General features: G+C 38.4%; 2 long non-coding RNA genes across 2 annotated transcripts; both read left to right on the top strand.

The window, feature by feature from the left end:
• The first annotated feature begins 3,801 nt into the window (after window positions 1-3,801).
• LOC146891683 (uncharacterized) lies at window positions 3,802-5,957 on the top strand. Its single transcript, XR_014997224.2, has 2 exons — window positions 3,802-4,047; window positions 5,310-5,957. It is a non-coding gene; the product is annotated as an uncharacterized LOC146891683 (long non-coding RNA).
• Window positions 5,958-35,416: 29,459 nt separating this feature from the next.
• LOC148119629 (uncharacterized) lies at window positions 35,417-50,955 on the top strand. The gene is made up of 3 exons (XR_015735027.1): window positions 35,417-35,521; window positions 37,814-38,007; window positions 50,474-50,955. It is a non-coding gene; the product is annotated as an uncharacterized LOC148119629 (long non-coding RNA).
• Window positions 50,956-72,089: the final 21,134 nt, after the last annotated feature.

The raw sequence follows: 72,089 nt of genomic DNA, 5'->3' as shown, positions 1-72,089 counted from the left end.
CAAAAGAATCCTGAATAATAAAGGAACTTCTAGAGGCATTACCGTCCCTAACATTAAGCATTATTATGGAGTTTCCATACTGAAAACAGCTTGTTTTTGGCATAGAAACAGACAGGTAGGCAAACAGAATCAAATCAAAGACCCTAATGTTAGTTCACACACTTATGTACACCTGTTTTTTGACAAAGAAGCTAAAATTATGCAATGGAAAAAAAGGCATCTTCAACAAATGGTGCTGATAACTGGATAACAACATGTAGAAGAATGAAAATAGATTTGTATCTATTTTCATGCACAAAACTCAGGTCCAAATGAATCAAAAACCTCAATATAAATCCTTCCACACTGAACCTCAGACAAAAATGTAGGAAATAGCTTTGAATGAATGAACACAGGAGACAACTTCCTAAGTATAACACCAACAGCACAGACACTGAGTGTTATTCTTTGCTATCACTTTAAGATCTAACCACGCCCACCTCAGCCACTTCGACCCTCCCCTCGCCGCCATCTCTCTCTCTCTCTCTCTTTCTCTCGCGTCTGTGTATGTATGTTTTTGTTTTATGTTTGTCTATATCTCCCTTCCCCGCCGCATGGCGCTTCCACTTGCAGCTGCTCTGTAAGCTGCCTGGGACATTCCATCATGGTATTTATCTTTTTAAAAGAACAAAATTGGTGCCGTGGACTCCAGAAATTCACCCGCCAAAGGCCAGAGTTCCACGGGACCCTGACCACCAACTTCCGGGACTGAATCGGAACCGAGGTCTCAACACCGACCCACCTGTTACAACCAACACCGCCTTCACTTGGTGAGTCGCTCCTCGTTCTGCTACAGAAGGTTGCTTTCCTTTGCTGGAATCGTGTTTGGATGACCCCGGGGGTTGGTCCGCCTGTGTTAGCACTGCATTCCCGTGCTGTGCATTCGACATTCATCTGGGGACCGGGTCCTCAGTTTCTTTATCTTTTTTCATTTTCACTTCTTTTCTTTACTTTTTCTCTCCTCTCGCCGTACCGCCGCTCCTGGAGCGGCCCCAGCCTCTGGTTTATCCAGCTAGGCCCATAGCTCCCCACCCGTAAATCAAGGACGCTTGTTCACGTGGTCTTTGGCGCGTTCATTGCACGGGTTTTCACGATTCAGACTCTGGATAACAATCGTCCATGGCAGACAGTTGCGGGCTTTTCCATCCCAGCTGTGACCTGGTGCAGTTTTTTTTTATGGTTGGCTCAACAACAAACTGTAACTTTTCCCTTGCAACACATGGCCGCCGCCATGTTCATTGGGGTCAGGTGACTTTATCGCTAGATTCACTGAGAGCCAGATCACACGACCAGGCCCTCCCACTGTTATGTATGTCCCGCTTTCCCCTCCCCCTCCTCAGTGTTCACTGAAATCTCTCCTTAGCTGTGATTACAGGTGTTTTGCATAGTGACGTGCTTTCTGATAGGGCCCATCAGAAACATACACTTTGCCTAATTCCTGTTCTCTATGTATAATGATTGTTCATTTCATCTCGTTTCAGACTACAAAATCATAAACTGGTATGTACTTTTAATCTTAATGTTACACACAGTTTTTTTTTCTTTCTGTCTGTCTTTTTATAAATGTGGATCTTACCTATTACAGTCAAACTCAAACCCAATCTTCCAGATAGATTCTATACTACAGCTACACCTAATAATCAGCCCTCAACTGCTCAGAGATCTGGGTAATGCGATATTTATAATTTAAAAAACTTTTCATAACCAAAAGAGACAGGTTGGCTCCTAGCAAGCACTCTGTTTCCTCCAAGAAGACAAAAGACAGACGGTCACGTCACTGACCAGCATCCATCTGCAGTTTGCTTCGACTGCCAAGCACTGACCATTGGGCAAAAACTGCCTATCACCTAAACTGGAGACCTCCAAACGTGAACAGGATCACTGGAATCGACAGTCTAGCTGCGCAGGTAAGGTAGACCTGTCTTCCTAAAGATTTCTTGGTCCACAGAGTCTTCAAAAGCCTGGCAGCTCTACATTAAACAACAAAAATCAAATATAACCTTCAGCGACCAGGGAGGACCAAAGAGTAGCTCTAGATGCCAACCAAGTAAGTTCTCTGTCATTTTTTAATCAGTAACTCAAGTAAAATCTTATCCTTCTCAAAGATCTCTGACAGTCTGATAGTTGAGAGGTTTTGCCAGGTTGTCTCACCAAATAAAAATACTTTTCATTATAATTTCTGCTTTTACAAACCCAAGGAGTTCTTAATACAATGTAAAACTTCTGTTTTTCTTATGAGTTCCAGGGAGCCAAATTAAAAAACCCACCGTAAACAGGTCAGATACAAACCTCTCAATTCACTGGTCCTAAAATTTTTCTCAATTTAACTTTGTCCTCTGTTCTGTCAACACCCTAACCAGGTCCAAGGGACACCAAACATTTCCATGCCACAGACACCTGTCCTGTCGGGAACAGAGACCAGCTATGCCAAGACGTGACCAGCACCCAGCTTCTCTCGGATCTTTCTCACCCCCACACCCCTCCCAAAAACGACACCCACAAATCAGCTGGAAGCAGTCTTGAGAATTCGCCGCCCTAATTCCTTCAACCTGTAATGTCTAACCTTCTACTTTTTATTATAAAAAGGATCTGGGAATGTTATTCTTTGCTATCACTTTAAGAACTAACCACGCCCACTCAGCCACTTTGACCCTCCCCTCGCCGCCATCTCTCTCTCTCTCTCTCTCTCTCTCTCTCTCTCTCTCTTTCTCTCGCATGTGTGTGTGTGTGGGTGCATGCACGCGCGTGTGTGTATGTGTGTGTATGTATGTCTTTGTTTTATGTTTGTCTATATCTCCCTTTTTTAAGTAATAAATGTCTAGCTTTATATATAGCCTTATGTCCATTTACTCTGCCATTCACCGTATCCAGCCGCCTGACTCTGCCGCTCGCCCAGGGACCCTGTACTGCTCCAGCGGCAGCTTCTGCCTGGCTTGCAGGCCTCCTGGGCCATCTTATCATCATTATTTATCATAAAAGAACAAAACTGAGAGCAACAATAAATAAATGGAACCTCCTGAAAATGAGAAGCTTCTGTAAGGCAAAGGACACAATCAATAGGACAAAATGGTAGCCATATAGATTAGAAAAAGATCTTTACCAACCCCACATCAGACAGAGGACTGCTCTCCAAAATATATAAAAAACTCAAGAAACTAAGCATTACAATATCAAATTATCCAAACAAAAATGGAATACAGAACTAAACATAATTTTCAACAGAAGAATCTCAAATGACCAAAAGACACCTAAGGGACTTCTCAACATCCTTAACGATCAGGGAAATGTGAATCAAAACAATTCTTACACCAGTCAAAATGACTAAGATCAAAAACACCAATGATAGCTTATGCTGAAGAGGATGTGGAATAAGGGGAACATTCCTCCACTGGTGGTGGGAGTGCAAACTTGTACAACCACTTTGGAAATCAGTATGGCAATTTCTCAGAAAGTTGGAAATTAGCCTACCTCAAGACCCAGCAATACTACTCTTGGCTTATACCCAAAGGATGTGTAATCATACTACAAGGACATTTGCTCAACTATATTCATAGCAGCATTATTTATAAAAGCCAGAACCTGAAAAAAGCCTAGATAACCTTCAACCAAAGAATGGATAAAGAACATGTGCTACATTTACATAATGGAGTATATTACTCAGTGGTAAACAAACAAAACAATGACATCTTGAAATTTGCATGCAATTGAATGGAACTAGATAAAACCATCCTGAGTGAGGTAACACAGACCCAGAAAGACAAACATTGTTGTGATCCAGCTGCCCTCACTTCCCCTGACTGACAGCAGAACTTCCTTGTGGTCTGTAATTGACAAGAATGTTTGTGCTCTTTCTTGCCAGAGGTTTTCCACAGAAGCAGTAGAGGTATAAAAGACTCAGGGCAAAATTAAGGTTGCTGTTCTTCCACCTGAAAAGAAGCCTCCACGTCTCAATCCCAGCACCCCCCACCAGTCTCGGCATCCAGGCTGTGCTGGTTGTGGGAAAACAAGGTATGTATTCACTCATAAATTGATATTAGGCATAAAACAAAGGACTATAAACCTAGTCCAACAACCCCAGAGAAGCGAAGTAACAAGGAGAACCCTAAGAGAAACATATATAGATCCCTCTGGGAAGAGGAAATAGACAAGATCTCCTAAGAAAATTGAGAGCATGGGGGTGGGGGAGAAGGGAGGGCAGAAAGGGAAGAGGACAGGAGAAGGGGAGTTGGGTGGAGAACATTAGGAAATGGAATGGTTGAGTTGGGGGAAGGACAGAGAGGGAGAGCAAGGAAAGAAATACCATACCATAATTGACAGAGTCATTATGGGGCTACTACAAGAACCTGGTACTAGGAATTTCCCTGGAATCCACAAGGATTCACCCAAAACATAAGCAGTAATGGAGAGGGTGCCTGAAGTGATCTTCCCCTGTAATCAGATTGATGACAGCCATAGTTGTCATCATAGAACCTTCATACAGAAATTGATGGAAGCAGATGCAGAGATCCACAGTGAAGCACTGGGCTAAGCTCCCAAAGTCCAGTCAAAGAGAGGGAGGAACAATAATATGAGCAAAGGGGTCAAGACCATGATAGGGATGCCACTGAAATAGTTTGCCTGAGCTAACTGGAGCTCATTGACTCTGTACTGATAGCCGTGAACCAGCATAGGACCAAACTAGGCCCTCTGAATGTGGGTGACAGTTTTATGACTGGGACAGTCTGTAGGTCACTGGACCGGGATTTATCCCTACTGCTTTTTTGGAGCTCATTCTCTTTGGAGTGATACCTAGATAAATTGGGGAGGTCCTTGGCCCTGCCTCAAAGTGATGTGCTAGACTTTGTTGACTTCCAATGGGAAGCCTTACCATCTCTGAGGAATGGATAGTTGGGTGGTTTGAGGTGAAGGTGGAGGGAGCAGGAGGAGGAGAGGGAGTGGGAATGAAGATTGTTATATAAAATGAGAAAAGATTGTTTTTAAAAAATTAAAAAAAATATCATGTCCCTTAAAAAAAGGAAAGAATGCAATAATACAGAGTAGCCAGCCACGCATGTAGGCAATCAGATCCAATATAGGAAACACCTGTTTTTGCTTCATTTCTGGCTTGCTTACTAATATGGCATATTTGTCTTGGGACATTGTGTTTGCTTGTGTAATTGCGCGTAGCACATTTTCAGATTTTACCACAGATGGATTCAGAAAGCAGTTCCGAGTAATAGTGCCTGGGGAAGTGAAACGCAAACAGCCTTCCCTGTGTTCTGTTCAAACAGACATAAGCAGCAGGAGGCCATGCCCTCTCCTCTGCCCACACCGCTCAGTGCAAACAGGAAGCTGCTTCAGAGCTGCCCTTCACTTCAGGCTGAGCACCTTGGTTTCTTTTGTTTGGCTAACAATTCCAGACCAGGCGAAAGGAGTGGAAAATGCACAGGTCAATGGCCAGAAGATGAGAGGGCTGATGAGTACCTGATGCCAAAGACAAGAGACTCTGGTGTGGGAAATGACATGTCCAACGCTGGAGTTCAATGGTGTGCCTGTGAGGTACTGTTTAACATGTTTTCAGCGCATAACCAAGATGTGGGATCTAAAGGCAAGGCAGTCAATAAGAAATGAGAATGCTTGAAAATCTGGAGAAGATAGAGACAGAAGAATTATAAGAATATGATTAGGAAAGAAAAGAACCTCAAGTCCAAAACTTTGCCTCACAATTGAAAGTGGCACTGAAAGTTCTGTTTGTCTATGTGAATGCAATGAAGTGGAGAAGGCCGACAGGACAATAGAAAAACGTCATGGTTGAATAAAGCGCTTGCATATTTATAGTTAAAGTACATTTTTTAGGCCTGAATCACTTAACATTACTCTGAGTTTTTTTGTTTTGTTTTTGTTTGTATTTTTAGTGTGAATAAAAATATACAAAAATATTTACCATATTCATGATTTTTGTATAAGCTATATATCTCCAGACAAAAGAAATGAGATAATAGCTTTCTCTTTTAATAATTCTTGTTTGGCTATACTTATGCAAGTATCACCAACTTAATACACTAACTTCCCCCTATATCTATACCCATTGCATGTAACCCTTCCTTTCTTCCTCTCTCTGGTCTTGGGAATGGGAAACAGCTCTCTATTGCTGTGATTTTGTTCATTATGGCCATTGCACACAATTGAAATATTACAGTGTGTGGCCTTTTGTGTCAACCCTGCTTTATTTAGTGTAATGCATTTAGGATTCCTCTATATTGTAGCAGATACTGGTCCACTTGTTGAGATCTAGATAACCTGGAAGACAAATTTCTAGGCATATTTGTGAGAGATTATTTTGGGTGAATTTATTCTAGCATAATTCCCTGAACTGTATAAAAAAAGATAAAGTGAGCTGAACACAATTATTCACTTCATTCTGCATACACTTATGTATGCTGTAGTGACCAGCTTCCTCAAACTCATACCCCTGTGACTTAAGCACCATGAGAGACTGCAACTTCTGTACATCAAATAAATAAACGCTTCCTTCCTTAAATTGTTTTTGTTAGTATATTTATCACAGCAACAGAAAGAAACAAAGCAGGTAGCTACTTTATTTCTTATAATCATTTAGTAGTATTTCAATGTATTTCTCATCAGTTAAGGGATGTTCTCTTTGGGGCTATTTTTAATAAGTGGTGTGGGAGAATTGTCTGTATTCTGTCAATCATGTATTTTAATAAAACACTGATTGGCCAGACAGGAAGTATAGGCAAGTCAACCAGACAGGAAGTAGAGGCGAGGCAATGAGAATAGAAGAAGGCAAGGGAGGAGGAAGCTCCCTCAGCCACTCCTGCGCAGACCACCGAAGCAGCAACATGTGAACTGACAACTGAAAAAGGTACCAAGCCACATGGCTAACATAGACAAGAATTATGGGTTACCGTAAAATGTAAGAATTAGTTAATAAGAAGACTGAGCTAATGGGTCAATCAGTTTATAACCTAATGTAGACTCTAATTTCTTTGGGACTTGCCAGCTGTGGGGTACCGGGCAGGACAGGAACCCCAACAAGCTGGTCCTCATGTTACAATAAGAATGTTGTAACAAGAGAGAGCCTGCTTGTTTGTGTTTCTGTCCTGCCTGGCCCCCCAGCTGTTTAGTCACAAAGTAAAATCACACAAGAGATCTTTATAAATTATAATGCTGATTTGCCCATTAGGTCAGGCTTCTTACTGGCTAACTCTCACATCTTGATTAACCCATTTTTCTGATCTATGTTAGCCATGTGGCTCAGTACCTTTTTCAGTGGGGCAGTTCACATCCTGCTGCTTCGGTGATCTGGGCAGGAGAGGGAGGAATCAATTTCCTCCTTCCCAGAATTCTCCTGCTATCCTTGCATCATTTCCACTTCCTGTCTGGTTTCCCACCTATACCTCCTGCCTGGCCAATCAGCGTTTATTTAAAATATGATTGACAGAATACAGACAATTCTCCCACACCAGAATGTCATGGACATTTACATACAAGTTTTATATGACATACATTTTCAACTATCTTGCATATATAGCAGTGGAATTGCAGGAATGTTTGGCAATTTTATGTTTAACTTGGGAATTCCCCAGAACTGATTCCAAAATGTCTGGGACATTTTTCATTTCACCGAGAAAGTCTCAAGATTTCAGTGCCTATACTTCCCATTAACACTGGTTATTAATGCAGCCAACCTAGGGGTGTTGTAAGGAGTTTGCTAGTTAGTTCCCTGCCACTTAGCCCTGAAATCGTCACACAGAAACTTTATTATTTAAATCACTGCTTGATCCATTAGCTCTAGCTTCTTATTTGCTAACTCTTACATGTTAATTTATTTCTATTAATCTGTGTATTGACAAAGGCTGTGGCTAACTAGAAAAAGTTTCTGTGCCTATCTCTGGTGGGGCTAAATGGCTTCTCCCTGACTCTGACCTTCTTTCTCCCAGCATTCACTTTAGTTTTCCCCGCCTAACTAAGTTTTGCCCTGCTATAGGTTGAAAGCAGTTTATTCATTAATTGTAATCACAGCATACATAGGGTAATCCCACATCATAGGGAACTGTTTGTCATCCAGCATGTTTAAGGCATTCATCGTAAGCAATTGGTTAAAGTGATTCTCAGCAGATTCTCCAGATTGTCCTAGCAACTAAAAAAGTACCATTCAATCCATGGTCTTTTTTACTTTCAAACTAAATAAACTAAACTAAGAATAAAAATTGTATCCTAATCATTGGTTAGTTTTACCCTCTCAACAATCGTTCAATAGATAGCATTCATATGCCAGTTTTAATGCTTACACATGCTCTCATTTGCAAAGTCAAGTTGTATTGTGTGTAAGTCATTATCACAATTTGGCACTTGGGATATGGGTCAGTTGATAGAAGGGTTCCTTGAATGTGCAAAGCCCTGGGTTAGATTCTCAGACTCATATAAACCCAGAATAGTTCCTCATGCTTATAGCCTCAGGTTTTACAATAAAGAAGCAGGAAGATCAGAAGCTTAAGGTCATTCATGGCTGCATAGTATGCTAAAGTTTGAGGTCAGTCTAGTATATGTGAGACTTTGTTCATGGCAAACTGTGTATATGTAAAGAGGTGATTATATCCTACTTTGAAGCAGATATACTCTTTATTCTTTGGAACATACCAGTGCTAATTATAACTGCTTTCTAAAATAACAGCATAGGAACACAGCCTTACTAATGACAAGTTAGACCTTTTCCTAGTAGAGTTACATGGATCAATATCTCATGTGGTTCTGTAGGGTTTTGGCCTGGGAACCAGGGGGTCTTGACTCCAATTTAAGTAAATTGTACCTCTCTCTCTATATATGTAAGGCTCCTTAGCTATAAAATTATATATTTCTACCTCATTTAGCTATTATGAGGGCTTCATTCAGTATCAGTTAAGACACTTATTTTAGTAACATACTATAAGCAGTTGATAAATACTTACCTTTTACTTAAATTTTGACTTTCATTTTTGGTATCTTTCTAATACAAATTAAAGTCTCCCTTATAATGTCTTCCATTCTGAAATTCTGATACTCTACTTCTTAGCATTATATCTGCAGTAGTCATGAATATTCCATTCCTGGAGAAATGATACGAAGTTGTAGACAGACATGAGTATGGAGTAGCTTACTGAATGGAATGCAGTTTCATTCATGGAAACAAAGCCATATTAAGTAACCAAGGGTTTTCTGTAGATTATTGTGACTTGGAGCTTAGGCTCATTTCTCATAAATGGGTGATACACAGCAATTTAGCAGGAGAGGTATAGAAAAGTTTTAGATTTCAAGTGTCCTTTTCAGGGAGCTCAAATCCTGTGCATCACTTGCTTTCTATCTTTAAAAAGGTCATTTTTGCAGCATTTCAAATTCCCAAAGTAACTTGTTACTTGGAAGATCATGTTATAGGAAGACCATATCTTTTCTGTTTCCTTTTCTTTTTTCTTTTATTTCTTTTTTTGACTCTGATTGACAAGTCGAAGTTTAGTTCTTCTGATTTTATTCTAAACAAAAAATGTTAATTTCTAGAAGTTATCACTGATTCTGAAAGAATGACTGTTCCTCAGATTCAACCTCTTTGGATGATATTAATCAGTTTGTGTAAAAGGACTCTCTAGATTGTGACACCACTCTTATTTGGATGAGCACAGCCAGATAACAGAATATTACTGATTTCTCTCCCTTCCATGCATTTTTGTGCTCTTCCTCCCCTATTCAACTTGGAAAGAAAAAGATTTATTTGACTTATGAGTATAGTCCATCACTATTCCAAACCAAAGCTGGAACCTGAAGGTAGACACTAAAGCAGAGACTCTGGGGGATCACAGCTTTGGCTTGTTTTGTTCTCCAAGTCACCTTCATGCTGCTTCCTTATACAGCAGGGACCACCAGCTCAGGAGTGCATTACCTATGATTGCCTGAGCCCTCCCACCTCAGATATTAATCAAAAAAGTGCCAGAGCAGATGTGCCCAGAAGCCAATCTGAAGAAATCAATTCTTCAATTTTCATCCCCTCTTAGATTTCTTCTAGTTTTTATCACTTCTGTATGCAGTTGAGCCCAGCACTCATTCTAGAAATGAATACTTTCTTATCAAAAAAGATCAAGGAAAAGTTTCTGGACTAAGGGCTATGGTGGTTGTGTGTGCTAATTTATCTATTTTTGCTTTTTTGAGAAAAGATATCTCTGTGTAGTATTGGCTGTCCAGGAACTCACTATTTAGACCAAGTAAACCTAAAATTCAGAGAGATACCTTGCCTTCCACCAGGTGCTAGGATTACAGGCAGCTACCACCACATCTGGCTCCAACTACTTTTTTCCTTTTTGTTTTTTGTTGTTGTTTTGTTTTGGTTTGGTTTTTGACAGTGTTTTTCTATGTAACTGTCCTAGCTGTCTTGGAATTCACTTTCTATCTAGGCTATCCTTAAACTAACAAGATCCACCTGTGTCTTCCTCTCAGGTAACAGACGTTGATTGCACCATCATGGATATCCTTTTGTGCTTGTCATCATTTTGTTTCATAGGAGTTGCAGTTGTGTAGGGTTATTAGTTGCTTCTCTCCTTCGGCAACTTGCAGAACACTTTCTGGTATTGGGGCGGGGGGGATAAACTGTGGGAAAGAAGCTTGTAGATCAGATCATCTTTAACATCTAGGCTTTTGATGAACATGTCTCCTATTAAAAATAAAATTACATACAAACTATTTTGGGGGGCTTATTTCCCTCCCAATATGACTTAGGAACTCTTTTGTTCAGCCAGAAGTAAACGTAGAGATTCAGAAAGGACTGGTTATGCAGCTGCATTGTAGGCCAGCCCAATGTGCATCTAAAGGATACTTTAGTCAGAGTAGTTTTTCATAATTGATTCTTGAACATGAAGACCAGTATACTTGAGATTTCTCAACTAATCCTAGTCTGGTCAAGAAGTATTTCACCTAACTGCCATGAGCAACGTTGGCTTAGAGAAATGTGTAGTCGCGAATGAATTTTGACTTAGATAGACACAAAGAAAAAAATCTTTTAAAACTTTCGTTCTTACATACCATTTTTATTATAAAACATATAATAATAAAATGACTTACTTCAAAAAAGTGAATAGGCTCTAACGTACAGCATAATATATATTGTGAACACCTCATTCCAGAGGCCAATAAATAGCACACATTTTCAGCTACAGATCATGGTAATATTGACATCCAATAAGTGCTCCCTACATGTTCTCCAGGACTTCTGTATCTCCTCCCCTTGCTGTTCCATTTATATCTCAGAAACAGATGTTCACATTCTAGTAGAAATCCCACTGGGGTTCTGGTAAGGTTTAAGCTGTATATATGGATCAATGTCACGGAGAACCAACAGCAAAGCTGACTCTTCCAATCGAAGACTGTAATATCTCCATGACGTATTTGTTTTTGGGTTTTTTTTGTTTTTCATTTTTTTCTCAGAATATTTTGTATTTCTCTCTGTAGATGTCTGACAAATCTATACCTGACAGATTCAATGTTTTTCTAATTTATAAAAGTCTTTATTTAAGTTGTACTTTCTATGCTCTGATGTTTATAAATAAAATTGGTTGCAATATATTGAATATTTCTATCCTGGAAATTTGCACAGCTATATTTATGATTTGTTTGTTAAATTTAATTTATTTTATTTTGTATCATGGTTGTTTTGCCTGTATGCATGTCCATGTCTCCCTTGCATGCCTGGTGAGTGCAGAGACCAGAAGAATGTGTCCTGTTTTCTGAGACTGGAATTGCTGATTGGTATGACCTGCCTTGTGGGTTTCTGGAATTTTAACTGGGGTCCTCCAGTAAAAAGTGCTGGTAATGGCTGAGCCTCTTTCCTCTTTGCAATTCTTATAAGTGAAGATTTCTTCAGGCATGTAAGATGTTAGATCATACATATAAAAGTAATGTTAATTTTGACTTTTTCTTTTTAATTATCAGTCCTTCATTCCCCCTCTTTTATATTGGCCTGTTTTCTAGTATCAGCTAGGAGTTCAGTTAAATGTAAAGCTGAAATGCTGATGCCAAACAACATGCCTGGGGGCGGGGTATACCTTCATTTTATTTATCATAGAGTATTATCAGTGTGGTGGATAGTTAGTGAGCCTTTATCCTATGTAGAACATTTTTTTTAAACCTCATCTTGACACTTTTAAAGTCACAAAGCATATTGAATCTTGCAACATTTACCAATTGGATTGTCTTTGTTTTCTACACTTTAGAAACCAGAGTCAGGAAAAACATGAATGGGTACATTTGCACATCCACAGATCTACACCTGTGTTTATATCCATCCAAATGTGTGTGTATGTGTGTGTGTGCGTGTGCACGCACGCACATGTGTATGCATGCACATGTGTACACCCATTTATCTACAATCTGTCTATGAGTTTTAACTCAAAACTCCAATTCCAATCCAGAATTCATTACAGAATTCATTCTAGCTGCCAGCCTTTCCTAATCCATAATTCTTTCTTCCAACAAGAGCATCTGGATCTCATTAGCCACAATGTATTTGCTTATTTTCTCAGTCACAGAGTACACACGATGCAGTTTTAAATATATGACATGCATTACTGGAAAACCCAAATTCACTAACCAGAGTAATATGTTTGTTCACAGATCCTATCTTCCTCTGCCTTGGAGTTGCTGTGAAATGTTATAAAGCTACTTAGGTCAGTTCTTTCCCCATCTCTGCATGATTTATGTTAAATATAGATACTTCTTTAACAGCCGTACATTTGTATTTCATTCGTATTGCAATCAATTGATTACTTTATTTAAAATTAAATGTATTAAAATGTTAAGATAAAATGAGTGTAAACATGCCTGTCTAAAGCTTTCTGTTGCTTTTTAGAACACATCAGGTAATCTGTTTATAAAAAGACATTGTTTATTTAGTCTCACAGTTTTAGAAGTTTCAACCCATTATTGGCTGTTCTCATTGCTTCTGGGTCAGAAGAAAGGCCAGTGAGAACGGGAGGGTGCATGCATATCCTCTCCCGCTCTTTCTTTCCCTTCTGTGTCTCTCCATCTGAAAGGGTTACAGTGTACTCATTGAAAGATAATCCAATTGGGAAAAGACAGAATAACTGGACATTTGTTTTTATTTGAAATGCACCAATGATAAATGATGCAGTGACTCACAGGAGGAACTCCCTTGATCTCAGTCCAGATAGCTCTAAAATCTGGAGAGATTCAGTAAGGATCTGGAAAGAGATGCTCTACAGCACATTGGTTTTTCGGAATAGTAAAGTCTTCCATATCTGTGAACCTTAAAATTCTCTTATGTACAGCAGGTTATTTTATAGCAAGGTTTCTTGATTCCTGTTGTACTACCTCCTCTAATCATCACTGTGAGACTATTTTGGCTAGTTCATGTGACATTTTTCACATATTTTGTTTGTGCAAACATGAAATGGAGCATAACCTTGTCCAGAAATCATCACCTGAGAATGTCATGATAGCATTTATGAAACTCTGATGTAAGTTAACATCTAGTTCAGTGTGAATTTCCTGGTAAGTATATCTATTTGTCTGTCTGTCTGTCTGTCTATCTGTAGATGGAGCCACGGGCTGCATTCCCGCCTGGCTCCCGGCTAGCTTACCCCCGAAATAATTACACGGAAACTGTATTCATTTAAGCACTGCCTGGCCCATTATCTGTAGCCGCTTATTGGCTAACTCTTACATATTGATCTAACCCATTTCTAATAATCTGTGTAGCACCATGAGGTGGTGGCTTACCGGGATGATTTTAACCCACATCTACCTTGGGCAGGAGAAGCATGGCGACTGCCTCATTGCCTTCTTCCTTCCAGCATTCTGTTCTGTCTACTCTACCTATCTAAGATGCTGTCCTATCAAAAGCCAAGACAGTTTCTTTATTAACCAATGAAAATAACATATAAACAGTTAATCCTCCTCCATCATGTATCTATCATCTATCATCTAGATATGTATATAAGTGTGTATGTTGTGTGTATGTATATATAGATATGTGTCTTATATGTGAACATATATACGTGCAAGTTTGTGTCTGCCTGTGCATACAACTGCAAAGCATTCCTCTTCTCACTCTGCACATTACTTACTTAGACAGGGCCATTACTGAATCTGGAACTCACCAATTTCTCTCTACCAGATGATCTGGCAAGCCCCTGTGATCTCTGTCTCCACCACCCCATCACTAAGATCATGTAAAAGGTGTGCACTTCTATGTTCAGATTTTTTACATGATCACTGGAGATCTGAACTCATATCCTCATGATTGCATAGAAAGAACTTTCTTTTACTGCTGAGCTTTCTAGTTCCCTCCTGATAAATATTGTGTTAAAAACTTAATTCTCTCTCATCTAAAACTGAAGAATATGACTCTGGGAACTTTTGATTTAATGTTTTAAAAATCACAATACTGAAAACTTATCTTTAATATGTCTAAGGACATCAGTCACTTTTAGTTTCTGGGTTCCTTAGGTTTGAACTCAATTACATGGATCTCCTGGTCAGTCTAACCTAGTCCAGCCCCATTGTAAGTGATGTATGCTACTGTGGTGACCTCAAAGTTCTGTAATATGTTATCATGAGGAGAGTCCTAATTGCTTAATTTTATCTGAGTACTGAAACTTCTTAATATGTCAAGAGTGATTTCAAGGAAAAAAGTTGCTACATATCTGTGCCAATTAGTTTTATGTCAACTTGACCCAAGCAGACCCATTTGGAGAAGGGGAACCTAAGCTGATAACATGTCTGTACATGATTGGTCTGTGGGCAAGTCTGTGCTACATTTTCTTGATTGGTCATTGGTAGGGCAGGCCCAGCTTACTGTAGGTGGTGTTACCCCTGGGCTGGTGGTCCTGAGTGCTTTAAGAAAGCAAGCTGAGCAAGCATGGAGAGCGAACCTGTGAAGAGCACTCCTCTGTAGCCTCTACATCAGCTCCTGAATCCAGGTTCTGTGGGAAACACCCAAGTCTGCATCACCACCCTCCCGGTATGGACCGTGCCTCCATACCTTTCACGAGCTGGGCAAGGGCCTAGGGGTTAAACACAAGACACACACACATAGAGAGTCCAGGTCATTCGCCAAGAGATAAATGCCAAGTTTATTTAGTTTCCACCAGGTTAAATACTCTTTTCCCAGAAGAGAAGGACTCCCTCCCAGCCAGGAGTGAGATCACAGTGTTTAGAGCCTGGCGCTGAGTGGCAGGTACTTCCAGGCAGGGGATACCGATCTGGGAGCTGTGACAGACAGTTAAGAGAAGATTTAGGCACCATAGGAACCCTCCTTTGCAGGTGAAATTACCATACCAAAGATGAAACAAGGCTCTATGCTAATCCCCCAGGCTGGCAGAGTCCAGCAGAGGAAGCCAGGCTGGTATAGCTATAGCGTAAACAGTTCTTGCATCCTGTGCTTTGGCCTCTAGGAGCAGGGGAAAACCCTGGGATCCAACAAGGTTCCTGCCCTAAGTTCCTGGGTACTGAACTACAAACTGTAAGATGAAATAAAGCCCTTTCTTCACTAGTTGCTTTTGGTCATAGTGTTTTTATCACAGCAATAGAAACCCTAAGACAGTCTTTATACATTAGACTTATAAAACTTAGAAAAGTAGAAAAAATTCCTTTAGCTATATAGATCAATGACTCTTAAGATAGCGTCGAAAGATCACCATTAGCCTACTAATATATCCAACAACCTTCACAATTGGCCTGGCCCTTTTTGGTTCTTAACTGTGAAGGATGTGCAAATTCATCTTTTTTACTCCCATGTAACACCTTGGGCAACTTATTACTAAGTTAATGGATGAGCTATAACTATTAAGTAGTTGATATTTGTAAATTGGCACATTAACTAATGCTGCTGAGGATTTAAAAATCAGTATTCTATTTACAACCCCAGCTGATACATACCACTATACAAGAGATACGGTTAAAATGTTTCATGTATACACATGATATGAATGCCAGTAGTCTCGTGCTTTTTCCATTCTTGCCTTTTCAATCTTATTATTATTTTACATACATCATTATTTGATTGTTTATTTCATAGTTTTGTTGATGCTATAGTATAGTGCATGGTGTTATATATTGTGGACCAATATTTTATCCATAATTTTTAATTTCTAAACTAATGTGTCTGTGCAATGTGGATCTTTCATTTCACCATTTCTAAAATAACATGCCTTTGTTGTGTGTTCATTTAAACATATATGGTTTCTTGTTTTTACTTAATTTTACCTCTAGAAATATGCAATATTTAGGGTATATGGGTATAATTTAAGATTCTACCAAGGAAAATCCCACTGATTTTTCTGAAATAAAATTAGTTAAAACAAGTGCAATAACATTTAGTGATTAAAGCTACAATGAATTTCGTATCTTAATTGATACCATATTTTTTGAGAATTTTGGAGTCTCTTAAGCTCATATTCCTTGGAAATTTTATACAAATGTAAAAATACATGTATGTTGTTGACAAAGTATGTCTTACTATGTGCAGTGTGCTTCTCTCCAGAAGACCTTGTCATCATCAAATTAGGAATAGTATCTATTAAAAATCTTGTTTAAGAGTATGCATGTATGTGTTATTTGCATGCTATCCTGACAATTATTTGATAACAGATTTTCATTGACCCATTGGTATTTTGGAGCTAAGCTAGCCTTCCTTTTTGTTTAAACAGAAAAGGGGAAATGGTATAGGAGGTCCTTCTGGCGATGCGTTACTTTTGTTGGTTAATGAATAAAGAAACTGCTCTGGACTATTGATAGGGCAGAACTTAGGTAGGCCGGGAAGATGGAACTGAATTCTGGGAGGAAGGAAGCAGAGACAGAGAGATGCCATGGGTCAGCCTGAGACAGACACTGGGAATTTTACGTGGTAAGCCACTGCCATATGGTGATATACAGATTAATAGAAATAGGTTAAATTAAGATGTAAGAAATAGCCAATAAGAAACTATAGCTAGGTTATTTCAGGGCTAAGCTAGCCATGTGGCAGGGATAAACAAGTGGGTCCTCCTTGCGACACATGGATATACCCCAAAGGAATCTTTTGTGTCAATTTTTAATCAAGTTCTTAAAGTCACCAACCTGAGAAATTATCCAGATGAAATAAAGTGAAAAAGTTTTCTAAATATGCAACATATTTTTGTGTAATTTGGAATAATTTCTAGAATAAAATATCACCTTTGCAGTTGAGTCATTATTTGAGAAAAGAGGGCACATCATAGTTTGCTTCTGAGTCAGGAACTTTATAGCTTTTCATGCACCTTCCCACTATACAAAACATAATCATGTTCTATGTATTTTGACAGTTGTTTTTAATATCTAGACTAGAATTAGAGCTGTACAGGCTATGTTATGATATGGAGAACAAACACTTATTCTTGTGGGGGTGTATTTAATCACGCTCATGTTCTTTGCCATCTGTTTAGAAATTTGAAATTGCTCAGTGGTTGAGCTGACACATAAATTGCTTTTAGACATAGTACTGGTGAATGAATCATAGGCATGGTGTCCCTATCACCTGTTACCTATTTATTACTGGAAGAGGAGACAAAGAGAAAGTATTCCTCTGTAATGAGTTCTAAACACTAAATCTGCTTGTAGTGATCACTCTATTTATTGAATCCAGCAGTTTTGGGAAGATTTGTTGACATAAAGTTGAAGTTCACACATAGGAGAAGTACATCATTTTTAGAATATGAAAATTTCTAAAAAATTGAGCTCAAAGATACCTATTTCTGAAGATACTTCTTCATCTTTAATTTTCTCCAATTAGAATGCCAATAATTATAAGCATACTTCCAGCTTTCTCCGCTATAATTCTAGATTTAAGAATGTGTCAGAACAAGTCACAGAACAACATGTCCAACAGTTGCAAAGCTAGCATAACTGTTTTTCCTGTACCGTTCTCTTAATTTTCTTCAAAATGTGACTCAAAAAGACCTATTCAAATAAACTAGAATTAATTCTAATTATATTATTCTTTTACTTTAGAAATTTTTAGTATTTAATCATAAATGAATTGCACAGTAACTTATAGAATAGATTTTTAGATATGGTAATCTAGATATGGTAATTTTCCAGATCTGTAGATGTAACATGAGATTAGAGAAAGTGACTTACTCTAAGGCAGTGGTTCTCAACATATGGTTCAGAACACTTTGGGTCTAATGACCCTACACAAGGATGGCTTGATGCCATCAGAAAACACAGATATTTACATTATGATCCACAACACTAGAAAAAGTATAGTTATAAAGCAGCAATGAAAATAATTTTATTTTAGGGGATAAGCACAATATAATGATCTGTGTTAAAGTATGGCTCCAAATAACATAAAGTATCTTGGTGGAACTTTAATCAAGCAAGTGAAAGAACTGTAAGATAATATCTTCAAGTCATTGAGGAAATAAATTGAAAAAGATATTAGAAGAAGGAAAGTTCTCCTCTCCCATGCTCATGAATAGATAGGGCTACTATATTGAAAATGGCCATCCTACCAAAAGCAATCTGTATAGTAAATGCAATCTCAATTAAAATTCCAACACAATTCTCCACATACCTTGAAAGGACAACTCTTAAGTTACATATGGAAAAGCAAACAAACAAAAAAGAAAACAAAAAGGAGAATTAAAACAATCCTGAACAACAGAAGATATACTGGTGGTGTCACTATTCCTTATTTCAAGTTGTACTACAGAGCTATAATAGCAAAAACTGACATGTTGATCAAAGTAATCTAATTGAAGACCCAGACATAAATTCATACCCTTAGAACATCTGGTTTTCAATAAAGAAGCCAGAAATACAGAGTAGAAAAAGAGACAGCATCTTTAACAAGTGGCATTGGTCAAACTGAATGTCTACATGGTGAAGAGAGCTAATAATTCCATATTTATCACCCTGAACAAAGCTCAACTCCAAATGGACCAAATACTTCAACATAAAACCATGCACATTGATCCTGATAGAAAAGAAAGTGGAGAAAAGCCTTGAAGTCGTTGGCTCTGGAAAAGACTCCCTAAACAGAAAACCAATAGCACAGGGACTAAGTTCAACAATTAATAAGTGGGACCTCATGAAACTGAAAAGGGCAAAGACACCATTATTTTGACAAAGCAGCAGTCTACAGAGTGGGAAAAGGTTTTTACTGACTCCACATCTGATAGAGAATTAATATCCAAAATAAATAAAGATCTCTAGAAACTAGATATTCATAAAACAAACAATCCAACAAAAAAAATGGAGTACAGATATAAACAGAGAATTCCCAATAAGGAATTACAAATGGCTGAGAAACACTTAAAGATATGTTCAAAATCCTTAACCATCATGGAAATGCAAATCAAAATTACTTTGAGATTCCATCTTACATGAATAATAATGGCTAATACCAATAACACATGTGTCACTTCATGCTGGTGAAGATGTAGAATAAAGGGAACACTCCTCCATTGCTTATTTATATACAAACTTATATAGTCACTATGAGAGTTGTCTTAGTTAAAGTTTCTATTGCTGTAAAGAGGCTAGGACCATGGCAACTCTTATAAAGGATAATATTTCGTTAGGGCTGGTTTACAGTTTCAAAGGTTTGATTCATTATAATCACAGTTAACTTGGTGGCATGCAGGCAGACATGGGGCTGGAGAAGGAGCTGAGAGTTATACAGTCTTGATTCGTAGGCAATGGATGTATACTGTATTACATTGGGCATAACTTGATCATATAAGTCATCAAATTCCACCTCTACAGTGACATACTTCCTCTAACAAAGCCACATCTCCAAGTAATGCCACTCCCTATGGCCCAAACATTCAAACACACATGTCTAGGAGGGGAAGCATAACTATTCAAACTGCCCCAGGAATCAATATGGCAGTCCCTCAGAAAATTGGGAGTCAATTTATTTCAAGACCAAATTATACCCCTCTTGAGCTTATATCTAAAGGACACTTCATCTTATCACAGGCATGCATGATTAAAAGTGGTCATTGATGCTCTATTTATAATAGTCAGAAACTGGAAAAAGTCTAGTTGTCTCTCAATCGAAGAATGGATAAAGAAAATGTGGTACATTTATACAACAGACTAAGTCAGCAGTTAAAAAATTGACGTTTTGAAATTTGCAAGCAAATAGATGGAATTTGAAAAATATCATCCATACTGAGGTAACTCAGGCTCAGAAAGATTAATATGGTATGAATTCACTTATATGTGGATATTAGTCATTAAATAAATCATAATCTATAATCCATAGACTCCAAGAAATTAGGCATAGAGGAAGGGGCTATGTATGGTAGACACATAGATTTCCCTGGGATAGGGGAATAAAAAAAAATTTTGTGAGTGGACTGGAGCCAGTAGTTTGGGAAGGATGAGAATAGGAAGATCATATTGGGAGTGGGAGGAAAGATAGGGTTTAGGGAGGGAAATTGGGGAGAGATGACTACAATTGAGGGGCATTTGAGGGGTGGTATGAAAGCCTTGTACAGTGGAAGCTTCCTAAAAAATATTGAGGTGATCTCAAAGGAGCCTTCTAGTAATTAGAGAGACAGAGTCCTATCTAGTCAACTCTTGTTATGACATGAGGCTTCCAGTACCAGGACTGAGTTGCATTCAAGTAAGTTGTTAGCCCAAGGGTTCTCATGGAAATCCCCAAACAATCTAGGCTGATGCCAAGGCAATGGGTTACTCTCTACAAACTGACAATTGAACCCTATGATGAGGACAACACCTATACAAGTCATTGTACATGGAGAAGTCTGTCTGGCGTTTTTATGAAGTCTTTATCCCTATGTTCTCTGGTTTATGGCTTTGGGATGGGAAGATGCTCTACGGGCTACAAGAGGAAAAATATAAATACAAACCAAGTCATAAAATTTGCCCAACAATATGTGGGCAAAGATGTGCTAGAGCCATGGTGGCACAGAAACTGTGGGAGTAGCCATCCAATGTCTGACGTGATTTAAGGCCTACTCCATGAGATAGCCCCCACATCTGACACTGCTTTGCTGACCAAGGACCAGAGACTTGAAAGCCCAAAGATTCAGGGTGAAACATAACACTATTGTTCAAAGAAAATAAAAGTATAAATAAAATGACTCTTGATTATCTTTTGCTATACTCATAGATCAGTTATTAAATCATAATCAGAGAAGCTGCCTTCTGCAGCAGATGGGAGAGATACAGAGACACAGCAAATCATTGTACATAGGGAGAGAGTCCTTGCAGCACACAGTTCTAAATGGGAAGTCTCCATCAAATCCCTTCCCTCAGATCATAGGGAACTCTGTGGAACAGAAAGCAAAAAGAGCGCAAGAGACAGAAAGAATAAAGGACACCATGAGAACAAGACCATCCGAATCAACTGATCAAAGCTCACAGAGACTGAAGTAGCAAGCAAAGAGCCAATATGGATCTGCACCAAGTCCACTACCCATGTATTGCAGCTTTTAGCTTAGTGTTTCTATGAAATTCTTGAATGTGTGAATGAATGAGTCTTGAAAGATGTCTGTTGTTGAATTGTCTAGTGCACGCTTGATCTGATGTTGTTTGCTTTACATTACTATATTCTATTTTGTCATGTTTGATCTCTTAGAAGTCTTTTCTTTTCTAATGAGAGACTGAGAGGGGTTGGGTCTAAGGAGGAGGGGAGGTGGAAAGGAACTTGGAGGAATAAAGGAAAGGGAAATTGTAAACAGGATATATTGTATGAGAAAGGAATCTATTTAGATTCCTTTTAATAGAATCTATTTAGGTTCAGCTACAACAAACAAAAATTTAAAAAGAAGAAAACTACTAGTATTTTAAAGAACCTACACAGTTACATGTTAAAATCTAAATTACCTACTAGTATTCATATAAAGTTACTAGCCCCATATTTTTGCTTTAGCAATCATTTATTTTCTTCCACAAATTTAAATGTAGCTTTGAAAATAACATCAGTACTAAAGCCAGATTTTCTCTTGTGTATTTCATTTTATATATTTTATTATGTTTCCTTTGAAATAGTATTATAGCACTTTTCCCTTAACCTTTCTTCCCTACAGTGCATCCCACATGTCCTCCTTCTCACCCCTCTCATTCCCCACACCTTGAGTCCATGACTTTTTCTCTGTTTATTATTCTTACATATGTGTGTGTGTGTGTGTGTATGCAGAAATATAAACAAATATAATCTTCTGAGTCTGGTTTTTTTTTATTGATTTTATTGAGCTATACATTTTTTTTCCTGCTCCCCTCCCCTTCAAATCCCTCCCGTAGTTCCCATGCTCCCAAATTACTCAGGAGATTTTCTCTTTTTCTACTTCCCATGTAGATTAAATCCATGTATGCCTCTCTTAGGGACCTCATTGTTGTCTAGGTTCTCTGGGATTGTGATTTGTAGGCTGGGTTTTTTGGTTTATGTTTAAAAGCCACTTATTAGTGAATATATATGATAATAGTCTTTCTGAGTCTCGATTACCTCACTTGATTTGATGTTTTCTAGCGCCATCCATTTGCCTGCAAATTCCAAGACGTTATTATTTTTCTGCTGTGTAGTATTCCATTGTGTAAATGTACCACATTTTTCTTTTCCATTCTTTGGTCAAGGGGCAGTTAGGTTGTTTCCAGGTTCTGGCTATGACAAACAATGCTGCTATGAACATAGTTGAACACATGCCCTTGTGGTACAATTGAGCATCCTTTGGATATATACTCAAAAGTGGTATTACTGGGTGTTGAGGAAGGATGGTTCCTAATTTTCTGAGAAATCCCCATACTGATATCCAAAGGGGTTGTACCAGCAATGCAGGAGTGTTCCCTTTACCCAACAACCTCTCAAGTGTAAGTTGTCATCAGTGGTTTTGATCTTGGCATTCTTACAGGTGTAAGATGGAATCTCAGAGTCGTTTTGATTTTTATTTCTCTAATGACTCAGGATGTTGAGCATTTCTGTAAGTGTCCTTCAGCCATTTTAGATTCTGTTGAGAGTTCTCTGTTTAGGTCTCTACTTCATTTTTTGATTGGTCTATTTGTTCTTTTGATGACCTATTTCTTTAGTTCTTTATATATTTTGGAGATCAGCCCTCTGTCTGATGTAGGGTTGGTGAAGATTTTTTTTCCATTCTGTAGATTGTTGTTTTGTATTGTTGACCTTGTCCTTTACTTTAGAGAAGCTTTCCAGTTTCGGTGGGGGGGGGGGTCCCATTTATTTGTTTCTCTAAGTGTCTGTGCTACTGGTGTTATATTTAGGAAGTGGTCTCCTGTGCCAATGCACAAATGTACTTTCTCACTTTCTCTTCTATGAGGTTCAGTGTGACTGGGCTTATGTTGAGGTCTTTGATCCATTTGGACTTGAGTTTTGTGCATGGTGATAGATATGGATCTATTTTCATTCTTCTACATGTTGATATCCAGATATGCCAGCAACATTTTTTATAGGTGCTTTCTTTTTTCCATTTGATATTTTTTGTTTCTTTGTCAAAAATCAGGTGCTCAAAGGTGTGTGGATTAATATTCGGATCTTTGATTCAGTCCCATTGGTCCTCCTGTCTGTTTTTATGCCAATACCAGACTGTTTTCAGTTCTGTAGCTCTATAGGACAATTTAGAAGTCAGGGATTGTGAAGCCTGAAGAAGTTCTTTTATTGTACAGGATTATTTTGGCTATTCTGGGATATTTGCTTGTCCATATGAAGTTGAGTACCATTCTTTCAAGGTGTGTGAAGAATTTTTCTGGGATTTTGATGGGCATTGTAGATTGTTTTTGGTAAGATTGCCATTTTTACTGTATTACTTCTACCTACCCAAGAGCAAGGGAGATCTTTCCACTTTCTAGTGTCTTCTTCAATTTCTTTCTTCAAAGATTTAAAACTCTTGTCATACAAGTCTTCCACTTGCTTGGTTAAAGTTACTCCAAGATATTTTATGTTATTTGTGGCTATTGTGAAGGGCGATGTTTCTCTGATTTCTTTCTCAGCCCATTAATCATCTGTGTAAAGGAGAGCTACTGATTTTTTGGAGTTACTCTTGTATCCTGCTACATTACTGAAAGTGTTTATAAGTTGTAGAAGCTTCTTGGTAGAATTTTTGGGGTTGCTTATGTAAACTATCATGTCATCAGCAGATAATGAGAGTTTGTCTTTTTCTTTTCTGATTTTTGTCCCCTTGATCTCCTTTTGTTGTCTTATTGCTCTAACTAGGATCTCAAGAACTGTATTGAATAGATATAAAAAGAGTGGACAACCTTGTCTTGTTCCTGATTTCAGTGGGATCTCTGTGACTTTGTCTCCATTGACTTTAGATATGTTCCTTGTATCCCTGCTTTCTCCAAGATCTTTATCATGAAGGGATGTTGTATTTTGGTGAAAGCTTTTTTAGCGTCTAATGAGATGACAATGTGGTATTATTTTTCAGTTTGTTTATATGATGCTTTACATGGACAGATTTTCAAATGTTAAACCATCCCTGCATCTCTGGGAAGAAGGTGACTTGATCATGATGGATGATGGTTTTGATGCGTTCTTGGATTCAATTTGATAGTATTTTATCAAGTATTTTTGTATCAATGTTCATGAGTGAGATTGGTCTGTAATCCTTTCTTAGCAATGTCTTTATGTGGTTTGGGTATCGGAGTAATTGTAGCCTCATAAAAAGAGTTTGGCAATATTTCTCTTGTATCTATTTTGTTCTGGCCTCTTTTTGGTTGGGAGACTTTTAATGACTCTTTCTATTCGTTTAGCTGTTATGGGTCTGTTTAATTTGCTTATATGGTCTTGATTTAATTTTGCTAAGTAATATTTATCTAGAAAGTTGTCCATTTCTTTTAAGTTTTCCAATGTTGTGAAGTATGGGTTTTCAAAATATAACCTGATGATTCTCTGGATTTCCTCCATATTTGTTGTTATATCCCCCTTTACATTTCTGATCCTGTTAATTTGAATATTTTCTCTCTGCCTTTTGGTTAGTTTGAATAAAAGTTTGTCTATTTTGCTGATTTTCTCGAAGAACCAACTCTTTGTCTCATTGATTCTTTATATTGTTTTCTTTGTTTCTATTTTGTTGATTTCAGCTCTCAATTTGATTATTTCCTGCAGTCTAGTTACCTTTGATGAGTTTGTTTCTTTTTATTCTAATGTTTTCAAATGTTCTGTTAATTCCTTAGTTAGGGATTTTTTTCAGCTTCTTTAAGTAGGGATTTAGTGCTATGAACTTTCTTCTTAACACTGCTTTCATTGTGTCCCATAAATTTGGGTATGTTGTGTGGTCATTTTCACTGAAATTTTGGTAGTCTTTAATTTGGCCCTTTACTTTTTTCCTTGACTCATTGATGTTTCAGGTGAGCATTGTTTAATTTCCATGTGTTTGTGGGATTTCTGCAATTAGTGTTGCTGTTGAATTCTAGTTTTAAGTCATGGTGATCTAATAAGACACATCGGATTATTTAAATTTTTTGTATCTGTTGAGGTTTGTTTTGTTACTGAGTATATGGTCAGTTTTTGAGGCGGTTCCATGAAGTTCTTTGAGAATATAGTATATTCTTTTATGTTTGGATGGAATATTCTATAGATATCTGTTAAATCCATTTGAGTCATAACATCTGTTATTTCCATTATTTCTCTGTTAATTCTTTGTCTGGCAGACCTGTCCAGTGGTGAGAGTAGAGTGTTGAAGTCTCCCACTATTAGTGTATGGGCTTTAATATATGATTTAAGCCTTAGAAGTGTTTCTTTTACATATGAGGGTGCCCTTGTATTTGGGACATAGATGTTCAGTATTGAGATTTCCTCTTGATGGATTTTTCCTGTGACTAATATGAAATGTCATTCTTTGTCTCTTTTGATTGATTTTAGTTTGAAGTCTATTTTGTCAGATATTAGAATAGCTACACCAGCTGGTTTCTTAGGTCCATTTGATTGGAAAAATTTTTCCCAACCCTTTATTCTGAGTCAATGCCTGTTTTTAAGTTTGAGATGTGTTTCTTGTATGCAGCAGAAGGATGGATTCTGTTTTTTAATCCAATCTGTTAGCCTGTGTCTTTTTATAGGTGAAGTGAGTCCATTTATATTAAGGGATATTAATGACCAGTGACTGTTAACTCCCTTTTAATTTAGTTTTTGTTGGTGGTGATGTTAATTTGTGTGTTTTCCCTTTCTTTGGGATTTACTGCTGTGAGATCAATAATTATCTGTGTTTTTGTTGATGTAGTCAACTTCTTTGGGTTGGAGCTTTCCTTCTAGTACTTTGTGTAACTCTGGGTTTGTGACTAGGTTTTGGTTAAATCTGTTTTTTTTTCATGGAATATCTTATTTTGTCCTTTTTTGGTGATTGAAAGTTTTGCTGGGTATAGTAGTCTGGGCTGGCGTCCATGGTCTCTTAATGTTTGTATAGCACTTTTCCATGACTCTGGCTTTCATCGTCTTCATTGTGAATTCAGGTGTAGTTCTGATAAGTCTGCCTTTATATGTTACTTGGCCTTTTTTCTTTGCAGCTCTTCATATTCTTTCTTTATTCTGTCTGTTTAGTGTTTTGATTATTATGTGGCAAGGGGACTTTTTTTGTTTTTGATCCAGTCTATTTGGTGTTCTGTAAGCTTCTTGTATCTTTATAGGAATATCTTCCTTTAGGTTGGGAACATTTTCTTCTATGATTTTGTTAAATATATTTTCTATACTTTTGAGTTGAACTTCTTCTTCTTCTATACCTATTATTCTTAGGTTTGGCCTTTTCAGTGTGTCCCATATTTCCTACATATTTTGTGTTAAGCTTTTGTTAGACTTAATGCTTTCTTTGACTGATGAGTCCATTTCCTCTATTGTATCGATAGTGCTTGAGATTCTTTTATCTCTTGTATTCTGCTGTTTATGCTTACATTTGTGGTTCCTGATTTTTTCTTATGATTTCTGTTTCTATAATTCCCCTGAATTATGTTTTCTTTATTGTCTCTATTTCAGTTTTCAAGTCTTGAATAGTTTCTTTCATATGTTTGATTGCTTTTTTTTCTTGGTTTTCATTAAGGGATTTGTTGATGTCTTCCAATTTTTTGTTTGTCTTTTTCTCTATTTCTTTGAGGGAATTTCTCATTTCCTCTTTAAGGGCATCAAACATTCTCCTGAAGTTATTTTTTAGGTCACTTTTTTTTTCTGCTTCATCTATATTTGCTTGTTCAAGTCTTGCTGTTGTAGAGCCACTAGATTTTACTGGTGTTCTGTTGCTCTTGTGGTGTTGCATGTGCTCTTACCTTGTCTACCCATCTTTTCCTCTAATCAGTATAGTTGGGACTGTCTGCTCTGGTGATCAATCTTCCAGGTGCCAATAGGCCCAAGACTCAGATGGTTGCTCCTCATAGTGCAGTCAGTGCCATGTTTCCAGTCACCCCATTGGTTACCCCATGTTTCTGGAGGTGGCTCAGTGTTCCCAGGGTTTGCTCTGCTACCATGAAGTTTGTTGTCTCAGGCTCTGGTATAAGTTGCCAGCTCAAACCTGTTTCTGTAAATTTCCCTGGTTTGGATCCACTCCTGCAGAGTTCCCTGGCTTGCTGTTAGTCTCACAAAAGTCTCTGGCTCTGATCTATTCCCTTGGAGGTCCCAGACTTGGGTGTACCCGGACCCGCAGAGGTCCTGGCCGAGGCCTAGTTCCTCTGAGGTCTGAGACTCACGAGCCTGGCCCCGCAGGGGTCCTGGCTCAGGTCTACTCGCCTGAAGGTCCCAGACTTATGCCCACATCCACAGAGGTCTCTTGTTCCTGTCTACACCCGCGTAGGTCCCAGACTCATGCCTGAACCTGCAGAGGTCTCAGGTTCTGGCCCACTCCCTCAGTAGTTGCTCCCTTGTACTTGTTCCTGTGGAGTTTACTGTATCAGTGCTGTTCTGGCCTAGGTCACAGGCTCAGTCCTGCTTCTGTGGAGTTTTCTGTCTCAGGCTTGCTCCCTCCTTAGGTTGCTGGTTTTAGAGATTGGACAACCAATATGGGGGTTCATCCCTGGGAGAGGCTAACTCTCCTTCACTCAGCAGTCATTTGTTCACTGCACTTTTCTGTTTGGGGGTGAAATGCTACAAAACTTTTCGCTTCAACATGACACATTATTATTTAAAAAGGTCCCAGATTCCGCCTAGTAAATACTCTTGATCAATCTTGTATTTAAACTACTTTAAAAACTAGTTCTGTCAGCATGTCCCATTTGTCAGTCTAGAGAAAAATAAAGCACCAAGACTAAAAGAGTTGTTAGGTATATAGCTTCCCTGCTCTCCACCCTGGGGTAGTGTCCTAATCTAGAATGAATTAATAAGAATTTATTAACATGGAAGTCTCCTCCCTCTGTACCTGATGAACTGAAACTTCTAAATCCTAGCTAAGATTAACTCCCAGCTCCAGTTTCAGGGAAACATAAATAATAAGATCTCTGGATATTCTCCTGTCCATTCTAAATCAATCATGAGATTGTAAACAGATTTTTCAGGCCCTCCAGTGTTTTCATAAAATCACAGTGTACTATTGTAAAGTAGATCAGATGGACCAAAGGACCCAGTAGAGAAACCTCTGAGCTGAAAGTTCACAGTAGGGTGTAGGATGCTCTATTGAGCACAGATTACTTTGGTGAATTCACTCTGCCTACATGTGGCAGGCAGGAGACTTGTAAATTCCCAAACCCAGTTGTTGATTGTCAAAACATTGCACGCAGAAAAAAATCTGCAAAAGAGATTGAAAAATGAGAGGCTTGATGTTGCAATCTTGTGTCCAGGGAAAGGTGACAGTTTCTTCTTTGGCTGGACTGAATCAGTTGTAGTCAAGGTACCCGGTTTCTCTCCATAGCAGAGAGAAATAAGGAGCTAGTGGCAGCCAGTGAATCAGGCCTGTAGCTGTCCTGCTCTGCACGCAGTTTTCCTGTTTCTACCAGAACCCTTCTGCTCCCTCTTGGGCAAAAAAGCAGTCACCCCTAAAATGCCCTGTTTTATAGGCTGTTCCATGTTAAGAGAACATTTAAACTAAAAGTATATAAAATGCTATTGACTGAGACTTTTTTCCTTTTTGGTGGTAACCTCATAAGTAAAATTAATTCAGGCATAGGAAATAAAGAGCTATTTGATGTGTTATAAGGTGAAAGTGAATATATTTATAACACCATTACTTATTTTTCCATATCCAGGGCTTCTAGTTATTTTTAGATGGTACTAAATTTGTTTTCCCCATGTTTATGCCTACTTGCTTGACCTTATTATTTCTTGACATCATTAACTTGGAAAAATTTCAGACTTACATAATGACACATTTACCACTGATTAGGCCTCCTAGCAACATTTCTATAGTGATGTTAAGAGTTAGCTAGGAAAATATTTGGTAGAACTACAATGAAAAAAATTTATAAATGTCCAGGACAGAAAAACATTTCTTCTTCCTCAAATCTTGACCTTTGCTATTGCATCTAAGATTATAAAATCATTTCTATACTAACAACTAATAAAATTACATATTTTAAACCCCCTCACTTCCTCAGCTGTCCCACTTTTATGTATAACTAGGAGGGGTAGTCATATGCATAACTGAGAGTAATAGCCATATGTGTATCCCTCAGGGAAGTCCTCACATTCTTGACAGTATTTTAATTTCAGTAAAGAGGAAGATAATTAGGAAATTTTAGAGCACCCTTTCCTCTTTCACACACACATGCATGCACACACACACACACACGTTCTGACACATCTTCTTTATGATTGTCTCAATATGAGCTATCAGCTCTTAGATTATTGTACAACAGAAAGCACTCTCAATACCAACCATAAGTGATTTTTTTTAAAAAAAGTCTATTCATAGATTCCATTTAATGAAGCCCTAAGTACTCAGCAACAGGGTTGTTGATGTAGTAACTAATGGTAGATCAATGTGCCAAAAAACACATAAACTTCTACAATCTTAGCAAGTAAAAAAGACTAGATTTTTTTTCTAATGTTTCATAAGTCAAAGACAAATAAGTCTGTTTATAATTTGCAGGATAATTCTTTTATCATTTTGTTAAGATTCCCTGAGGAAATACATATCTATAAAGAAAGCAATGCTGGTGACACAGACACAGACATGAACAAACAATGTGGGAGATTCTTCACTCTCTTGTGTAGTACTTGTCTTATACTTAACACTTGGTTTATCAATCTGCTAACCTGTACCTTTCTTAACAAAATAGTTGACTTTTATAATTCACAATGTGTTTTCACAAATTGCTTCACAATTGCTTTCAATTACCCTTCCAGTAGTCATCATTATATTTTGGCCCACAGGACTTTAACTTACAATGGTAATACCTGGTGTTCCCTGGTTTGTGGGACAGGCTATGAATGCCCTCCCCGTGACTCTTCAGTATTTCAGGAAATGTTAACAAAAAAAGCTGCACATCTTTTTTCCTAATTATCATATTCATCATTACTTTTGATGAAAGAATATGAGTTTTCTGTACTGATTTGACTCAAGTGTCAAGGTTACAAGTACTACACTAGAACATAGAATCAGTAGCTCTAAAATGAGGGTTGTGGCATCAGAAGAGATTAGAAAGTGAGAGATAGAAGAGTACTGATTTTTCTCATCAAGCAAACTTTTGTAAAAAGACTCTTTTAGTGGAGTAAGGTGGTGCACACAGGTACTCCCACTACTGGAGAGGCAGGGAGATGAGAGTTCAATGCCATCACAGCGATACTTACATAGTGAGTATGGTGTCTTGGTTGAGATGCCCCTCATAAAATCTCAGGCACTTGGTCCCCAGTGGGTGGCTGTTTAGAGAGGATTAGGAAGTGTGGCACTGGTGGAGGAAGTATGCCATTGGTTTTGGGCTTTGAGATCCCAAGAGCTTCTTTGCTGTAGTAAATCCTTCAGCCACTAGCCTTTAAGTTCCCAGCCCACTTGGGCGTGGCCTCTCATACTATAGATGCTGGAGTACAGCAGGCACTCCTGCTCTCTCTCTCTCTCTCTCTTCCGGCTGGGGGTTCCATTCCTGTTTCCCCGTGTGTGCAGAGGACTGTGATCTGTGAGTCTACCCCTATTATATTCAATTCTGAGCTAGTGTGGGATTTCTTTTTAATGTCCGTCTTCAGATCATATTATTTTAAGTAAGATTTTTACAATTACGGATAGTAGCCTTCTGAAAAGGTAAGCCTCAAATAAACTATTTCTCCTATAAGTTGCCTTATCTTATCACGGCAATAGAAAAGTGACTAATATATAACCAAGCTATATAAGACCTATTTTTTAAAAAAAATATTTTCAGATACAGTGGCCAAAAAAATAACACCTATGCCAGAAGACAGTGACATACAAAAACCTATTCAACCCACAAACACAGCTAAACCTTCAAATACCACTTGTCATGTCCTCCATCCACCCTGCTAATTTAAGCATTTCTTCTGATGTAGAAATATGTCTATTTTCCAGATAACATACTATTTCAGACAAAGTTGAATCATTAACACTTTCTAATAAGTTTGTGATTATTTTATGATTTCAGTGAAACCTGTCATTAGGTGATTTTGGTTTTACTTCTTAAGGAGTGAAAACACAATCTACTTTAAGTCCATCGTGAACAGAACTGATAGTATATGCAAGTAAACACAAAGATGTAACCAATTCTTGCTATTAACACCTTTGAGAACTACTACATTTTATGACTCATTTTACCTTACACAAAATTCATATATCTTAAGTAGTCTATCCATATCAACTGTGATGACAAACAGCTAATCCAAAAGTCACATTTCTTAAAACTGAAGTTTTAGAAATGTAATAGAAATTGTCTAAATATTTGCCTTCGTCCATTCTTAGTTTGTTGGGCTACCACATTTTTTAAGTTCAATGGTCTTTATTATTGGTTAGATAAAGTTTCATACTATTTTATTAGCTGCGCTTTTAGATACTTGTTGTCAATCATCTTACTATAGTTGTAAGTGGTGATTAATATACCCCCAAGGTCTTTGACAAACTACGTTAAGATGGATTAATATAACATAAAGGAATATTTTGCCTTCTCCATAATAATAATAACTTCATTACCACAGAAAGTACTTGCTGAATACTTACCTCCATGTCAGGTGATAGTGAAATATAGGAAGCCTCTGCGCTCTTTAGAAACCTTAAAATGAGTATTGTCATAAGAGTTCAAAGCCAAACTTGGTCACAGAATATATATGTGATTGCAAACTTTCCTCAGTTTCTTCCGTATTAAGCAGAGGAATAAACTTCACTGGCTTGATAGTGCAATCAATTCAGCACAAGAGGTGATGCACGAAGAGCGGCTGATAATAACAGTAAAGGGGTGGGGGTGAAGGGGTCTAACTGTGGGAACTGAGGGGACAGTATAGTTGTAGAAGTCAAAGCAGTAGTAGTGGAGTCACATAAAACAAGAAAATATGGACAGCTATTTTGACATGTCAACCTCCCTCAGGACTCAGCAATTCCACTCTTGGGAATATACCCAAGAGATGCCCTATCATACTACAAAAGCATTTGTTCAACTATGTTCATAGCAGCACTATTTGTCATAGCCAGAACATGGAAACAACTTAGATATTCCTCAATAGAAGAATGGTTAAAAAAGGTGTGGAGCATATACACATTAGAGTTTTACTCAGTGGTAAAAAACAAGGACATCTTGAACTTTGCATGCAAATGGATGGAAATAGAAAACGCTTTACTAAGTGAGGTATCCCAGACCCAAAAAGAGGAATATGGTATGTACTCACTCATAAGTGGATTCTAGCCATAATTTAAGGACTTCAAGCCTATAATTCGTGATTCTAGGAAGCTAAATAAGAAGGTGAACCTGAAGAAAATCATATAGTTATCTTCCTGGATATTGGAAGTAGACAAGATTGCCAGGCAAAACTTGGGTGCACGGGGGTGGGGGGTGGGGGGTGGATGTAAGGGGAGATGGGTAGAGAGAGGGAAGAAGGGGAGGACTGGGGAAAGCTTGGGGGAATGGGATGGCTGGGATGGAGGAAGGGTGGATATGGGATTAGGGAAGTAAATATCTTAATTAAAGGAGCCATTTTAGGGTTTGCTAGGGACTTGTCTCTAGAGGGGTTCCCAGGTCCAAGGAGAGGTCCCCAGGTTGTTCCTTGGGCAGCAGAGAAGAGGGTGCCTGAACTGGCCTTGTCCCATAGCCACACTGATGAATATCTTGCATATCACCATAGAATCTTCATCTGGCGATGGATGGAGATAGAGACAGAGACCCACATTGGAGCACTGGACTTAGCTCCCAAGGTCCAAAAGAGGAGCAGAAGGAGGGAGAACATGAAGGAAGCCAGGATTACGAGGGGAGTGTCCACCCACTGAGGCGGTGGGACTGATCTAATGGGAGCTCACCAAGGCCAGCTGGACTGGGAGTGTTGGAGCATGTGATCAAAATAGACACTCTGAATGTGGCTGGCAATGAAGGCTGACTGAGAAGCCAAGAACAATGGCACTGGATTTTTATTCTACTGCATGGACTGACTTTGTGGGAGCCTGTTTTGTTTGGATGCTCACCTTTATAGACCTGTATGGAGGGGGGAGGACCTTGGACTTCTCAAGGGGCAGGGAACCCTGACTGCTCTTAAGGCTAGAAAGGTAGGGGGAGGTGAGTAGGGGGAGGGAAAAGGAAGGCGGGGAGAAAGTGGAAATTTTTAATTAATAAATAAATAAATTTAAAAAAAGAAATATAAACCGTAAGATGAAATAAACTTTTACTCCCCCCGCCAAAAAAAAAAAAAAAAGAAAAAGAAAATATGGACAGAACCCAAGACAACTCTCCAGCTCATCATCCAGGGAAAGGCATTAGGAGTTAGTTCCTGGTCTCTGCTCAGGGCAGTGTCTTTGTAGGTTAGATTTAGGTTAATCTCTGTAGTTCATTGAACACATAAGGATATATATATATATATATATCTTAAAAATATTCTGATGAGATTTTACATGAGACAGAGGAGCAGCACATATGGACAAGGGTAACAAAGGACATTCTTTAGATGTATTTTACGGTTGAACACAACCTTTCCTTATATTGCACACAATGGAAACTTGTCAGCTATACAACAGTGTGGAGAAAGGAGGTTTTCAAACTGTCATGAATATGACATCGTATGGGAGACATCGTATGTCATGAATTAATGCATCGTATGGGAGAAGATTAATGATATCTGGAATAAGTTTTCATAAAGGATGAGTCTCTTACTCTTGTTCCTGATTCTTCACCTCGTCTTCATGATGATGTAGCAAAACAGTCCTTGCCAAATGTTAACTGACTTACAGCATTTCCCACCCTCCAGAGTCATAAAAGTCAAAAACATATTTTCTTTGTATATAAGCTATCTGCATGATTCTGTTATAGCAGGACAAAATTAACTAAAATAACTTACCATTCCCAGACAACTAGGTAAGTCGCTGTCTTCATGTGCCTTAAAGCTTGCAGAGGAAGGTGAGAATTAAAACAAATTATAAGAAGGAAAAACACAATTAAAACCTAAAGGCAGTGTGAGGAGCAATTCCTCAGGCAACGGAGAATATAAAAGCGGAGAAGCATCATGCTCAGGTGGAGAGCAAGTCAATTCATTGGAAGAAGTGTAGGAAGGAATTGTCTAAACCAATCAAGAGAAGGTGCTAAGATGTTTTTTGTTTGTTTGTTTTTTTAAGAAAGGAAAAAAAGAAAGAGGGAGGAAGGAAATTCCAAACAAAGAATATTTAATTAGGTTACATTTGGATTTTATCTTTAGAGTTTTGGGAAGACATCCATGGTTTAATGAGGTGGGCAACAGGGAGGAAATATTCATCACAAAAAGATCATTCTGCTTGTAGAGTGGAATGTGGGGTTGTAATTCAGAAAGGCAAGTAATGCTCCTGCAAATAGGGAGAAAGAAATTAAATACAGAGTTAAATAACAGAGGACTGTGTTGAAAATACTAAGACATTCTGAATCAGTCTAAATGAAGAATATAGGGAGAATGTGTTTGAACAGTTGTTCTTGGGACAGAGAAGATTAAGTCACTCTTGAACAAGTTAACATTTTAGTGCTTGTAACATGTTCTAAGTAAGCATGTCAATAATGTTATCAGTAAAAAAGGTGACCTGAATAGATCAATGTTTATTACTGACATCTGATAGATACTAAAATTGTTGGGAACTGGATGAAGCATCAGGTAAAGATGGAGGAGTGGTAAATGAGATGGACTGGAAGTCAGATACTGTGGTTCCATGCAGATTAAGATTAGGAGATATTTAAGAGAGTTCAGGGTGGTCTATACTGTTGGATTGAGAAAACAGTTTTTGGTGACAAAATAGAGGGGAGACAGATTTTAGACTGAAAACAGCTGTGCGAAGAACAAGATTGTCACTGAAGATAGTCATTTGTGATAATGAATTCCTTTCACAGACTTCTCAGGATGGAGGCTTACTACTAAATTTGCACATGGAGAGAGTATCTCTCAATCAGACAAAGGGGAGTAAAATGAAAGACATTGGGATCATTCTCAAAGGTAAGTAAATCTGTATTTTAATTCCCTCCTTCCCTCTGTTCTACCCCCTATTCTTTCTTTCCTTCTTCCTCTACTCCATCCTTTTTCTTCTCCTATAAATTTTAAGAACACACACACACACACACATACACAGGTATTTTTATAACACATATACATTTATATTATATTATATTTTCCAACTCTTACAAGTTTGTCCTCTGGAAAACAAATGATGAAGTAATATGATGATGTATGAATAAACTCATTCAAAGAATCATTAACAGCCACTAATCCAGCACTATTTTACATTCATGTAGTTTGATGTTATTCCTTATTGACACAATAATTGTCTTTGCTTAATCAGCAACACTTATTGGATTGGGGGTATGACTAAGTCATAGTGTGCTTCTTGACTAACGTGCACCGGGTCACGAGTTCTGTACTGGATTGTTTCGTGTGTCAGAATGACACAAGCTAGACTCATCAGAGGATGGAGCCTCAGCTGAGGAAATGCCTCCTTGAAATACAGCTGTAAAGTATTTTCTCATTTAGTGATTAATGGGTTAGGACACAACCCTTGGTGGGTGGTGCCATCTCTGGGCTTCTGGTCTTGGATTCTATAAGAAGGTATGCTGAACAAACCATGGGAAGCATGTTCCCATGTAAGCAGTTCCCACTCCATGGTTTCTGCACTAGCTCTGGGCTCTGGGATCCTTCCCTGTTTGAATTCCTGTCCTGATTTCCTTTAGGAATCAACAGCAGTGTTGAAATGTGAGCCAAATAAACCATTTCCTCCACAACTTGCTTTTTGTTTATGGTGTTTCATTGCAGCAATAGAAACCCTAAGTAAGACAGTTAGATACCCAACAAAGATGAATGGATAGATGATAGATATATAGACACACACACACACACACACACACACTCACACATAATTGATGATACTTAGAAAGATACATAGAACGATGATAAATAATAGGTACCACTTACTATAAATTTACAAAATGTAGCCATGTGATAAGTAGTTCTGAAATAAGAGCTTTCCTTTACCCATAAAAGCAATTTTGAGAGTATTTTCTAGCATTTTAAATAAGGATGTTAGTATCTAATTTGCAACCCATGAAAGCCAATTTAAAATGAAATAAAAAAATCATGATTGCCTGCTAAGTCCTCAAAGCAGATAAAGCTGAATCATTTGTGTAGCGATGTAGCATCAGCAGAGGTGTAGCATCAGTGAGAATGTATTCCTCTAAGAGCAACAGTATTTCACCTTCATCTCAGCCATAACACTGCACAATCTTTAATGGAATTTCTTCCATGGAATCTTTTCTGAAATTTGTGTAATGTTTGCTTTTGAAATGGATTCTAACAAGTTTGTCCTCAGGAGAATATGTGACGATGTAAATAAATGTAAAATGCTATGGAAAATTTCCAATAGAGACATATTTTCTGAAAGTCACAGGGCAGATTCATTGGAGGCATTTAATGACTAACCACAAAACCCTATGGGTTAGAAACCACGTCCTCATATCTGAAGGGAAAGTAATGAAATAGTATACCAATAAAATGAGCTAATTATGATCACAGTATATCTGTAAAACATTATTAAATATCCCTTGACATCTCTGAAGAAAGCTACGTAATTATAAAGTCTCATTTTCAATTAAAACCATACCCTAGCTCCCCAAATCACTCCTGCATGAGCACAGTAATGAAGGGGACTTGTGTGCCCTTTGCAGATTGCAGCAAAATGAGTTGGCTGGCCCCCTTCGTGATAGAATCATTTTTCACTGCGATTTAATTAAAACAGTGAAATATCTGACCTTTGTTGGAGATTTTCTTATCCATAGCACTAAAAATATCCTTAGGAAGCAATCTGTCAGTGGTCTTTCAAATAAAATCTGACTAGACCTGAAGGAGAAACAGGAAATGACATCAAACAGAATCCACAAAGGTTAGCACAGGTTAGCTCATGCTTAGTTGTCATGAAGCCAGAGTCGCAAGATGCCTTGCAGTGAAAGCAAGTCACCAATCAGAAGCAGCAGTTCATTGTCCTTCATACAGCAATGATCTGATCGATGAGTAGTCTCCCATTCCTCACCTCCGTCCAGCAACATCCAGCTTTCCGGTTTTGATGGTGCTTAGAGGCTTTCATGTCTGGATTTATAGGTATTCATGGGAGGATTTCCTGTTCCTCCATAAATTCATGAAATCTCTAGAAATGAATTTTAATGAAACAAGAGCCACCTACTCTGTTCTAATAATTGATGTGTTTCCATCTGACCACAGCATAAATGCCATTTTTCTTCACAGCTAGCACCGGAGAGGAAACGTCTGGGTTTTTACTGTGTAAATGTGGACCTCCATTTGGAACTGCAATCTGATGGGAAAGAAATATTAGTGCTGGAGAAGAGTACAGCTAGAGAAGTGGAACCATGATAAGGACAAGTCCTGCTAACCATGCTAGTCCTTCAATAGAAATGGTGGAAAGGTCCACTGTGGCACAGGTAGGCCTGGGGTCTGCCCCTTTACTTTTGCTGAGTCATCACTCCTTCAGACATGCACAGATTACTTCTACTTGATTTATAAATGGGAATAGAATTGATTTTACAAAGTTGTCAACTAGTAGATATAGGCTTAATATATCATCTGGTATACAAGTTGTTTATAAGTAGACTATATTAACAGTCAGTGAGATTGTCTTCAATAAAGTACCAGAGAAACAGTGAAGTCAGGAAGCCACAAATCTTCCCTATAAAATCTAAATTTAAGTTAGATTGGCCAAACCCATGCTGAGGATCAACTAAATCAAAGAGTAAGCACATTTTAATCAATAAAATATTGTTGTTATACTAGATAAATTTTGAATTTAATTCAACTCATTCACAGTCTCAGCCATTTATAATACACTTGTGTGATTTCTGTCTTTGCTTTACTTCACTTGGTATTTGAACTGTCTGTGCTTTAACTGGTAGACATGCCAACTGTTCAGCTAGAAAATTGAGATGACACAAAGATATGACAAAGATTACACTTTATGCTCAGCTTATTGCCAATGCCTGCAGCAACCATTCCAAAGCAGCATCAATGAATGAGCATGTGTGCTCACATGGAGAGGTCCATAAGTGCAAAAGCAAGGCCATAATTACCGCTTCTCCAGAGAACCTCACATTGCACCTTGACTTTTACTTCATCAGTTATTATTTCCCAGATTGAATTAACCCTGTAATTAGCTGTTTGTCTCATAAAGGCAACATTAATTGGAAAAAATTGAAGTAACAATATCAACTAGAAGAATCATAAAACAAACATTAGAACTTTTCCCGATAAATAATTTTTCAATTTTTGTATATAAGTTTACTGAAGTGGCCCTGTTCCTGTGCTGAGGAAATCCATCCAGGTGGGGGAGTGTGTGCCATCCCGGGGCGGACAGTCTGGGAATGGAGCACAGGGCCCCTCCAACTCCTGCTTTGTTCCATACAACCCTGTCTTCCCCAAGCCTGCCATATTGTCTGTGAAGTTTTTGACCCAGGAACATTTCCTGCTCCTGCACTTAGGCTATCCACCCAGAGGAGTGAGTGTGTGCCCATCCAACTAGAAGGTCCCCGGAAGGCAGTGCAGGGCACCTCCAGCTCCTGCTGCAGGGGCTTCTTTGTTCCACATGACGCTGCCCTCCCCCAAAGTTCATCCTTTTGTCTGCTGGGTTCTTGAACTTCCAGGAGTCCCTGTTCCTGTGCTGAGGAGATTCTTCCAGATGGGTGAGTGTGTGCCATCCCAGGGAAGATGGTCTGGGAATGGATCACAGGGCCCCTCCAGCTTCTGCAGGAGGGGATTCTTTGTCCCACATGAGCCTGCCTCCCCCAAACCTGCCCTATTGTCTGTGAGGTCCTTGGCCCAGAAACAGTTCCTGCTCCTGCACTGAGGAGATCCAACCAGAGAGTCAGTCACAGCAAAAATTGGACCAAGACGCCAAGACTCTCCTGATTGCATTGAAGGAAGAAATGGGCAGGTGCCAATACAAGAATTCCTCCAACAACCTGAAAGGCAACATGACAACACCAGAATCCAGGGATCGCACAACAAGAAGACTTGAACACCCTATTTCAGAAGAAGTAGAAGAAATCAACTTTAAATATAACATTATGAAAGTGATAGAGTCCCTTAAACAGAATGTGGAAAACTACTTTAAAGAAATGGAGAACACAAACAAAAAGGTAGAAGAAATGAATAAGTCTCTCAAAGATACCCAAGAAAACCAAGAAGAACAGGTAATGGAAACTGTTCAAGACTTGAAAAATGAAATGGAGGAGAGAAAACACACACAAAAAAAGGGAAGGCTAGATATGAAAAATCTGGGTAAATGAACATGAACTACAGAGACAAGTATAACCAACAGAATACAAGAGATAGAAGAAAGAATCTCAGATGCTGAAGAGGAAATAAACTCATTGATTAAAGAAAATAACAAATCCAACAATTTTTTTTTCTGGTTCCTCCATTATGTGCTTATTTTTTAAAAATTTACTTATTGATTTATTTATAAAAATTTCCACTTCCTCCCCTCCTCCCAATACCCTCCCAATCCCCCCACTCCCTCTCCTCCTCCCTCTCCAGTCCTAAGAGCAGTCAGGGTTTCCTGCCCTGTGGGAAGTTCAAGTTCCTTCCCCCTCCCTCCAGGTCTAGGAAGGTGAGCATCCAAACAGACTAGAATTCCAAAAAGCCAGTACATGCAGACAAAACAAGACCTAGTGCCATTGTTAATGGCTTCTCAATCAGCCCCCATGTCAGCCACATTCAGAGAATCTGGTTTGATCACGTGCTCGTTCAGTCCCAGTCCAGCTGGCCTTGGTGAGCTCTCATTCGGTCAGTCCCCTTGTATCAGTGGGTGAACGCACCCCTCGTGGTCCTGACTTCTTTTTTCATGTTCTCCCTCCTTCTGCTCCTCATTTGGACCTTGGGGGCTCAGTCCAGTGCTCCAATGTGGGTCTCTGTCTCTATCTCCAACAATTGTCGAATGAAGGTTCCCTCTGATCCTGCCTTCCTCGCTCACGTTCTCCATCCTTCTGCTTCTCATTTGGACCTAGGGAGTTAAGTCCAATGTTCCAATATGTGTCTCTGTCTCTATCTCCATCCTTCGCCAGATGAAGGTTCTATTGTGATTTGCAAAATATTCATCAGTATGGTTATGGGCCAAGGTCAGTTCAATCACCCTCTCCTCTGCTGCCCAGGGAACAATCTGGGAACCTCTCCTTGGGCCTGGGAACCCCTCCAGAATCAAGTATCTTGCAAAACCTAAAATGACTCCCTTAGTTGAGATATATACCTCCCTGCTCCCATATCCACCCTTCCTCCCTCCCCCCATCCCATTCCCCCAGCCATCCCCAATCTTCCCCCTCTCCCTTCTCTCTACCATCTCCCCTTACATCCACCCCCCCACCCACCGTGCACCCAAGTTTGCCTGGCAATCTTGTCTACTTCCAATATCCAGGAAGATAACGATATGATTTTCTTCAGGTTCACCTTCTTATTTAGCTTCTCTAGGATCACGTATTATAGGCTCAAAGACCTTTAATTATAGCTAGAATCCACTTATGAGTGAGTACATACCATATTCCCCTTTTTGGGTCTGGGTTACCTCACTCAGTAAAGCGTTTTCTATTTCCGTCCATTTGGATGCAAAATTCAAGATGTCCTTGTTTTTTACCACTGAGTAAAACTCTAATGTGTATATGTTCCACACCTTCTTTAACCATTCTTCTATTGAGGGGCACCTAGGTTGTTTCCAGGTTCTGGCTGTTACAAATAGTGCTGCTATGAACATAGTTGAACAAATGCTTTTGTAGTATGATAGGGCATCTCTTGGGTATATTCCCAAGACTGAAATTACTGGGTCCTGCGTGAGGTTGACTCCCTGTTTCCTGAAAAATCGCTACACTGATTTCCACAGTGGTTGCACAAGTTTGCATTCCCACCAACAATGGATGAGTGTTCCCCTCCCTCCACATCCTCTCCAGCATAGGCTATCATTGGTGTGTTTGAGTTTAGCTATTTTGACAGGTATAAGATGGTATTTCAAAGTGGTTTTGATTTGCATTTCCCTGATTGCTAAGGAGGTTGACCATGACCTTAAGTGTCTTTTGGCCATTGGAAGTTCATCTTTTGTGAATTCTCTGTTCAGTTCAGTACCCCATTTTTTAATTGGGTTAATTAGAGTTTTAGTGTCTAGTTTCTTGAGTTCTATGTATATTTTGGAGATCAGACCTTTGTCTGATAAGGGGTTGGTGAAGATCTTCTCCCAGTCAGAAGGTAGCCTTTTAGTCTTACTGACGGTGTCCTTTGCTTTACAGAAGCTTCTCAGTTTCAGGAGGTCCCATTTATTCATTGATTCTCTTATTGCCTGTGCTACTGGGGTTCTACTTAGGAAGTGGTCTCCTGTGCCTATATATTGTAGACTACTTCTCACTTTCTCTTCTATCAGGTTTAAAGTGGTCAGATTAATGTTGATGTCTTTAATCCATTTGGACTTGAATTTTGTGCATGGTGATAGATATGGATCTACTTTCATTCTTCTACAGGTTGACATCCAGTTATGCCAGCACCATTTGTTAAAGATGCTTTCCTTCTTCCATTGTATACCTTTAGCTCCTTTGTCAAAAATCAGGTGTTCATAGGTTTGTGGGTTAATATCCGTGTCTTCTATTCGATTCCATAGATTGACTTCTCTGTTCTTATGCCAGTGCCAACCTGTTTTTGATACTGCAGCTCTGTAATAGAATTTGAAGTCAGGGATGGTAATGCCTACAGAAGTTACTTTATTGTATAAGATTGTTTTGGTTATCCTGGGGTTTTTCTTTTTCCATATAAACTTGATTATTTTTCTATCAAGGTCTGTGAAGAAGTTTGATTGGATTTTGATGGGGATTGCATTGAATCTATAGATTGCTTTTGGTAGAATTGCCATTTTTACTATGTTGATTCTCCCAATCCAAGAGCAGGGAGGTCTTTCCATTTTCTGGTATCCTCTTCAATTTCTTTCTTCAAAGACTTAAAGATCTTGTCAAATAGGTCTTTCACTTCCTTGGTTAGAGTAACCCCAAGATATTTTATGCTATTTGTGGCTATCGTGAAAGGTGATGTTTCTCTGATTTCCCTCTCTGCCTTTTTATCCTTTGTGTATAGGAGGACAACCGATTTTATGGAGTTGATCTTGTATCCTGCCACATTACTAAAGGTGTTTATCAGCTGTAGGAGTTCTTTGGTAGAGTTTTTGGGGTCGCTTATGTACACTATCATATCATCTGCAAATAACGAAAGTTTAACTTCATCAATTCCAATTTGAATCCCCTTGATCCCCTTATGTTGTCTTATTGCTATTGCTAGAACTTCAAGCACTATATTGAAGAGGCATGGGGAGAGTGGACAGCCTTGTCGTGTTCTTGATTTTAGTGGAATGGTTTTGAGTATCTCTCCATTCAATTTGATGTTAGCTGTCGGCTTGCTGTAGACAGCTTTTATTATATTTAGGTATGATCCTTGTATCCCCAATCGCTCCAACATCTTTATCATAAAGCAGTGTTGAATTTTGTTAAATGCTTTTTCAGCATCCAATGAAATGATCATATGTTTTTTTTCTTTCAGTTTATTTATATGATGGATTACATTGATAGATTTGCATATGTTGAACCAGCCCTGCATCTCTGGGATGAAGCCTTCTTGATCATAATGGACAATTTTTCTAATGTGTTCTTGGATTCGGTTTGCCAGTATTTTATTGAGAATTTTTGCGTCGATGTTCATGAGTGAGATTGGCCTGTAATTATCTTTCTTGATTGTGTCTTTGTGTGGTTTTTGTATCAGAGTAACTGTAGCTTCATAAAAGGAGTTTGGCAATGACTCTTCTGTTTCTATATTGTGAAATACATTAAGGAGTACAGGTATTACTTCTTCCTGGAAGTTCTGGTAGAATTTTGCATTGAAACCACCTGGTTCTGGTCTTTTTTTTTTTGGTAGGGAGATTTTTGATAACAGCTTCTAATTCTTCGCGACTAACAGGTCTATTTAGATTGTTCACCTGTTCTTGGTTCAACTTTGGTATATGGTACTTATCTAAAAAAAATGTCCATTTCTTTTACATTTTCCAACTTTGTGGCATATAAACTTTCGTAGTAAGATCTAATGATTTTCTGAATTTCCTCTGTGTCTGTCGTTATGTCACCCTTTTCATTTCTGATCTTATTAATTTGCATGTTCTCTCTCTGCCATTTCATTAGTTTGGATAGGGGTTTGTCGATCTTGTTGATTTTCTCCAAGAACCAGCTTTTTGTTTCATTGATTCTTTGGATTGTTTTCTGTGTTTGTATTTTGTTGATTTCAGCCCTCAGTCTTCTTCTCCTCCTGGGTGAATCTGCTTCTTTTTCTTCTAGAGCTTACAGGTGTGCTGTTAAGTCTCCAATGTGTGTTTTCTCCATTTTTTTAATTGTGCACTTAGTGCTATTAGCTTTCCTTTTAGCACTGCTTTCATAGTGTCCCATAGGTTTGAGTATGTTGTGTCTTTATTTTCATTAAATTCAAGGAAGACTTTAATTTCTTTCTTTATTTCTTCCTTGACCCAGGGGTGATTCAGTAGTTGACTGTTCAGCTTGCATGAGTTTGTTGGCTTCCTGGGGGTAGCACTGTTGTTGAATTCTAACTTTAACCCATGGTGATCTGACAAGACACAGGTGGTTACTAATATTTTTTTGTATCTGTGGAAGTTTGCTTTGTTACCGAGTATGTGGTCAATTTTCGAGAAGGTTTCATGAGCTACAGAGAAGAAGGTATATTCTTTCCTATTTGGATGGAATATTCTATAGATGTCTGTTAAGTCCAATTGATTCAATACCTCCAATAATTCTCTTATTTTTCTGTTAGGTTTCTGTCTGATTGACCTGTCCATTGGTGAGAGAGGTGTGTTGAAGTCTCCTACTATTAGTGTGTGTGGTTTGATGACTGTCTTGAGTTCTGGAAGTGTTTCTTTTACATATGTGGGTAGCTTTTTATTAGGGGCATAGATATTCAGGATTGAGACTTCCTCCTGATGAATTGTTCCTGTTATGTGTATGAAATGCCCATCTCTATCTCTTCTGATTGATTTTAGTTTGAAGTCGATTTTGTTAGATATTAGAATGGCCACACCTGCTTGTTTCTTAGGTCTGTTTTCTTGGAAAACCTTTTTCCAACCCATTACTCTGAGTAGGTGTCTGTCTTTGTGGTTTATGTGTCTTTCTTGTAAACAGCAGAATGTTGGATCCTGTTTTCGTATCCAATCTCTTAGTCTGTGCCTTTTTATAGGTGAGTTTAGTCCGTTGATATTAAGTGATATTAACGACCAGTGGTTGTTAACTCCAGTTATTTTTTTTTGTGTGTGTAGTAGAGTTTGTGTGTTTCCGTTCTTTGAGTTGTGCTTGTGAAGGGTCTCTAGATGTCTGAGTTATTGTAGGCAGTGTTGGCAATGTTAGATTCCTTTGGTTGTGATTTTCCTTCTATTACTTTCTGTAAGGCTGAATTTGTGGCTATGTATTGTTTAAATTTGTTTTTATCCTGGAATATTTTGTTTTCTCCATTGATAGTGAATGATAGCTTGGCTGTGTATAGTAGACTGGGCTTGCATCCATGGTCTCTTATTTTCTGCAGTACCTCTATCCAGGACCTTCTGGCTTTCATGGTTTCCATAGAGAAGTCCGGTGTAAGTCTGATAGGTTTACCTTTAGAAGTTACTTGACCTTTTTCCTTTGCAGCTCTTAATATTCTTTTTTTAATCTGTATGTTTTGTGTTTTGATTATTATATGGCGAGGGGATGATTTTTTTTTAATCCGGTCTATTCGGTGTTCTGTATGCTTCTTGAACCTTCATAGGGATATCGTTCTTTAGGTTGGGGAAGTTTTCTTCTATAATTTTGTTGAGTATATTTTCTGGGCCTTTGATCTGCAATTCTTCTCCTTCTTCTACTCCTATTATTCTTAGGTTTGGTCTTTTTATTATGTCCCATATTTCTTGAATGTTTTGTGATGAGAATTTGTTGGATTTGCTGTTTTCTTTGATCAGAGTGTTTATTTTCTCTATGACATCTTCAGAATCTGAGATTCTTTCTTCTATCTCTTGTATTCTATTGGTTATGCTTGATTCTGTAGTCTCTGTTCATTTACCTAGATTTTCCATATCCAGCTGGCCCTCGGTTTGTGTTTTCTTCATGCCTCCATTTCAGTTTTCATTTCTTGAACTGTTTCCATTACGTGTTTGATTGTTTCTTCTTGGTTTCCCAGGGTATCATTTACGAACTTACTCATTTCTTCAAACTTTTTGTTATACTTCTCTTCCATTTCTTTACTCATTTCTTCAAACTTTTTGTTATACTTCTCATCCATTTCGTTAAGGGAGTTAGTCATATCTTGTTTAAGGGACTCTATTGCTTTCATAATGGCACTCTTTTCCACTTCTCCTTGATTAGGATGTTCAATTCCCTCTGTTTTAGGGTTGCTGGGATCCGGTGTTTTCATGTTGTTTTTCAGATTGTTGGAGGAATTCCTGCCTTGGTGTCTGCCCATCTCTTCCTTCAAATGTTCTCTAATGGATCTTCTGATACCAGGTCTGGTTCCCCCCTCTGATGAATCTTCTGCTAGAGGATCAGCACCCCTTGTTGGCCAAGAATCTTGCTGAGCTGACACAGGACCTACCTTTTCACTGGCAGGCTATTGAGACATAGGAACTCCCTCCTGCCTTGTTGCACTTCCAGCCCAGTCTCAGCCTGCAAGCCGGCTGAGCTGGGTGATTTTATGGCCCCGAGTTGGAAGGGAAGAATAAAGGAAGGGGTTCCTGGGTGAAAGGTGGGATGGGCTAGGAGGCGAGAGGGCTTAGCCCCTTCAGGGTGACCTGGGAGTCATGGGGGACAGGGAATGTCTGAGCTCCTCCTTACTGGGCTTCTGTTGCGGGTCAGAACAAACTCACCCCAATGATGAATCTTCTGCTAGAGGATCAGTGCCCCTTGCTGGCCATGATTCTTGCTGAGCTGACACAGGGCCTACCTTTTCACCAACAGGTTATTGAAACACAGGAACTCCCTCCTGCTGGGTTGCACTTCCAGCCCAGTCCCAGCCTGCAAGCTAGCTGAGCTGGGTGATTTTATGACCCCGAGGAGGAAGGGAAGAATAAAGGAAGGGGTTCCTGGGTGAAAGGTGGGATAGGCTAGGAGGCGAGAGGGCTTATCCCCTGCATAGTGACCCGGGAGTCAAGGGGGACGAGGAATGTCTGAGCTCCGCCTTGCCAGGCTTCTGCAGCGGGTCAGAGCAAACTCACCCCAATGCTGAATCTTCTGCTAGAGGATCAGTGCCCCTTGCTGGCCAGGATTCTTGCGGAGCTCCAACAAATTCTTAACACAAAACATCCAAGAAATCTGGGACACCATGGAAAGACCAAACCTAAGAATAATAGGGGTAGAAGAAGGAGAAGATTTACAAAGGCCCAGAAAATGTATTCAACAAAATTATAGAAGAAAACTTTCCCAACTTAAAGAAGGATATTCCTATGAAGGTACAAGAAGTATACAGAACACCAAATAGACTGGATCAAAAAAAATCCCCTCTCCATATAATAATCAAAATGCAAAACTTAAAGAAATGGAGAAACCTCACATTAGAGACTTAACAGCACACCTGAAATGTCTAGAAAAAAAGAAGCAGACTCACCCAGGAGGAATAGAAGACTGGAAATAATCAAACTGACGGCTGAAATCAACGAAACTGAAACACAAAAAACAGTCCAGTCCAAAGAATCAATGAAACAAAAAGCTGGTTCTTGGAGAAAATCAACAAAATTGACAAACCCCTATACAAACAAATCAAATGGCAGAGGACACACAAATTAACAAGATCAGAAATGAAAAGGGGAACATAACCACAGACACAGAGGAAATTCGGAGAATCATTAGATATTACTACAAAAGCCTGTATGCCACAAAATTGGAAAACGTGAAATAAATGGACATTTTTAAGATAAGTACCATATATACCAAAATTAAATCAAGATTAGGTGAACAATTTAAATAGACCTGTAAGTCGCGAGGAATTAGATGCTGTCATAAGGAGCCTCCCACCCGAAAAAAACCCGGGACCAGATGGTTTCAATGCAGAATTTTACCAGAACTTCCAACTCCTTAATGTGTTTCACAAAACAAAAACAGATGAGTCATTGCTAAACTCCTTTTATGAAGCTACAGTTACCCTGATTCCAAAACCACACAAAGACTCAACCAAGAAAGAGAATTTACAGACCAATCTCACTCATGAACATTGACACAAAAATTCTCAACAAAATACTGGCAAACGGAATCCAAGAACACATCAAAAAAATTATCCATTATGACCAAGTAGGCTTCATCCCAGAGACCCAGGGCTGGTTCAACATACGTAAATCTATCAATGTAATTCATCATTCAAATAAGCTGAAAGAAAACCACCATATAATCATTTCATTAGATGCTGAAAAAGCATTTAACAAAATTCAACACCCCTTTATGATAAAGGTCTTGGAGAGAATAGTGATACAAGGTTCATACCTAAATGTAATAAAAAAAAATATACAGCAAACTGATAGCTAACATCAAACTAAATGGAGAGAAACTTAAAGCCATTCCACTATAATCAGGAACAAGACAAAGCTGTTCACTCTCTCAATATCTCTTCAATATAGTGCTTGAAGTTCTAGCAATAGCAATAAGACAACATAAGGAGATCAACGGATACAAATTGGAAAGGAAGAAGTCAAATGTTTCTTATTTGCAGATGATATGATAGTGTACATAAGTGGCCCCAAAAACTCTACCAAAGAACTCCTACAGCTGATAAACACCTTTAGTAATGTGGCAGGATACAATATCAACTCCAAAAATCATTTGCCCACCTATAGACAAAGAACAAAGAAGCAGAGAGGGAAATCAGAGAAACATCACCTTTCACAAAAGCCACAAATAGCATAAAGTATCTTGGGGTAACTCTAACCAAGGAAGTGAAAGACCTTATTTGACAAGATCTTTAAGTCTTTGAAGAAAGAAATTGAAGAGGATACCAGAAAATGGAAATCCATGTTGTTGGATTGTTAGGATCAACTGAGCAAAAATGACAATTCTACCAAAAGCAATCTATAGATTCAATGCACCCATCAAAATCCCAACAAATTTTTCACAGACCTTGAGAGAATAATAATCAACTTTATATGAAAAAACAAAAAACCCAGGATAGCCAAAACAATGCTATACAACAGAGGAACTTCCAGAGGCCATCCCTGACTTCAAACTGTATTACAGAGCTACAGTAATGAAAACAGCTTGGTATTGGCACAAAAACAGAGAGGTTGAACAATGGAATCAAAATGAGGAACCGGATATTAATCCACAAACCTATGAACACCTGATTTTTGACAAAGGAGCTAAAATTATACAATGGAAGAAAGAAAGCATCTTTAACAAATGGTGCTGGCATAACTGGATGTCAACCTGTAGAAGAATGAAAGTAGATCCATATCTATCACCATGCACAAAATTCAAGTCCAAATGGATTAAAGACATCAACATTAATCTGACCACTTTAAACCTGATAGAAGAGAAAGTGGGAAGTAGTCTACAAGATATAGGCACAGGAGACCACTTCCTAAGTAGAACCCCAGTAGCACAGACAATAAGAGAATCAATGAATAAATGGGACCTCCTGAAACTGAGAAGCTTCTGTAAAGCAAAGGACACCGTCAGTAAGACTAAAAGGCTACCTTCTGACTGGGAGAAGATCTTCACCAACCCCTTATCAGACAAAGGTCTGATCTCCAAAATATACATAGAACTCAAGAAACTAGACACTAAAACTCTAATTAACCCAATTAAAAAATGGGGTACTGAACTGAACAGAGAATTCACAAAAGATGAACTTCCAATGGCCAAAAGACACTTAAGGTCATGGTCAACCTCCTTAGTGATCAGGGAAATGCAAATCAAAACCACTTTGAAATACCATCTTATACCTGTCAAAATAGCTAAACTCAAACACACCAATGATAGCCTATACTGGAGAGGATGTGGAGGGAGGGGAACACTCATCCATTGTTGGTGGGAATGCAAACTTGTGCAGCCACTGTGGAAATTAGTGTGACGGTTTTTCAGGAAACTGGGAGTCAACCTCCCTCAGGACCCAGCAATTCCACTCTTGGGTATATACCCAAGAGATGCCCTATCATACTACAAAAGGATTTGTTCAACTATGTTCATAGCAGCACTATTTGTAATAGCCATAACCTGGAAACAACCTAGGTGCCCCTCAATAGAAGAATGGTTAAAGAAAGGTGTGGAACATATACACATTAGAATTTTACTCAGCGGTAAAAAACAAGGACATCTTGAATTTTGCATGCAATTGGATGGAAATAGAAAACGCTTTACTGAGTGAGGTAACCCAGACCCAAAAAGGGGAATATGGTATGTATTCACTCATAAGTGATTATCATAAGTGATTATAGAATCACTCATAAGTGGATTCTAGCCATAGTTAAAGGTCTTTGAGTCTATAATTCGTGATCCTAGAGAAGCTAAATAAGAAGGTGAACCTAAAGAAAATCATATACTTCCTGGATATTGGAAGTAAACAAGATTGCCAGGAAGACTTGGGTGCAGGGGGTAAGGGGGTTAAGTAAGGGGAGATGGTTAGGGAGAGGGGGAGGATTGGGGATGGCTTGGGGGAATGGGAGGGGGGAGGGAGGAAGGATGGTTATGGGAGCAGGTAAGTTTATGTCTCGACTAGGGAAGCCATTTTGGGGTTTGCAAGAGACTTGATTCTGGAGGGGTTCCCAGGCCCAAGGAGAGGTCCCCAGATTGTTCCCTGGGCAGCAGAGGAGAGGGTGCCTGAACTGGCCTTCGCCCATAACCATACTGATGAATATTTTGCATGTCACCACAGAACCTTCATCTGGCAAAGGATGGAGATAGAGACAGAGACACATATTGGAACACTGGACTTAACTCCCTAGGTCCAAATGAGAAGCAGAGGGAGGGCGAACGTGAGCAAGGAATGCAGAACCTGAGGGAACCTTCATCCGACGATGGATGGAGACCTAAGTTGGAGCACTGGACTCAGCCCCCAATGTCCAAATGAAGAGCAGAAGGAGGGAGAACATGAAAAAGGAAGTCAGGACCGCGAAGTGTGCGTTCACCCACTGATACATGGGGACTGATCGAATGAGAGCTCACCAAGGACAGCTGGACTGGGATTGAACGAGCATGTAATCAAGCTGGATTCTGTGAATGTGGCTGACATTGGGGCTGACTGAGAAGCCATTGACAATGGCACTGGGTCTTATTTTGTCTGCATGTACTGGCTTTTTGGGATCCTGGTCTGTTTGGATGCTCAACTTCCTGTCCCTGGAGGGAGGGGGGAGGAACTTGGACTTCCCACAGGGCAGGGAACTGTGACTGCTCTTGCGACTGGAGAGGGAGTGGGGGGAGCAGGAGCATATTGGGAGGAGGGGAGGAAGTGGAAATTCTTATAAATAAATAAGGAAAAAGTAAAATAAAATACACCATTCGGGACTGATAGGAAACATCTCATTGTTAGTTGTTCATCTTACTAATTACTGAAAATATGATAAGAGCATGCTACAAAATAAATGTCAAGGTTTTTTTTTTTATCTCTTAGTTTTGTTGCAGATCTCCCTCTTGTTTTATTTACCCATAGCCACAGAAGTTACATGAATGGGAACACAGAAGCACACTTTAGATTTCCAAAGAAATCTAAGTAAGTCTGTCACTATACCATTAAATAACAAAGAGAGACCAAGACAGAGCTATGGAAAATCATCCTAAAAAATAGATGTCTTTAAAATTAGGAAACAGTTAAGGATACTGTGATATGTAGTCAGAAGTAGGCAGGGACCATAGAAGAGTGTAGGAGAAAGCATAGGTGGGCATCAACAGGAGTTTAGGATCCTACAGTTTCAGTGCATAACCCCACCCCTCTATCCCATAGCACAGTCTCAGGAAAGAAGTACCACTCTCCCATCAGGAGAAACCCACGCTTTGAAACAAAAGGAAGGCAGGTATGGAGCTCTTTGTAGCATTAGAATCTCCTTGGCAAAATTCTGACAATTAAAAATGTATACTATATCTCACAGGCTATGCAAGCAAGATACTTAGGGCTGCTTATTCTACATGAGCTCCATTCTGATTCCCAGTTAGATTCCTAGGAGATGTTTTTAGGTATCTTATATCTATGACATTGACCACTCAGAGATTCCTTTAAAAAAAAAGAAGTGTTTCACTAAATAATCCTAGAAAGATGCTAAGAAAAAAGTATTCTTGCTATGCAGAGGGAAGGGAGTTTTGGAAAGGATTTTTTTTAATTTCATGATCTATTTCATCTAAGGCCAATCAGTGAAGTCAATTAAGAGAGGAAAATCTTTCCTTCTAAAAGAAAAAAAAAAGGATTCTTTTGTGTATTGGAATGATTGGGTAGAATTGTATTCTATAGTAGGGGCTAGCTATGATAAGTGTCCCACAGCATATGGGGAAGTTTTGCATAATGAAATTTACATGTCCCTACAAATCACAAAAATATATTTTTTTATAAATACTGCATACCCATGATTTGTTCTGATATGTAATAAAATCATGGAGTATTTTCCTAAAGCTCTTTCTTGGGGTTTATTGAATATAGATAGCTTAATTTTAATTAAATGAACACTATTGTCACAGCATAATAACATTTGACATAGTGACTGTAATAACTATTTTTCATACTTTCAAAGTATCATTTTGATGCCCATGGTAATCTGCTGGTAAGTTTTCCTTTCTTCCCATTAGTTACAGTCTCATTGTAAATTTATAAATTACTATATCAGCCATCTGTTTGGGGGGTATTGGTCTAATTATCTTGAGTTAATGTGAGTCGGGTAATGAAGCATACATATTGTCCAACACTAGTTGGATCATAGAAAAAGATTCTTGAACCAGGATAAATGTAAGCATTCAAATTTAAGTTACTCCAGGAGTCTGTAGATAGACTGCTGTCTCTTTGTAGGACATGACTGCTTTAGCTTAAACCTTTTGTTAAAATCTTAACATGAGTATCCTTTTTGAAGAAAGTGCTGGGAAAGAGCAGATTTGACTTTTGATTGTGCAGCATGACTTTTGGAAGTGTATGAATGAAACTCAATTTATATTTTTTCATTTCTATAAATCAGGACAATATAAAAGTGGCATTATGAACATAGTGTTAAGCAGATGTTTGGAATGCATGACGTTATACATTAAAAACATATAAACACTTATGTAATAATGTTCTCTAGTATTCTACTAGCCAAGAATAGTCTTTTGCTTTTATGTAACTTTACTCTTAGAAATTTATTCAATACGACTAAGTCATAAAATTTTAATAGAATTGCACATATGGTTAAAAATACCACTTGTTACTGTAATTATCAAGCAATTTTCAGAACAGAATCACATAAGGGTAGGAAAAATAATTCCTTGGGGTAAAATTATTTGCTTACTAATTCAGTGTACTGTGGGGAGGATTTTCTGTAATGGTCTAATGCAGAGTTGAAATGAGTATAAAGGATCAAGAGGATTTAGGTACTCTTTTCTGAGAATTTTGCTTTCTGTGGTGAGTAGTACCCATGAATTTCCACTTCAAAACAGCATTTAACACTATCAAGATCATTTTTCACTTTTAGAGATAAGTTTATTATACATTCCTAGATAGGAACTTAAGAGGGAGAGAGAGAGTAAGCTATGCAGGTTAAGTTAGGCATAGAGGTCAGTCACACAATGGTCAAGCAACTTCATGACAAAGATGGAGAAGAGGGTTAATAACCCCATAGTACCAAACTTAGGCTCTGGCTAACACCAAAAAGAAAGAAACAGAAGAGGATAATGCAAAGGTTCTGGGTCCAACTTTCTCAGAAAATTGGGTAGTTCCAACAGAACCTTATAGAGACTCCATATTGGAGAGAAATTGGTTAAACTTAATGTCTAAATGAACAGTTCTACAGATAACTCACTTTTCTTACGTGGCAATGTGATTATAAATAATTTAAGTCTGCACTGGGTGCTCAGTTTAATGTTGTAGGTCAAGAAAGTGTGTGTAAAACTGGCAACGATGATGTCTGGATCTGGTTGTGTTGTGTCACAGCTGGCACCAGTGTCTTACTTCTTCTCAACAAATTTATTTTACTCTTAAGGCTTCTATTATAGTCTCAGAATACTGGTTTCAGACTTTGTTTTATACACACATATATGTACATATATATGCATATATCTAGTTTCTACCATGAGCTATATTTTTCTCGGAGGGGGGAAAACATTTCTAATAATCTTCCAGACTTAGTTTTTATTCACTGTTTGAAATAAAGTTATATAACTAAATTTAAACATAATACCCAACTAGAATAATAGAATTACAATTTCTGGTTTATAATAATTATGTTTCCTGAAGATGAGTTGCCTTCCTTATGCAATGTGTCTTCTAATCTTAAATAAAACTGTATCTTCATTAACATGGTAGAAGTCAAAAGAAATTGATGGGATAGTACCAAATTCCATGTGCCATAAGGACTTCCATGAAAGTCTGTGTTGGTAAGCATTATTATTACATTTATACATTGGAAGTAAAAAAATATTTTACAGAAACAAGAAAATCAATAAACATTCTAGTTGTACATAAACAATCTTTTTCTCAGTAGATGAACAATCCCAGGCAGTGTAGAATCAGATTGTGTGAGCAGAAACATTTGGTTCCAGGTATAAATAAAGAGAAACCAGACAATATGCCTCAGTAAGGTGTCAACCTGAAATCTTTGTAAGAGAGACCATGCCCAGAAAAAAGATAATGGGCCAATGGACAACAGAGACATCAGGAAAAGAGATGGTTAAGTGAAAGTAAAGGGACAAAAATAACACAAAATAATTTAATTAATGTAAACTTGACTAAATCAACAGCTCATTAAAGCTATATGGACTGAACGTTTTACTTAAAAGATAAACATTAGAAATAACAACCTTTATGCTATTTTATTTATAAGTAATAGAAACATATTTTAAAAATAAGCAGAAATAAGCTTGTACTATTTAGATATCAGTTTAAAGAACGTTGTTGAAAAAAATCATTAATATCTGACAAAATTTATTTTAAACACAATAAGCATTATCAGTAGCAAAGATAATAACTATGCAATGATACGCAGACAATATCATTGTTGTATTAACTTTTCCTGGGGAAATACAAGCAAGTATAAATTCATTGCAGATAAAGCACTCATGACAACTGGGAGGCACTCTGGGGCAGAGGTAGGTGGATCTCTGTGAGTTCGAGGCCAGCCTGGTCTATGGAATGAGTTCCAGGGCAAGCTCCAAAGCTATACAGAAAAACCCTGTCTTGACTTCCCCACCCCACCCCTGCCACAAAAAAAGCACTAATAACAGACAAAGTAATGATTCCATCAAACCTAAAGTACCAAATGATCGAGTTTATTGAAGTTATTTAGAGAAATATAGAAGGGGGATTTCCTTTAGGAGCATTGATGAGTCAAAGGTCCAAAAGAAGTCACTGAAAAACTCCATTCTTAGAGTTCTCTTCACAATTTGCAGGTAGCTTGATAAAATGGATAAACTTGTCTTCCTGAAAATTACTGCCTATATAACTTTAGGGAGGGGCCTTGTAAATCTTGCACATTTCAATAACTTCCTGAGACTTGAGTGACTTCCTGGGTCTTAGGTAGCTTCTGTTCAAGATGCAAGATTCAAATGAAACTGTTGAACAACATCTCACAATTGGAGAATGCAAAAATTGTCCATAAGAAAATGAGTTTTGTTCCTATAAGCATTGAATAAATATGGTAACTTTTGAAATATGTTATATGGTAGAGTTCAATAATAAAACATTGCTACTTAAAGCTACCACTCAGTTTAAGTACACATTTCTAAAGAAATTAACAAATATAGCTCATAAGAAATGTTAGTATACCCCACCTCTTTCATAATTAAAAAAAATTTCTTGTGGGATATTTGTGTGTGTGTTTACATATGACTGTGCATGTATACAGAAGCCAGCAGAATATGTCAGATCTCCTTGAACTGGAATTGAACGTGATTGTGTGCTGCCCAGCACATATGTAGGGAAACAAAACCTGGTCCTCTGAAAGAGCAGCAAGCATTCTTAATACCCAAACCATCTTTCCAGCCCAATTTTCATCTTTTTTTTTCTAGATAAAAGTCATGAGCAAGAATTTAGAATAGTTGAAAAACTACAATTAAGGAAGTTTACCTAATAATACTCCCTGTATATTTAACCTTTCTTTCTCTTTCAATCTTCATAATAACCCAGAACCTGGATTTTGAATTCTTGACTCTACTTCTACCTTATACAACACATATTTCTATCTCTTTGCTTGGAACATGTGACTGTCTAGATTGCAGATGGACAGAATGTCATACTATATATTGGCATCTATTTTTATCTAGGTGCTTTTATCCTATATTTGGACTACATTGCAAATGGTTTGATGATAGAAATAAGTTCTATTCTTACATTCATAGGGATGAATTCATAACAATATTTTTCTTTATATTCCTTGAACTTCCATTCATTAATTTTTAAGACATGGTTTGTTATGAAGTCAAAACAGTTCTTGAACTTCTAGAAACATTCCCTCTTCATCTTTTTTTTCATTTATATGATATATTACGTTTATTAACACACATATATATTATATATATATATATACATATATATATATATATACATATATATATATATATATATATATATATATATATATATATATATATACTATCCCTGCATATGTGGAGTAAAGCCAGTTGAGTGTGGTGGATATTCTTTTTATTTTATGTATTTCTTTTTTTTTATTAATTTATAAAAGTTTCCATTTCCGCCCCTCCTCCCACTACCCTCCCACTCCCCCCACTCCCTCTCCTCCTCCCTCTCCAGTCCTAAGAGCAGTCAGGGTTTCCTGCCCTGTGAGAAGTTCAAGTTCCTCCCCCCTCCCTCCAGGTCTAGGAAGGTGAACATTCAAACAGACTAGGATCCCAAAAAGCCAGTGCATGCAGAGGAAACAAGTCCCAGTGCCATTGTTAATGGCTTCTCAGACAGTCCCCTTGCCAGCCACATTCAGAGAATCCGGCCACATTCAGAGAATCCAGTTTGATCACGTGCTCATTCAGTCCCAGTCAAGGTACACCCTCTTCATCTTTTGCGTGACCACATCTAGTCTAACATTTTTATTTCTAACTGGAAACTTTAAATTTTTGAAAATTATTTTTTAAGATTAAATAAATTTATTGTTTATATTAAAATATAACATGCTAACTGTTACAAGTAAAGAACTAAAATATATAAAAAGTGATAACTTTACCATTTCCTTTTCTTGGGATAATCAGATTAGCCACTTATTCATTGTATCTATCAATCTATATTCTATGATGTAAATTTTGTTTCGAGAGAGCATGGGGGCATATATTTTTACTGTTGAATTAATTTTATGCATTACTTAGAAACTTTGGTATACTTGAAAGATGATGGAAATGCTTTCCAAAATAATAAATACAGCTTCAGTCTGTCCCTTTTCATACTTATACACCCTATAACACAGAAATGCGATAATTTTCTGTCTACCCTTGATTCAGGGTTTGGAGGTACTTTCATTCAGCATGCTGATATTTTTCTTCTTCAGGATAAACTACTACCAGGGAGGTAGAGGATCTCAAAACATTACTTTTTTACCTTATTCATTGTGTAACTTTATTTTTCATTTTTTAAAATTTTACCTTTTAAAAAGCTAAAACAAATTATCTTTTTTTCATTTTATATACCAATTCTGGTTTCTACTCCCTCTCCTTTTCCCATGCCTCCACCTTCTCCCTCATCTCACCCTAACCCCATCTACTCTTCAGAGAGGGTAATGCACATTGCTTTGAGGAAGGTCCAAGACCCTCCCTACTATATCTAGACTGATCAAGGTATCCATCCAAAGAAAATGGGTTCCCAAAAGTCATTACTTCAATGCATGGGCACAGGAGACCACTTACTAAATATAACACTAGTAATACAGACACTGAGAGTAACAGTAAATAAATGGGACCTCTTGAAACTGAAAAGCTTCTGTAAAATAAAGGACACAGTCAATAGACCAAAAAGGAAGCCTACTAAATGGGAAAAATCTTCACCAACTCCACATCAAACAGAGGACTGATCTCCAAAATATATAAAGAACCCTAGAAATTAGACATCAAAATTCCAAATAATACAATTAAAAAATGGGGTACAGATCTAAACAGAGAATTCTCAACAGAAGAATCTCAAAGGGTAGAAAGAAACTTAAGAAAATGTTCAACATCCTTAGCTATCATGTAAATGCAAATCAAAACAAGTCTGAGATACCATCTTACTCCAGTCAGAATGGCTAAGATAAAAAATACTAATGATAGCTTATGCTGGAGAGGATGTGGATGAAGGAGAACACTCCTCGATTACTGATGGGAATGCACACTTGTATACCCACTCTGGAAATAAGTATGGCTGTTTCTTAGAAAATTGAGAATCAACATAACTCAGGACCCAGCAATAGCACTCTTGAACAAATACCCAAAGGATGCTCAATCATATTACAAGGACATTTGCTCAACTATGTTTATGGTAGAATTATTGTAATAGCCAGAATAATGAAACAACCTAGATGTGCCTCAACCAAAGAATGGATAAAGAAAGTGTGGTGGATTTACACAGTGGAGCACTGCTCCATAGTAAAGAAAGTGTGGTGGATTTACACAGTGGAGCACTACTCCATAGTAAAGAAAGTGTGGTGGTTTTACACAGTGGAGTACTACTCCACTGTGACATCTTTTTAAAATTTTAAAGTTGATTTAGCTTCAACCCCACATCAGACAAAGGTCTGATCTCCAAAATATACAAAGAACTCAAGAAGCTGGACATGAAAATTCTAATTAACCCAATTAAAAAATGGGGTACTGAACTGAAAAGAAAATTCTCAACAGAAGGAGTTCAAATGGCCAAAAGACAGTTAAGGTCATGCTCAACCTCCTTAGCAATCAGGGAAATGCACATTTAAACAACTTTGAGATACCATCTTACACCTGTCAGAATGGTTAAAGTCAAAAACACCAACGATAGCCTATGCTGGAGAGAATGTGGGGTGAGGGGAACACTCATCCATTGTTGGTGGGATTGCAAACTTGTGCAACCACTGTGGAAATCAGTGTGGCGGTTTCTCAGGAAACTGGGAATCAACCTACCTCAGGATCCAGCAATACCACTTTTGGGAATATACCCAAGAAATGCCCAATCATACTACAAAAGCATGTGTTCAACTATGTTCATAGCAGCATTATTTGTAATTGCCAGATCCTGGAAACAACCTAGATGCACCTTAATGGAAAAATGGATAAAGAAAGTGTGGAATATATACACATTAGAGTACTCCTCAGCTGTAAAAAAAAATGACATTTTGAATTTTGCATGCAAATGGATGGAAATAGAAAACACTCTACTGAGTGAGATAACTCAGACCCCAAAAGCTGAATATGGTATGTACTCACTCATTAGTGGACTCTAGCCATAAACAAAGGACATTAAGCCTATAGTTTGCAAGCCTAAAGAAGCCAAATAAAAGGTGAACCCAATGAAAAGCACATATAGAGCCTCCTGGAAATTGGAAGCAAACAAGATTGCTGGGCAAAAGTTGGGAGCTTGGGGGTGGGGTTAGGAGTGAGTGTGGGATTGGGGGAAGGGGAGAGGAGGAGAGAGAAGGGAGAAAGGGAAGACTGGAGAGAGCTTAGGGGAGTGGGAGGTTAGAGATGGAGGAAGGGTAGATATAGGAGCGGAGAAGAAGATACCTACATTAAGGGAGCCATTTTAGGGTTGGCAAGAGACTTGGCTCTAGAGGGGATCCCAGGTGTCCACAGGGATGTACCTGGCTAGGTCCTTGGGCAGCAGACTAGAGGGTGCCTGAACTGTCCTTGCCCCACTATCACACTGATGATTATCTCGAATATCACCATAGAATCTTTTTCCAGTGATGGATGGAGATAGAGACAGAGATCCTCATCAGAGCATTGGACCAAGCCCCCAAGGTCCAGTTGAAGAGCAGAAGGAGGGAGAAGATGAGCAAGGAAGTCTGGACCGTGAAGGATTGCTCCATTCACTGAGACAGTGTGCCTGTTCCAATGGGAGCTCAGCAAATCTAGCTGGACCGGAACTGAATGAGTATGTGATCAAACCAGACTCTCTGACTGTGGCTGACAATGGGGGCTGAATGAGAAGTCATTGATAAAGGCACTGGATTTGTTTCTACTGCAAGTACTGGCTTTTTGGGACACTAGTCTATTTGGATGCAAAGTTTCCTAGGCCTGGATGTAGAGGGGAAAGCCTTGGACTTCCCACAGGGCAGGGTTTCCTGCCCTATCTTAAGGAGAGAGGGGGAGGGAGGAGGGTGAGTGGGGGAGCAGGAGAGGAATGGGAGGAGGGGAGGAAGTGTAAATTTTTGAATGGAAAAATAAAAAAAAACGTTGTTTAACTTGCATTGCATTTCATCAATTTTTAAATATCTTAAAGCTATTTCTTAGCTATTTTTATTTCTTCTACTTGAGGACTCTGTTTTGCTCCTTAGCCCATTTTTAAATTTATTTTGTTTTTCATATTATATTATAATTACATCATTTCTCCCTTCCATTTCCTCTCTCTAAACCCTTCCATATACCCTTTCATGCTCTCTTTCAAATTCATAGCCTTTTCCCCACTAATTTTTGTTACATACATACATACATACATGTACATGCATATTTGTATATAAGTCTATACACATAAATACAGCCTGCTCAGTTTGTATGCTCCTTGTACATATGTTTTTATAGAGTTGCTAACATGGACAGGGGAACATCCAAGAGGCCTCAACTCTACATAAAGAACCACAGATAAATTAAGAATGCTGAGTGTGGTAGAAATAATCTTCTCAATTGGTGATGTGATCATTTATTGTTGCTTATTAAAGTTTTGTTAGAATTTTAAACATTATACACTTAAACTTTTAAATACATAGTTGACTTGAAATACAAAAATGCATCCCTGATATATGCATTAAGAATATTCTTTAATGAGCCTGGGTCCTCACAGTCCAGGCTAGCAGAAGACATGCACAGGCCCACCTGATGCCTTTATGATGAGTAAATGTATGGTGGGAAATTGCGAGAGAAAAAGAAGCAGAAATGTTCACTGGCTGTGGAAAAAGGCCGCATGGAAGGAGTGAAGGTAGAGAGGAACAGACTGATGTGTGTTGCCTTCTTGCCTCCCAAGGCCAGGGTGATGTCCAGGCCAGGCTCTTGCCGAGAGTCCTGTCTGGGTTCATGGTCCTACTATAGCCAATGTCTTTTTTGACGTCCATGACTCATGTTTCCACCAAAGGCCACAAGTATGCAGAGGGCTATGACTACCCCCTGTGGCCATGTTGGTGGTTGGTGTCTAAAGATCATGCCGCTGCTGGTGTCCTGCCTATCTGAGAGGTCTGTCCTGCCGCCTGGGGCCAAGATGGCATCCGGAACTGAGCTGCTATCAAGGGCCACGTCTGGGTCCGTGGCACTATAGCAACCAGGGTCTGTGATGATGTTCATAACTTCAGTTACCACTGAAGATCATGTGGATGCACGGGGCCTGGTCAATAACCTGAGTCCAGGTGGGTGTCTGAAGGCCATGGTGACATCCAGACCTGGGCTGAGGTGAAGAGCCGTGTCTGGGTTGGTGACCGTACCACAGTCAGGGTCTGTGATGATGTTTGTGACCCATATTGGCACCAAAAGCCTCAAGGAAGCTCCAGGGTCTAGGGTCCGTGGCCCTGAAGCAACCAGGGTCTTAACTGATATCCTTGACTCCTGTTACCACTGAGGGCTGTGAGAATGCCCAGGGTTCAACCACCTGAGACCTTGTTAGTGTCCAAGGACTATGCTGCTGCTGGGGCCATACTGGCCGGTCTGGGTGGCCTGAGCTGCCACTGGGTTCTGCTGCAGCTGGGGTCTGTGTTGACATCCATGGCCCGTGTTACCATAGGCTATTATCATTTCCAACACGTCCGGGGTCCCACGGTTACACATGTGGCAGTCAGCATTCAGGCAAAAATGCTTAGTCACCTCAGGCTTTACCATTGCCAGGGTCCCACAGCCTCATGTTAGCATTTGGGCAAATGACTAGTCACTCCATGGCCGTATAGCCTATGTAATCTATGCACACGTGCAGCATGGCCATGTAATTTATAAGAATGTGTGGCAGGGCTATGTAAACCCCTATATACATGTGCTGAACTAAGCGGCATGCCTGCCTCACTTCCTGCCTCTGTCACGTTTTTTCCAGACAGGGCTGCACACTCCTTCCTTTTCCCTTTCTCCACTCTTTATTAATAAAACTCTTAAAGTGGGTTTGTTGTTTATCTTGTGATCCGTTCTCGCTCACGGTAAATAATACAGGACCATTGAAATTATGTGTATTGAAATCCGGGGACTGTGCTGAGCTGGGCCCCTCCCTTCTCTAGTCCTGGGATAGCTGGCCCTGACTCTCACTGGTTTCTGCATCAGGACAGCTCACCCTGCTTCTCATTGAAGAGCTGCTCCTTGCCCCCGTTCTTGGGAGATTACTGTACCCCTAACCACGGACAAAGAAGAATTTATCTTGGTGGCATGAACATAGGAGAGCTGGTTCAATCCTCAACTGAGGAGGGTGGTCCTAGCAGCCTGGACTGACCAATTTAGTTACCATCCAGACCCACATCCTAGACCTTGGGTTGATTCACCCTAACATCTATCCTATCTGTGACCTGCTGGAGTACATGAAGGGACTGATCCGGTCAACCATAGCCACAGGATCTCCATGAACTGGGGCAATACCAGGTTTTCCAAGAGGAGTTTCAGCGAGGGTCCAGTGACGATGGTGTGCTAGAGGCCAGAGGCCTTGAACCACAACAGTGAATTATTGCAATGAACATTTGCAGCTGGGGCTGACTGGACAAAAGGGAGTACTGAATGATGCACTGCAGCTCCCAGTGCCCCATGATGAGTGAAGAGGTGTTAGAAAGGCAGGAAAAATGGAAGAGCAAGGTGCGTTTTCTCTTTGTTTTGTTTATAATTAATTTTGGGGGGTCTTTTTGGGACACTGCAGGAATAAGGGATGTATATGGAGAGTTTGAGAGGTGAGTGTGACAGAGGTATGTGATGAGAAATTTCCAAAGAATCAGTAAAACTTTTGTTATTTGAAAAAAAGAATATTCTTTTATGCCCTATTATCCATTTATTGTGTTCTTTATGGCAAGTTTTCCATATTTCACTGTCTGTATTGTCTTCTTTTCCTTTCAGAATAATTACATTTTTATTCATTTTTTTCATCAGTGTTTGGAGTGGGCTCCATTATACTGTGCTGCTTTTCCCTGCCATTTTTATAATTTTGTTCTTTGTAGGAGGTGTTTTCCCTGATATATTAGTAATGACAGAAGTTACAATCACAAAGTCTTACTAATATGACTGTCTAAACATGCTGAATACAGACAACACCAATAGACATGTCAAAATGGGTGGGGAAAGTCCATGAGGCCTCAACCCCACACAAAGACCTACAGTCCAGGATGGAATGTGAGAGCGGTAGAAATTGTCTTTCCCAGGGAAGAACACACCAACTGGATGTCAAGATCGAAAACATAAAAACAAGTAACAGCATACAGACTGAGCAGGTTATATTTAGAAACGTGTGTGTGTGTGTGTGTGTGTGTGTGTGCATATATTCAATAGCCCATTTTAAATTGGGTTCTTTGGTTTTTTTGGCTTTTGTTTTTTGCAATACTTGTGGTGTTGTGATGTTAATCTTATATAGGATGTCAAAGAGACTTACCCTTTTTGTAGTTTTCTTCTTCCCTCAGTTAATTGTTTCCTTATTGTACAGAAGGGTTTTTGCTTTTTGAGGTCCCAGGTGTCAGTTGTGGCCCTAATACCTGAGCAAATGGAGTCCTGTTCAGAAAGTCATTTCCTACACCTGTATCATATATAGTGCTGCCTATGTTTTCTTCCATCGGTGTTTGTAGTTTGGGCTTCAGATGAAGTCTTTGAATCACTTGAGTCTGATTTTTTGGCAGAGTAATAATCACAGGTCTAATTTTATTCTTCAGCATGTAAGTATCCAGTTGCCCAGCACCATTTGTTGAAGATACTATCATTTATCAAGGGTGTGTGGTTTTTGTCTCTTTGCCAAATATCAAATGACTATATTTGTAAATACTCAAATTTGGGTCTTCTATGTTGCTCCATTGGTGTGCAAGTCTGTTTGCCAGTGGCATATTGTTTTTACTACTATTTCTCTGTAATATAAGTGAATAGCAATTTTTCTAACATGCTTTTCCCTTCAGGATTGCTTTGACTATCTGGGATCTATTTGATTCCATGTGTATTTTGGGATATTTTTATATTGCTATAAAGAATATTATGGCTAATTTTTTATTGAGATTGCATTGAATGAATGTGTTTATTGCTTTGGACAGCATGATCTTTTTTTTACAATATTATTCCTATTGTTCTATGAGTATGGCATCTTCTTCCACTTCCTAGTGTCTGTCTCAGTCTCTTTCTTTAGTGACTGTAAGTGCCTTTCACCTCTGTGATTATGTTTATTCTGAGATATTTTATATATATTTGATGCTATTATAAATGGGGATGTATCCTGAATCTCTTTCTCAGTGTGTTTGTTGCTATGTAGAAAGGGTACTGATTTTTATAAGTTGTTTTGTACCCTACCATTTTTCTGAAATCATTTCTTGTTTCTAAATGTTCTCCAATAGAAGTTTTAGTGTCTTTTATATATAATATCATATCATCCTGTATAATATTATGTTGTCATCTGCAAATAGTGACAAGTTGCTTTCACCTTTGATTATTTGTGTCCCTTTAATTTTCTTCTCTTTCCTCACTGTTCCATGCTGTTCTTCCAACACTGCATTGAGAAAGAGAGATAGTCAGCAGCCTTGCCTAGTTTCAGATTTTAATGGTATTGATTTAAGGTTTCTTCTATTTAAAATGATGTTGCTTGTGGATCTGTTATATGCTACATTTATTATATTAAGGTATGTTCCTTCCAGTCCTGCTCTGTATAGAGAAAAGAAATCTTTATTCACTGTCAATGGTAATGCAAATTGCTGGAGCTCCTCTGGACACTAGTGTTGACAGCCTTACTTCAGTTCCAGTGCACTTTTATACATGAATGAACTTTCTCAGGACAAACCAATTTAAACACAATTATCTGACATGTGCTATAGACAATATCTGGAAAAGTGCAAGAGCAAGGCAGAAGGCCGTGTCCAGATTCAGCGTACACTGCCCAGATTGGGTTCTTTAGCTATGCTCTCACATCCAACAAGAATAAAAACAGTTTATAAATTAAATGTAAGTTTGTCATTGGAGGCATGAAATCCAGTCCAAGAACAATCCAGGGAATAAAATGTACCTGAGGTGAAAGGCCCTCTGACATTCTTTCCTGGAGTCTTTCTCACAGTTTCCCAAGGCATTTCACATATCATTCTTTTAACTGTATTCTGACAACTGGTACCAAGAATCCTCAAATACTAAAAATTAATCTACCAGATGAATCAGGCATACAACTCTGCGACATAGGCCCAAAGGGCTCAACATTCTACTTCACAGATATTTGTTCAGCAGCGTTCATTGCAATCTTATTTACAAGAGGCAGTAAAGGGAAACGACTTAAATGTCTTTCAGCATAAGAGTAGGTAATGAAAACGTGGTTCATTTACACTGTAGAATACTATTTAGTCATAAAGAAAAATGAAATTGTGAAATTTCAAGTAAATGAATGGACCTAGAAAAGATTATACTGAGTGAGATAACCCAGACCTAGAAAGACAAATGCTGAATATTCTCATTTGTGATATCTAGCACTAAATCCTCAGATGTGAGTAGACAATATGTAGAAACATAAAGGGATTATAGGTGAAGCAGGGGGAGTTGGAGGATATTGGTGATATGATGAGAGAAATAGAGAAAATGTAAATGGGGCACCATCTAGGATGTAGGGAGGGGGGTCAATACAGAAAGATGACAGACTGGGGACAAAATATACAAGAGATGTTTGATAAAGCCTCAAATTATACACTTGGAGTAACAATGCTCCACACAAACACCATAGCAAGAAATTTCCTTTTGAATGGTTTGTCAATGCAGTCTAAGAATAAACTATTGATATAGTCCTTGATCAGAGGTTGATGGTAAACCCCAATTGCTGAAGAGACTGCATATTTAGAACACAAAACTCAAATAATTGAGCTGACTCCAACCTGAAAGCCTCTTTCCTGCAGTCTGCCTTGCATGGACCAGAATATACTGTTCAAGAGGCCAAATGAAGGCAGCAATTAATAGTCCTACCCAACTGTGACACCAGTGAACAAGAATGTCCAGCCTGGCCGGATATGTGTAATGGTGGAATAAATGCCACTCACGTGTTGTAGAATATTTGTTTGACTATGCAAAGATGTGTTGCATTTGTTTGCTTAACTATGTAAAGATGTGCTCATTTGTTTAGTTATGTAATGATGTGTTGCTGTTTCACAATGCCTGCCTAAGGCACATGATTGCTCTATAAAAAAGTTGAACAGCAATAGAGAAGGAGGAGATATAAGTGCTGCTTCTGGGCAAGGAGAACGAAGAAGAGGAGGAATTTAGACTCAGGGGAAGAAAGAAAAAGAGATGCCAGGGAGATGTCAGGGGCCAGACAGACAGACACAGAGGAAGCATACAGAATGAAAGGTAAGAAGCCCAAAGCCCAAGACAGAATATTAGATGAATAGGAAAAGGTTAAATTATGTTAAAAGAGCTAGTGGTCCAAGCCTAAGCTAAGGTCAGGTCTTAATAATTAATAAGTTTCCTAAGTCTCCATGTCTTTATTTGAGAGATTTTCTAAATTTACAAATGCTGTCCAATGTTGGGCCTGAATTTCCACATATGGTCTGAAAAAGCTGAAAGAGAGAGAGAGAGAGAGAGAGAGAGAGAGAGAGAGAGAGAGAGAGAGAGAGAAAGAGAGAGAAGAGAGAGATTCCATTACCCTCAGGCAACAGGAAACAGTCTAGAGAATACAACACCTACATTCCCAAGGGGTAGAGGTTTTTGGTCATTTGGTTATGGGTGTTTAGTGGGGATATAGGAATATAGGATAAAAAGACCAATTCATCTTAAATATTTTAGATTAGTATGGAATTTTGTAAATTGGTATAAATTTAAGGTAATTTTTGTTATACCGTATATATGTTTCTACTCTTGTTTAAGCATAAATTCTTTATCTAAGAGAAGGTTTAGAGGTTCAAAAAGATAATGTGGGATTGATAATACAAGTTAGGATAGAAAGTAAATTAGTTACACATCTTTGGACTTTCCAAAATAGAAGAGATACTGGTGTATTTTCTCTGAATTTGCCAAATACAAATAGAAATTGTTCATGCAATTCCTACTTGAGAATTGTTCTTAAAGTATATAGTTTTACTATGTTAAGGCTAACATCTTTCTTTTTATTGAGACAAAAAGGGGAAATGTTCTGGAATATTTGTTTAACAATGCAAAGATATGTTGCATTTGTTTATGTTGATGAATATTGTTTAAAAAAGACAGATGCCCTGGAACCTTACTGGTAAACCAAGAGCCTCATGGTAATATATAAAATAATAAAAATTAATTAATTTAAGACATAAAAATTAGTTAATTAAAAGCTTAAACTATTGACCAAGCAATGTTGTAATTAATACAGTTTCTGTGTTATTATTTGGGTCTGAACAGCTAGAAAACAAACAAGCGGCCTCTGCCTACATTGATGTATTACATTTGTTTAAGTATGTAAAGATGTGCTGCTGCTTTACCTTGCCTGCCTAAGACACCTGATTGGTCTAATAAAAAGCTGAATGGTCAATAGCAAGAGAGGTGATATAGATGGAATTTCTGGACAGGAAGAATAAATAAGAGAAGGAATTTAGGCTTGGAGGGAAAAAAAGAAAAAGGGGTTAGCCAACCAGACATGGAGGAAGCAGGAAAGTAAAACATACAGATTGAAAGAAAGGTAAAAAGGTCCAAGGCAAAACATAGATAAATAGAAACAGGTAAGATTAACTTAAAAGAGCTAGTGGGACAAGCCTTAGCTAGGGTTGAGTATTCAGAATTTAATTATAACTCTCTGTGTCTTTATTTGGGAGCTGGTTGGCAGTTCAAAGAAAATAATGACTACACTGACATGTTGGTGGCAACCAACATGAGTCTAAATGGACATAAGACCTATTAAACAAGAGAGAAATCCTGTCTGACACTGAAAACCTAGTCAGTTTGCTGGAGCTAGTAAGGTCATGGCCTTTAGAAAGAATCTATATCTACCATTTTGCTAGACTAGGATACATTCTAAATCTTATTCTTATACTCATGGATAAGTGTAACTACCATACAACATCAAAGAAGTTTCTCTTTATAGCTAGTTGAGACCATCAGAGAAAACTTCAACTAGAAATAAAACAAAATCAATGCACCATGTAGATTTTAGCTACCATGGGTGCATCTACATCACAATTTCTATATCTATGACTCAGGGAACATCCCAGAAGAGTAGGTAGAAAGCTTGTAAGAACCAGACTATTATGAAGTTTACTTTAAAACAGTGTATGTTAGAAATGACTGCACACTCAAGACCAGAACAATGATGATTTCAATAAAATGGAAGGGGGAACATTTCATGGATCTCCTCCCTAGACAAAGAACTATAGGAATTAATGACTTCTAGATAGGGGAAACTTACCTTTAGGAGCGTCTCTTAAGATAAGTCCTCTTACTGATTATCCAATACAAAGTGATCAGTCCTAAAGCCACATGAATGCAAAAAAAAAGAAAAAACAAAAACTGACTCTACAGGTTGTATTTATGTATTTATACATATGTATGAAATAATAATAAAGAAAAAGAGGCTATCAATTTGAGGAAGGGGGAGGCATGGTAAGGGTTCAATGGAGGTACCTGAGAGGGACCAGAGGTAGGAAAAGAAAGGGTAAAGTAATATAATTCTATTTTAATTAAAAATATATGTTTTTAAAACAAACTTTAAACGCTAAATGTTTATCAGCTTGTTAAGGGACAGTTGCAATTTACATCCCCATAAGCAATATTTTAACGTGCATACTCCCTGCATTCTGACTACTGTATTACTTTGTATTTTTTGTTAATGAAAAACATATAGCACACACATACACACACACACGCACACACACACACACACACACACACACACACACACACACACACCCCATGTTGCTTTGGTTTGTATTTCCTTCGTTGACAGAAGTTTAAAGCTTCTCCAGAAGATGTTGACTCAATTTGTAAGCCTTTGTATTTAAGCTATCTGTGTTTAATTCTTTTTTTCTTCTTCTAGCAAATAGTTTTTTGTTTAAGTTTTATTTCTATAAATGATAGTATGCAGTAAAGGTCAGCTTTGTGATTTAACGTTTGTCATAAACTATCCACCAGTGGAAGGTCAAAACAATCTATTCTCCAGGGAATCTGATTCTTCCATATTCCATTCCTCTCTTGGGTGAAGCCTCCTTCTTCTTAGAAAGACAGGCCATCTTTTCCATGTTACTTCAGATTCCCCAGGACAGCTATACCTTCATGACATTTAAATCTGTTTTTACCTATTTGTATTCTATAGATACTCCTGTCTACTGAAGCAGTGTTCCTTTGTCCCTTCAGATCAGATGCTGTTGTAGCTTACATCATCTAACTCAGATTCTCTTACCCAGTGTCAACTTTATATGTATTTGATAAATTTAAGTAAAGAATGTGCGATTTGTATTGGACAATAAAAGTTTGTGTGTCTAGTCTTTGAGTTTCCGTGTTCAGCAAGGTACTTGCATATTCATTTTATACAAATTCTTCTTCCTCCTCCTCTGTACTCCTCTTTCCTCAGAAACACTTTTCAGCATATGCATTCATATATGAGATGAACTGATTGACCAGCAAAAATGTTCTTTGGACTGAATTAATAGAGCTCGTCCTCAAATCTCCCTTTTATCCTCCGGCTATGGAGATATGCATAGACTTTCGTTTCTCTGGGAAGTCAAAGGCCTCCACCAAAAAATGGGTGGGGGGAGAAGGAAAGAAAGTCACTTCCCTGCCTCAAATAATCCTTTTTGCTATCCTCAAAGCCTGCTGCTATGGCACAATTCATGTGTGATTTATATTTCACCAAAGAGTATAGCATAAAACCCACCTGCAGGGATCCCGCAGTCTGGAGTGCCAGTGTTCAGCAACCCTCCGCTTAGTATCATGCTGCTCTTTTGAAAAGTGTGGACTCTGCCTGATAGTCTCACATGAGGGAATAGAAGTCCCAAGTGTGGCAGCCCAAATGACAGGGCTCCCACAATCCTCTGCACTAGGCTTTTGTCGTGCTTTTTTAAAAAATGCTTTCACAGTGCTTGACTCTACTTCTCCTGCCTGCACCCTACCTTTCATATTTTATGAGAGCGGCTTTTTCACATTACTAATGAGCTTCAAGCTGATTTAAAAAAAGATAGCTAGAAAGATAAAAAGAAAGGAAGAAAGAAAGAAGAAAGAAAGGAAGGAAGGAAGGAAGGAAGAAAAAATGAAAGAAAGAAAGAGAGAGAGAGAGAAAGAGAGAAAGAAAGAAATCCTTCCTGTCAGTCAGTATACTCTAAGGTTCTTTCGCACAGAGAAACGAGTGAGTCTCAAAGCTGCAGGAGGGCTGATGTGGGGCAGGAGGCAGTTGTCTGCTGTTATTAAAATGCACCTTGACCATAGCCTGATGTTTCTGAGGGCCAGTTCATAAACTTTTTCAGCTTGCTAGTTGTGGGGACAGAATTTAAACACCTTTATGGCATTGCCAGACAATCCCCACATCATCTCCCCCAATCCCTCCAGCCTCGTTGGCTTGAGTGAAAGGCTGTGCTGTACATTTAGCTCAGCAGCTTTTGTCTGTCACTTTTCTCTTAAGAAAGACACGGCATTTATTCTTTGCCCCTCTTAAGAAAATAAAAATAAAATCCTCCAGAGAATTTCAAGAGCAGAGTACCATGACTGTGTTTGCATATTGCCACCCACACAGGAACTAGCTTGAAATGTCAGATGATAGCTGTGTTTGAAGAAATTAAAATTTCTTCATAAGCAGATTTTAAATCTTCAGTCACATTCCACCAAGAGTAGTTTGTGCTTAGAATACTTCTTTGTATTTAACCAAATACATAATTTTTATATTTCCTTTAAAATTATTTTATTTAATATTTATGTAAGCACATAATGTGTTTTGATCAAGTCCACCCCATTTCCTCCCATCCAATTCCAAAGGTCATTGCCTAAGTAGATCATTCATATGTTTAAAAATTTTACTGGTGTATAATTTAACAATAAATTATGTATTTTTTGTGTGTGTATGTGATTTGGCAAGTTTGTTGAACATATGCAGTTGTACTGTCATCATCATGGTCCGGTTTCAGAAGAGTCCTGCTACCCTGAAGCTTCTCTCCTCTAGCAGTGTGAGTGCTCAGTGGAGTCTGTTTTGATACTGAAGACAGGAAGGAACCAGCTGCATGAAGGTCAGGGAGACAGAGCTCAGTGGATGTGAATTCTCTTAGCACATTTGACTTCAATTTTAGAAACCATACTTAAGGGGGGGGGGGATATGGCCTAGACAGTGGTTCATCTAAATTCATTTAATGATCCACCATTTCATAGCAAACTTTTCTTTGATGTATGGAATTGAAGCATCCAATTGAATATTATCTGTGGTTATGCAGTTTTTAAATATGTATGAGTCAGATGTTCCTAGGATCTAAATAGTGTCTTATAAATCAGAAAGAACCCACATCATGTAGCTATATAGAGAACACCAAGAAAATAATTTTTAAAATCATGTTTAGCTGAAACCCCTTATTGATTGTGATCCCTGTAATGTTTAGAGATGAGAGAGAGATGCTGTTGAAATCGGTGGTCATTTTTTTTTACCTAAGGAAAAGAAGGCTTGGACTGTGGATGTTTTCCTCATCTCAAATGGGCTAGAAGTTTCTCAAGGTGCCTTGTCCTTGACATTTTTGCATAAGCCTCCAGCACAAAGTTCACAATCAAGAACAGGTTACACCTTATGCCCATTGTGAAAACTGCCAACACCCAACAAAGAGAAGTGACATTCATTTTTTAAGTCTGCTTTTTGTCCAAGATTACTTATTTAAAAACAAACAAAAACTTTCATGATCACTGTTCTTGGTATTTCACAAAGAACTGAAACACATATAAAATTTCTACCCAGTTTTAAGAGATTTTTAAGACTATAGTTTCTTTGTTGCACTGTTCCCAACTTACTGTTTTTCTAACAATTAAAATGACGCTGTAGAAAAAAAGCAAATTTTGAAGCATTAAAGATGCATGTTCTAATCCGAGCTCTCCTCCTTTCCCATTGTGTGGAGTAGGACAACTTCCTTGCT

The sequence above is a fragment of the Myodes glareolus genome, chromosome 15 (assembly GCF_982192425.1).
Source record: "Myodes glareolus chromosome 15, mMyoGla1.1, whole genome shotgun sequence".
Taxonomy (NCBI): domain Eukaryota; kingdom Metazoa; phylum Chordata; class Mammalia; order Rodentia; family Cricetidae; genus Myodes; species Myodes glareolus.
This window is presented reverse-complemented; position numbering and strand designations above follow the sequence as displayed.